Source organism: Mustela lutreola, chromosome 7 (assembly GCF_030435805.1).
Source record: "Mustela lutreola isolate mMusLut2 chromosome 7, mMusLut2.pri, whole genome shotgun sequence".
In the NCBI taxonomy this organism is placed as follows: Eukaryota; Metazoa; Chordata; class Mammalia; order Carnivora; family Mustelidae; genus Mustela; species Mustela lutreola.
Window position 1 is genome coordinate 17,011,164 of NC_081296.1, and position 66,469 is coordinate 17,077,632.

The following is a 66,469-nucleotide window of genomic DNA, read 5'->3' on the forward strand; positions in this document are numbered from 1 at the left end:
TCAGTAATGGACAGCTATCCAAGAATGCACAATCTCACTGTTATAAACTGAAGCTGAAAAGATCACTGTTTCCAACGTTCATCAAACTGATGAACATTTTGTTCCCTACAACTTCTACATTCTAAGATTTGCTTAGACAAGGCTTTGAAGTGCACCATCGCATAGGATGGGGAAGGGGTGCCTGCTCTTTTTACTCGCAAAAATAGGGGTTCTGTCCAGTCACTGTGTTAAGAATAAAAGGTCAGTACTTCATGACACTCTTGTAAGTGGCTTAATTTGTTGCCCTTCTTTTTTCAGGTTTAATTCCAACAGGTGAATTGATGTTCTCTATAGAAAGCAGGTTGAAAAGGGGGAGTGGATAACATGCATGAACTTCCATTGAAACCCAGTAGACAAGATTGTTAAATTTGAGGATTTTCTTTCAATTATTTGCCTGCTCTGAAGGAAAGCTGTGTTGGACCATTGCCAGGAAACAGTGGGAAAGACCCAGGCTCATTCTTCTTGGGGACAGGCTGGAAAGCATTTCTATCATTGCATGTATGTATGGGAAAACAAATCATCACTCTTGCCTCACACTATATCCAAAAATTAACTGGAAATAGATTGTAGACTTAAATGTAAAGGCTAAAACCATAAAAATTTCAAAAGAAAATGCAGGGGGAAATCTTCATATTCTTGGGGTAAGCATGGCTGGATCGGGCCAGGTACACTATTCCCTGGGCACCATTTTTCAATTCAGAGCACAGGAAAATTCAAGACTATTTTGGTCTTGAATCTAAGCCATGCTGACTCATCTATCCCTCAATACCTATCACATTTGATTGGACTTGGTTCTTATCTGTTGTCAGTCTAGATTAGAACCCAGAAGGATGATTCATTGACACCTTCCCTCATCTCTAAGAGCACAGAGTCTAATATTCTTCAGTTTTCCCAGACTTGGGAAAAAGTGCCTTGAGGGGACATTGCAAAAAGGTGGATGAGAGGTTGTCTACAAAACACCCAGGTCTCTAGGAGGAAGATACCTCAGATTCACAAGGGTCCACTAGCATAACTCTTTTTCCCAAGAATATGTTCTGACCTGTTGCCAAGAACCTGTCTTTGATCTGTCTCAGGATGTCTGTGTTTAAACACACAGAGTTAATGATTGGGTTGGTGGTTGACATGAGGGGATGGTCACTGAACAAAGGCACCCCACCTATCCTCTGCTCTCTGACTTCCTCCCTCTTCACCAGGTCCCCTATAGCATGTGACAAGCAGAATTAGCTCACATAAAGCTATCAAAGAACTCTCTCATTAACTTAGACCCCAGGTGTCAAAAGAAACAGCTTAAGTCCCTGAAACATGAAATGAAGATGTGTCCCCACCTTAACGATGTAACACCCCTTCCCTCACATGCTGCACACCATGGGAAGCTCTAATCACATCCATTAGGGACCTAGTTGCTGAGCATATATCAAAGGAATAGAACAGAAGTGAGGAAAGATAATTATGTTTAAGAAATGAATTAAAACAATTATACAACCACCCACTGAGTACAGAGCCTTCAGCTGTGCTTCAAATAGGATATGAAAAGAATCAGCTGAGAAATAATATTGCAATCAAAACTGGTCAGCACTTTCAGAGAACTTTTTTCTGCAGGATCAGAATGCAGACATTATTGGTTAGAGAAATCTAAAAGGTGCTCTCTTATCAGATATCTTGTGAACCTACAGTAAATGATTCCCAGTAACATTAAAACCCAATAATCACTGTTTCAAGACATTAAAACCCCACTTCTGATGGTCAGTGGTATTGTTTGTCATGTTTGTTGTAATTTGCAACAGCCAGCATCCTTTGGACACTCTTCCTACGTCTGAGGAATTTTCCCATGTTGACTTTTTACCCCAAGAGAAGCCAGAAATTACTTTGCAAATGATACAAGGTCTGCCCATCAGATGCAGCCACATGAGTCTCTGATGGGAGAAGAAGAAGCAAGCACCAAGTAGGTAGGATCTGTTTCTAAGGATGGATGCAAAAGACTGGAGTTCTCTGAGCAGCCATGCCCACAGTTCCATCCAGGGTCAACTGTTGGGGTATCACTGCACTATCTCCCCTGGGCAGTCCTGCGGTGGTACAGCCCCAGAACCTGGCATTGACCCTCCGGGCATACTTCAAGGTTCTTGATAATGTTCAATAAAGTTCTTTTCTGTTCAAACTAATTACATCATTGACTGATACACATTTTGCTTTTCAGAAGTAAAGAATAGGGGAAGAACTCATAAGTCCTTTGAAAACTGTAAGACTGTACCGATCTACGGTAGCAACTACAGTGCTTGGCTTTTAAAGGCAAGAAGCAGCAACCTAAGCTTGCAAATAAATAGACCACTCACAAGCTTGTTGAATGTTTAGAATTCTACAAAGTAAAACATGGGTCATGGGATTAATGTTGTAGATGTCCCCTCATAGCCAGATGGATGATGAGTTGGGTTTTCAGAAGTTTCCAAAGCTACTCTTAGTGTAGGAACTAACTGAGGCTATTTCTGTCCCCATGCTCTGACACTGGACACTTGTCCTTTGGGGGGCAGATAGCAGGAAACCCCAAGTTGGTGGGACGATGCAGGTTTTCAGTCTGGGCCTGGCTTAGGCCCCAGCCAAGAGCCAGCATGGCCCACCAGGGACATCACCCACACTCCTTCCTTTGTTAAGATGAATAATCTTCTATTGTAATTTATTCATTTATTGCATTGCAATTTTATTTATTTATTTATTTATTTATTGCATTTCATTTTGATATAATAATATAACATTGTGATAATATTTCATATATTATATGTAGTATATCATATCATTGGCTCTCTCCCGTCTCTTCCCATAAGGGCACTAATCTCATTGTTAGGGCCCTACCACCATGACCTAATAGTCTCCTAAAGGCCTTATCTGTAAATGTCATTACACTTGGATTAGGGTTCCAACATATGACTTTTTTTTAAGATTTTATTTATTTATTTGACAGACAGAGATCACAAGTAGTCAGAGAGGCAGGCAGAGAGAGGGAGGGAAGCAGACTCCCTACTGAGCAAAAAGCCCAATGCAGAGCTCGATCCCAGGACCCTGGGATCATGACCTGAGCCAAAGGCAGAGGCTTAGCCCACTGAGCCACCCAGGCGTCCCTCCAACATATGACTTTTGAGAGGGGACACAAACATTCGGACTATAGAAGAGCTATATTTTTTTAAATTATTTTTTAAGAAACAGGAAAAATTAACTAAAAACCATTAATGTAAAAAAATGATAAAAGTACATTGTATTACTGTAGATTTATTTTGTAACTGCTAATATTCACTTAATATAATCAATCACCTGGGATGATTAAAAAATGTGGACTCAACAGCCCTGGCTGACAATTTGAGTCGGCATCTAAACTGTATCTGTGTTTTATTTTGTGTGTACGTATATGTTGTGTCTTGAGAAAAATCTGTTTACAGAGATAAGTAACTGTAGATAAAGGCTGACTCGTGACAATTTGCCTTAAAATCTCAGAGCACCCCTTAATTTAACCCAAAGTCTTGAAGAAAAGATGAAAAAAGTCTTTGCTTCAAAGTTGAATCACTAAGAAGGTCAAATACGTGTTCAGATTCCTAAACAGAAACATGCACAGGGGCGCCTGGGTGGCTCAGTGGGTTAAGCTGCTGCCTTCGGCTCGGGTCATGATCTCAGGGTCCTGGGATCGAGTCCCGCATCGGGCTCTCTGCTCAGCGGGGAGCCTGCTTCCTCCTCTCTCTGCCTGCCTCTCGGCCTACTTGTGATCTCTCTCTGTAAAATAAATAAATAAAATCTTTAAAAAAAAAAAGAAAGAAACATGCACATTTTATTATGGCAGCAGAAATTTACACAGCGATGGGTTAGTCCCTCACTTGCTATTATATAACACTATCAGGTCCCGGAGGAAATCCCAGGGAGGAACATGAATCGAGCTACACCCATTGGGGCAAAATAGTGCACATTCAGCATCTTCGCCTGACGTTTTAAGGGTTACCAGAAGGAGACACTTTGGGCTAAAAACCAACCTGTGCTTTGCTCCCCAAGCAGTCTCCACAGCACACAGCTGCAACCATGCAAAGGAAGGTGCTTCTTTTCCTAATCCACACCCAGGCACCATACAAAGATAATAAGGCACCATACATTCAGCAGTGGGAGGGGTCCTTGTGTAATCAGGCATATTGTTTTGATTTTCGATGCACGGATATTTACAAGCCTGAATTTCTTAAAAGAGCAGTCAGAGTTTAAATTTTCCTGGTTAATTGTGTATTTGGAAGGTCGAAGATAGGCACAATAATGCAGAGAAAAAAACATATTCAATAATCAGTATGAGGATGAATGAACAATGGCTCTATAAGTGAATGTGATGGTGGAAATTCAGGATATATAGCACACCTCGAGTTTTGTTGTCATCATTTTAATAAAAAATATGAATAAAAATATTTTTAAGACACGTGAGTAAAGACTAGAAGTGCAGTCTTACAGGCTACCCACATCAAATGGGGTCACACATCCATTACATCGAAATTAAAATGGCTTCAAGTTCTCACCCTCTTCCCTCAAAGGAATCTGAAGGTTGAACATTGCTATGCTGTCACTTGGGATGCCATTGTTGGCGCTGTCATCTTGCAAGGACAGAAATATGCACTGGTTATATGGGATCAGAAGGAAGAGTCCCAGAAACCTGATTTAGGGGAAGAGGGTGAAAAAAATATCAGGGAAGAATAATTGAACTCTGCATTAGAAACTATTGATACACTTTACGTTATCTAATTGAATTTAAATAAAAGAAGTTTAAAAAGAAAAAAAAATCAGGGAAGACGAGTAACCGTCCTTTATTTTCCATATTTTGATACTTTGACCATCATGAGTGCTTGCTGAAGCTGGAAGGACTGCCCCTCCAGGATTGGTCAGCTCCTAGAGAGAGTTACCCCTCAGCTGGGAGTGAGGTTTTTAAATGCAAAGCAATGAATCTAGAGTCTGAATTCCTGACCACCTTCTCTGTGAAACTGTTACTCAGGGTCCGAATCACCCCAGGGCCAAGTACCAGACAACCAGGGACAGCCGTTATACCCCAGCTCCTGCTGAAAGTGTCCAAATCAGCCAGTCCCAACCTATCATCCCTACTTCCCCCATTCCTTCCTACAGAAACCACAATAAAGGCTCTTATGCTCAGTCCCATCCTGACGGAACCCGGTGCTCCCCTTTGTCCTCCCTCACCCCTCCCTGGTGGCTGCGCCAGCCCCATCCTTCTGGGATCTGTGAGTAACCAATTGTCTTTTCAACGGCAGTGATCTCCTGGTCTGTTGGCCTTACTATCCCTAAATGACAATAAAACCCCTAAGTCCAAACAAAGACTTCCTGGAGGAGGTGATGTATGAGGTGTACAATGCGTGAAGAATGTCTGGAAGTATTATCTTTGTATAACAAGCCTGAAAATAGGGTTTTAGGCACAGAGAGCAGCAGGTGTGGCCAGATGCAGGTAAGAGAAAGCCAAAGCCATCCACGAATTCACAGGGGTTCACTGTGGTTCAAGCACAGAACCTGCGGAAGGAGCAGGGCAAAGTGGAATCGAAGAGATCATGTAAATGGTGGAAACTGTGGGCTATGTGTTGTGCCTGACCGCTGTACTTTCTCATCTTCCTCTTTCTGGGTACACAACGCCGTTCACTCTGGATAATTTCCCCTGTGCTTCACAGTATGAAGGTTCCTCAAAGAGGAAAATAGAGTTACCCTAGGACCCAGCAATCCCACTACTGGGTATTTACCTAAAGATACAAATGTAGTGATCCAAAGGGGCATGTGAACCTGAATGTTTACAGCAGCAATGTCCACAATAGCCAAACTATGGAAAGAACCTAGATGTTCATCAACAGAGGAATGGATAAAGAAGATGTAATAAACACACACACACACACACACACACACACACACACACACACAGGAATACTATGCAGCGATCAAAAATGAAATCTTGCCATTTGCAATGACTTGGATGGAACTAGAGGGTATTATGCTACGTGAAGTAAGTCAATCAGAGAAAGGCAATTATCATATGATCTCTCTGATATGAGGAATTTGAAAGGCAGGGTAGGGCTCATGGGAGGTAGGGAGGGAAAAATGAAACAAGATGGGATGGGGAGAGAGACAAACCATAACAGACTTAATCTCACAAAACAAACTGAGGTTTGCGGGGATGGAGGGGGTATGGAGAGGGTGGCTGGGTTATGAACATTGGGGAGGGTATGTGATATGGTGAGTTCTGTGAAATGTGTAACACAGATGAATCACAGACCTGCACCCTTGGGGCAAATAATACATTATATGTTAATTTAAAAAAATTTCACCTGTGCTTTATGCAGTCTCGGGGAGGATGGGCACACATATAAACCCATATAGTGATTGGTCCACCTGACACCAATAGGACCAATCAGAGATTGGGATTGATATGTAAATGACAGGAAGACAAGGTTCTCTCTTTAGGCGAGTGACTGGCCTTGCTGGATGGGATGCAGGAGCTGGCAATGGCCATCTTCCTGGACACTTGAAGAGTCTGACCAGAGAAGAAAACAGCCATATGGAGACGAGTAAACATGAGACATGGACAAAGAGAAAAGTGTTTTGCCGGTTTCCAGGCCCTAGTTCTTGATTCTGAAATTTTAGTTCTGCAGCTCTTCTTTTGATTTTTTAAAAAGATTTTTTCTTTATTTATCTGACAGAGATCACAAGTAGGCAGAGAGGCAGGCAGAGAGAGAGGAGGAAGCTGGCTCCCTACAGAGCAGAAAGCCCAATGTGGGGCTCGATCCCAGGACCCTGGGATCATGACCTGAGCCGAAGGCAGAGACTTAACCCACTGAGCCACCCAGGTGCCCCGTCTTCTTTTGGATTTTTATGAACTTCTGTGGTATCCACCCCTACAGGAACCTGGACATTCCTTTGTTTTTTGTTTGTTTGCTTGCTTTTCCCTTTTGGTTCCTCCAGTATTCTTTGGATTGTGGCCACTTGCAAGCAAAGTGTCTTGTAAAAATACCATACCAAGGAAATTCACATGTCCTTAGGAGCTATTGAGTAAGTTCCTGTAGGGGAAGAACACAATGAGATGCAAATTTTAGAGTGATCATCTTAGAATAAGTTAAGAGGATGAATTGGTGTGAGGAGGGGAGGGAAAGGGGCATATTCCTGAAGATGAGATGACAGGTTGGAAGGCCGTTATGGTCATTCTGGCAAAGTATGGTGAGTGCCTGAAACAGAAGAGAAAAGGAGGCCGAGGAAAGATTAAACTTACATAAGGTGAGAAGACTAATGAGACTTTATGAAATCTGAGTTTGTGAAATAGGATATTGCTAGGCTTTTAGCACACTTACTTTGGGATCTAATCTTCAAAAATATTTAAATATCTCTGGTGGTGACAACACCATCGTCTTTCCAGTGATTAAGAACTCTGAAATCTTAATCTGGCCTGGGCTGTAGAATGTCAGCTGCGGCTTGAACACAACGAAAAGCCGTTGAAGGGTTTTACACTGGTGGGTGGAGGGTGGTCATGGGATTCCTTTTGCATTTTTAAAATGTGATTTTTGGCTGCTGTGTAAAGAATGGACAGAGAAAAGTCAAAAATAGAAACAAATCATTCTCCAATATTTACGGAACATCTAATATGTGTCAGGTACTGTTCTAAACCCTAAAGACAGAATAGTTAACAAGAAACAAAATGAATTTGATGTCCTCCTGGAGTTTTCATTTTAGTTGTTGAGTGAGAAATGAAGCAAATAAATATACATACATATCAGGGGTTGATGTGGGGTAGGAAGGAAACTAAGCTGAGTGAGTGGGCATGGGGTGTGGGGGTTTAGGGGAGCAGGTTGGTATTTTCTATGGGACTGTGTCAGGGAAGTCTCCCTCATTTGAGGAAAGACCTGGAGGAAATTAAGGAACGAGCAGTTGTGCTGTTTGGAGAAGAGCATCCCACACAAAGCAAACAGTAAGCCCAAGGTGGCAGCACATCTGGTGTGTTAAAAGAATGACATGGCGACCAATAATGCTGGGCAAAAAATGAGCAAGACGGCAAGTGGTAGGAGGTAGGTAAGGAAGGTAGTGGGGTCAGATCACATAAAGTCTTGAAGGCCATTGTAAAGATTTGCCTTTAACTTTGTGCCAGATGAGAAGAGCTTGGATGGTTTTGAAGAGGCTTGACTTGATTTAGATTAGAAAAGGATCAGGGCGCCTGGGTGGCTCAGTGGGTTAAGCCTCTGCCTTCAGCTCAGGTCATGGTCTCGGGTCCTGGCATCGAGCCCTGCATTGGGATCTCTGCTCATCAGGGAGCCTGATTCTCCCTTTCCCACTGCCTGCCTCTCTGCCTACATGGATCTCTCTCTCGCTCTGTCAAATAAATAAATAAAATCTTAAAGAGAAAAGAAAAGAATCCCTCAGGCTGCTGTGTGCAGAACAGACATGTGGGGTTGTGGGGTGGGGATGCTACTTACATTAATGTAGACTGAGATTTCTATACTGCTGGCATTTGGGGCCACATTAATTTTTGCTATGGGGAGCTGTCCTGTGCACTGACCACTAGATCGCAGGAACGCCCTTTCCCACTCCCAAGTTGTGACAACGAAAAGTGTGTCCAGACCCTGTCAAAATCCCCGGGGGGGGAGCAGGTGCACAAAACTCTCCTGGTTGAGGACCACTGATCTGGGTGAGAGGGGGTATTGGCCCAGACCAGAGCAGTAGATGCAGGGGTAGGGAGAAGGGGGGAGATTCTGGGTGTATATTGAAGACAGAACACGCAGGATTTGTAAATATATTAAGTGTGGAGTGTGCGGAAAAGACAAGAGTTGGGATGATTTTACAATTTTGAGGGCCCAAGGCCCTGGAACAGTGACGTTACCACTTGCTAAGATGGGAAAGACGGCGGGAGAAGCAAGTTTGATGGGCAACAAGTGTTTGGTTCTGGAGATGATGGCTGAATCCACATGGGGATGCCCAACCAGCAGCTAAACACACGAGTCTGGCATTCATGGGTGAGGTCCAGGCTGGAGGCACAAATATGAGCACCGTTAGGACATAGGGTTCAAGCTCTGAGAAGAAGTGGGCTTACCTACGCAGTGAGTATGGACAGAGGTGTGTTTGGCAACATGATAAGGCAGCTTCATGGTATCTGTCCCCTGGTATTTGTCCTGTGAGTATGGATGGGAGTGTGTATGGGACTTAGGACTTGCTTTTAACCAGTAGAATTTGGCAAGGTAAGAAGATGTCACTATTATGATCTCATTATATTAATTCAGACTGCTTTACTGATTGGAGTGAGAGGCTGTCCTGTACTTGAAGAAGCAAAGAGCCAAGTTCAGAATCACCTGTGGAGAGGTTATATGGCAGGAAACCGCAAGCAGCCTCTGGGTGCTGAGGATGGTTTCCAGTTAACAGCCTGGAGAATCTCCCTGGCCCACCCCAGCATGGGCTGCCCCCAAAATCATACAGCTACAAGGAAATGAGTTCTGCCAACAACCCGAGTGAGTTTGGAAGCAGAGCCTTCCCTAGTGGAACCTGCAGGTGAGAACACAGCTTGGTGGGCGCCTTCTCTCCTCCTTTGAGTGAGACCCTGAGCCGAGGACCCTGGTTAAGCTGTGTCTGGCCTCATGACAGCTAGAGATGGTAGGATAGTAAACTGAGCTGTTTAAAGTTACTAAACTTGTTATTATTTGTTATGAAGTAACTATTAAAAAGAAAACAAGAGGCCCAAAATGGAGTTGCTTATGCTAAGCCCCATGTCCCCTAAACCAGACTTAATTATGATTTCAGCTGTCCCAGAAATGGAATCTGAGCCCAGGCAAGCAGACACCACCTGATCCCCACTCCCTCGGACCCCTGCCATCCCCAGAAGCCAAGTCACCTGGCCATAACCAACCTGCCTTGTTTGCCTGACGTGACTTCCTTGCTCCTCCTCTCTTCTGCCTATAAAAGTCTTTCATTTTGTATTGCTCCTCTGAGCTCCTTTCAGTCTGCAAGCAGGATGCTGCCCATTTCGTGAATCATTGAATAAAACCAATAGGTTCTTTAAAATGTACTCAGCTGAATTTTTTTTTTTTAACACAACAGAAAACTCAAACAGAAGGTCCGAGTCCCAGAGCACAGGACTGATGTCTAAAGGTCAGGAAACTCAAAAAAACCCAGCCAGGAAAGGAGCCATCATCACTGACCAGTGTGGAAGAGGAAGGGAGAGCCAATATCACGATGAAAAAGATAGAATATTTCCAGAGAAGTGGAGGGACTTCTATGTCTATAGGACTGACAGGTTGAGCCATTTGGATCTGAGGGTTAATCATTGGATTTGGCAACTTGGCGGTGATTAGCGATCTTGTAAAATATCTCTGTAGGTGTAGTCGTGGGACCAATTACTGTTAACAGTGTCCGAAGTGCAAAAAAAATTTCAGGGTTTGGATTCAAATGGGAGCAGTGGATATAAAGAGCAGTGAGCAAGTCTGACTTCTGTTTTGGAGGTCAAATCAGTTGGTTTTGCTGATGGATTAGATACAAGAAAAGGGAAAGGGGGAATTTATCCCAGGGGCTGAGGCTTTAGCCAGTAGGAGGTGGGGATGCTGTTTACTAAGATGGGGAGACTGGGACAGGAGCAGGTTGAGGAGGGAGCAGGATAGAAGTCATGGTGAAAATAAGACTCCTGTTACATATTCATGGAGAAATATGCTGCAGGCAGCTGGCCATGTAATTCTCAGCTCAAAGGGCGGGTTAGGATTAAAGACGTTAACTTCAGAGCCTTCAGCTTCTACAAAGAGCTTAAATCAATGATGCTGAATGGAATCGGCTAAAGCAGTGGTTTTTAAACTGGGGCTGGGAGGCAAGGAGTTTTGCTCCCAGGGCCGATTGAACAGTATCTGGCGACATTTTTGGTGGTCACCACTTGGCGGGGGGGGGGGGGGGGAGTGCTGCTGGCATCTAGTGGCTAGAGACCAGAGATGCTGCTAACTGTCCTGCAGGGTACAGGACAGCCCCACAGCAGAGAATCAGCCACCAGGTATCAATAGTGCTAGGTTGCGAAAGCCTGATCGAGGGAGAGAGAGTAAGAGAGCAAACGCATAGCTACAGAAGACCCAGAATCAAGCTCTTCAAAGGGGCGGAGATGAAATAGAGAAGCAAATTGAGAATACAGGTCCAGGATGGTAGGAAGAGAAACAATGTGATTAAGAGGGCACTAAGGAAGCGGGAACCTAGAGACACCGAGTACATCCACGTTTGCTAGTGATAGGCGTGTATGGTGCATGGTCCACCTATTAGAATTCACACACCTTGCACATTTTTAAGTGGGCATCTGAAACTTTTTAATCATAAACTTTTCATCACAATATATGTATATTTTATTATATTATTATTATATTATATTATATTATATTATATTATATTATATTATTATATTATTATTATATTATATTAAACATTTAAAAAATGAGATAGAGGGAACCTGGGTGGCTCAGTCACTAAGCAGCTGCCTTTGGCTCAGGTCATGATCCCAGGGGCCTGGGTGAAGGCCCACATTCCTGATCAGCAGGAAGCCTGCTTCTCCATCCCCCACTCTCCCTACTTGTGTTCTGTGTGTGTGTCTCTACCAAATAAATAAATCTTTAAGAAGAAAATGAGGAAGGAAAGGATTGACTTCATTGGAATAACATTTGCCTGCTACAAGTTGATTTTTTTTTAAGCAGAACAGTCTCATTTTCTGTTATTTTATTTCCCAAACCACACCGGAATGGAATGAAACCATTAAAACCCTTACTTGTGCTTTTTCCTATTATGTCCCTAAATATGGGTAGTTTAATTTAAATATGAAGGAATGAGTGTCACTAACCAAAACTGATTGTTATTCTGATGTCAGAGCACTTCCAACATCTGCCCAAATCCCCTTTCCAATGTTAACCTTTACCCTAATAAGGAGAGGAAGCCCTAAAGGCGGAGCCCCAGGACTGCCCACAGAAGGGCATTATTTGAAACAAAACTGGTATTTCAACTTTGGTATCAGCCCAAATCCTACACTCTAATAAGATCTGAGAGGAGTGTCTTGATCTTCCAGGAAGGAGAGGAGTATCCTGATATCAGACCCAAGAATGGGCATATCACCTATCCTACAGAGCACACATGGAGTTTGGATCTGGAAATGGACTCCCTTAAAATGATCTGCACATAAGGATTCTTTATAGAGCTTTTTCAACTACCCTTGGGGACATGGTACCCTACACCCACAGATGTAAACAAATATTTTACAAGCTATGCTGGGAATGAGGTGGGGAGAGAAATATGGAGGTTGTTATAGGAAGATAGAAGGTTAAAGGAAGTCTTTGTTTTGGGTTTTTTCCTTTTGTTTTTAAGAAAAAGGTCATTTGTCTTCTGACTGGAAGGATCCATTGGAACGAGAACTTGATATTGACCCTGGGAGTGGAGTCCTGGAGAGGGCTGGAGGGAGCAAATCCCAGGCACAAGGAAGAACAAAACCCAGCTGGGGATGTCTGCTCTTCTCAATAAACCTGCTCTGTCTTCAACTCTTTCTGTGTTTCTTGTACATTTCTCCAATTACCATGTAAATTCCATGATGCCAGGGACTTTTCTGTGTCGTTCGCCACAGATTTACAAACACTCAGGGCAGTGTGTAGCCCACAGTAGGTACTGACTAAATATTTGTTGAGTAAATGTCTAAAAACAAATTAAAAATGGATACAAATGTAGGTATAGATTTGATTGGGTGGTGGTAAGATAAGGGAATTCCTGCACAAGGGGCTTTTATTTTCTTGAAGTGTGACACTAGTGATGAAGTTTTGGAACACAGGTGAGGTTTGGTGGGGTGATGTCCAGAGCCAATGACCAAGAAAGGATTCTTGAGACGTCTTAGGTGCAAATGGTGGTTTTATTAAAACACAGGGACAGGACCCAGGGGCAGAAAGAGCTGCTCAGACAGAGGCATGGTTGACTGGGAGCTGAGGAAGGTGAGGACAAATGGGGTGTCCAGAAGGACTGTCATATGCTAAAGAAGAATTTCAGGATAAGGGAGACCTGGTTATTGTCAAGTCAAGGCTGTTTTTGCCTCTAATGAGGAAAAGCATGAAGATAGTCGGGAGTTTCCTGGAGATATGTTACATTCCTCCTATCACACATCCTTGTCAGTGGGCTTTGGGCTTAGAAGAAATTCAGTTTTATTACACTTCCCTCCCCCTTAGCCTCCCTCAATTTTATGGAGGGGAGGGTGATGTTAGGGCTTCCGGAAACTGAGGTATGGGTCTCTGGAAGTCAGGCTATTGATGAGAAAGCTTCTTCCTTCCTTGTAAGTCGCTAGGACATTTGTAGATGGAGGGAGACTCCTGTCCTGCAGGACTGGGATCTCTTATCAGTTAAGCATCGTTTTTCCTTTAGGGCAGCCGGGAGTGCACGAGGAATGTTACACATATGGCATGGGGAGAGGGTGTAGGGCGCCAGATTCTGCTTTGTCCTCAGCTTGCCTTCTGCTCCCTCATCCCTAGGACAGGAGCTGGGAGTGAGGTGACATAGTTCAGAAGAGGTGGGGGTAGGTATTGTTGAGGCAAGTCTTGAAGGTGTGAAACGGTCATCCATTAGAGGGAAAGCAAACTCACCGGAGAGACAAGGGAGTTTGAAGCCAGGGTTGAGTATCCACTGGAGAATTGTGGTCAAGTGTTTTAAAGTACAGCAGGTTGGCTCAGCTGTATGATTCCTTCCTGGTTTCTGGTGCATGCCGCTGGCATTGGTAGAATCATTTCTAAAGAAACAAAACAAAAGAGGATAAGCCATTCTTTCAGAAACGATGATGAATCAAGTTTTGAACATGCTGGGTTTTGAGGCACAGGTGGGACATCAGTGAAATAGCATGAGTAGGTAGTCAGTTACACGGGCCTGGTGGGTAGGAAAGAAACAGATGGTCGTGTATCAGTGGCAGAGATGTTGGCTAGGGTATGGGAGCTGAAACCAAGGGCACAGTTGATATCACTACAAGAGAGGGTAGCTTGGAAGAGAAAGGTTAACTGAACCCCTGGGGAAACCCTGATGGGAAAGTCACATGCATTTCTCAGGCATGCCAATGTTGACACAGATTACTGTAACTCCTGAGGGCCAGAAGCCATGTCTTTGAGATTCATTCATTCTCTGCCTCTGGCATAGCGTGGACCACATTGAAGGTAATTCTAAAATTCATTACTATTTGATTTCATTGCACTTTTCATTTACCAGAATCTTGTCATGGTTTGCTAGTGTATCATTTTATCAAAAAGATTAAATAAGGACCGTTTTACAAATATGAGATGAATGCCTGAAGGGATTTTGTTTAATTCATTCATTAGCTCGGCACCCACTAAGATGTTACCACCACTTCAAGCAAGAATCTCAAGGCAGACACATATACAATCAGTAATACTTAAACGAATTTGATTTGATAGATGCAAATAGATATGCAAATAGAATGCAAATGGATGCAAAACTGCCTTCTACCAAAGGAAAGGGGGGCCAACTGTACTTCCAGTGGACAAGATTCATTTACATATAGCTAGACAAGTTCATCTGCATCCACATCAATTATGTAGAATCTATCGAGTTGCAAAATAGCTCAAAGACAAGAAAGGCACAGAATATCCCATAGAATTGGTCAGCCCAGAAGGGTACATGAGACAACACTTGTTTTCCCTTGGAAGACACTATAATCTTTTAGGTTCATTTCAATGTCTTTCATGATTTTGCCTATGCTTTAAAAAAAAAAAAGTTACCCTTATCATTCTTATTAGTTTGAAAAAAAAAACTAATAAAATACTAATCTGTTATAAAATACACATGGAAGAATGTTCTGGCACTATCGTACCCAATTTGGGGTACTAACTGATTAGGAAGATGAGGCAGAATTTGGGAGCCCCTAGGATGAGTCTGTTTCTGGTTGGAATGGGAAACATTTAAGAATCAAATTAAATGATCTCAAATCCACTCTGGAATGAAACAGGTTATAAGGAAAATACAGAAGATGTTGAAATGGACCTGTTGGCTCATTGTGAGCTTTCCTGGTTGAATAGAGACATCTACCATGATGCTTGTCCTCCATGTCCCACCCGTCCCATACCTGCTATCCTGGCACCAAAGGGCCACCAAATTTTAGGCTCATTCTGCAGTTCCAAATGGAAACCCTCTGTTCCCACAGAAGTAGACAGAATGACTTTGGTTGCTGGAAGCGTCAGCTGCTTTAGTCCAACAGTTCAAGAGAGGATCAGAAGAGCTTAAGGACGATATTGGAAAAAAATGCTCGGACGAATTTCCAGAACACAATATTTCTCTTTGCAATTTTTGAGTGTTCTGTAGCCAACCTGCCCCCCAAAATTGAAAACTATAAATAGAGAGGAGTGGGAAGGATAAATGAGAACCTGTCACAGTGCCAGCAAAAATAGGGAACTGAGAATTTTCCAGAGATTCAGAGTCAAAGGGGGTTAATATTTACTTAGAAAAGAAGTAGTGGGCACAAGCTCTAGGATGAAATGAAGGCAAGAGAGGCAAGTTAGGGAATGGAGAGAGAGACTTGAAGATAAAAAAAAAAGTCAACTTAAAGTCTCATTCTTCATTAAGGAAAGTACAGATCAGAGAAGAGGGGAGAGACTAGGATATAGTTGATCACCGATTGTGTCTGGCTCTGATTAGAAGCTTTGTATCCACTTTTTAATTTCATCTTCCAGCCTGTTTCCTGGATTCCATCTTCTATTTCCTAATGAAATAGGTACCATCACCAAAGACGAGAGTCAAACATGTAACAGTAGTCAAATCTTTAACAGCGCGGACAACTAACTAACCAAAAGCTGGCCCGGGGACCCCTGCAGAGTCAAGTGTTACATGCCCAGTGCCTGGATCGCGAGGCCATGGTAGGGATCTTGGGAAGGGTTCAGGGTAGGGAGACACACAGCAGGTTCTGGCCAGAGGCTAGTCACCAAACTTTGTGTGGCTGAAGGGGTGTGTACCAGCTGAATGTCAGCTCCCAGATGAAACTGAGGGAAATGTCCTTTGGGAAGGTTTCCGCTGACTCTCTGCCTTTCCTTTGTCCTCCCCAGGGTGTTCCATTAGCATTTGGGGTCTGGTGTCTTGCCTGTTGCTCCTGGCTTTGGTGGGCCATGCCACTGCCACAGCCAGGGCTCCAAGTGGCAGTGCACTGTATGGGGTCTTGACTATTCCCTCCTGATTCTCGGAAGGAGAACAGGCAGTAGGGATTTTCATTCTTTGTTGGCACCTGCTCTCTTCAGCAACCCCAAGATCAGTACCCCAGGCTGCACAAGCTCAGGTTCATGTCTTTACCAAAGGCTGGCAATAATTTCAGAAAGGAATGACAATGAAGGTAAAAAACAGTTCAACTACTCGCTCATCTGGACTTCTAGGGCAGGTGGGTTTCCCAGACAACTTTGTTCCGTTGGTCTGGCACCCTTGCCCCCCCTCTCAGTGCCTTGGTGATGAGTGTGGGCCTTGCTGTTTGCGCTGCCTGAATTTGCCCTTGTTGCTTATTAGCACTGTGGCCCTGGGCTAAAAGTCATGCCTCTCAGAGCCAATCGGAATAGCTTATTAGACCTATTGCTTCTGGCATAGTTGGCCTGTGCAGAAATCTCTCTTCTTTATCCCTCCTCCTTCTCAGTCTTCCCCTCCTCCACCTCTTCCTCCTCCTTCTTTGATGTGTAAACCAAGGTATTTGGGGAGCAGGGAATGATGTGATGTTTGGGATTTACTTTAAGATATATTCCAGACCTCCCCCCTCCCCAAAAAACAAAAATACAGGCACTTTGGGGGCAGTAGAAGGAGGAGGGCCTATACAACAGTTGGGGAAGCAGAGTGATAAGTACTCGGAAGGGCCGGGATCCTTCTGCTCTACACACTTTGGTGTATGCTTGAGAATTTTCATAATAAGAGTAAACAACAAAGACCAAATAATGAGGCTTTCATTCCCTATATCCAAATGACCACAACAGGGCATAGAATGCACTTTCATAGTTGCTCCCCTGGCAATTTATTCTGATTCTCCAAATAAGATTCCAGCTCTCATCCTTCCTGTCATGGTCTCTGGATATTGACTGGGAACGTTTTCCTCAAGAAGGCCTTGCCAGGCCCACTTCTTTCAGATTCTGTACTCACGTTTTAAAGATTTTTTTAAATTTATTTATCAGAGAGAGAGGGGGGGGGGAGAGAGCGAGCACAGGCAGACAGAATGGCAGGCAGAGGCAGAGGGAGAAACAGGCTCCCTGCTGAGCAAGGAGTCAGATGTGGGACTGGATCTGAGGACGTTGGTATCATGACCTGAACCAAAGGCAGCTGCTTAACCAAGTGAGCCACCCAGGCGTCCCTGTACTCACGTTTAAAAAAAAAAAAAAAGTGACCAGTTTCCCGTTTGGAGTGACTGGAATGCAACTCACTGTAAGCCATTGTCTTGCTGTGTCCCATCCCTTTCTAAGGACTGCTCCTGCTATCTCTGGGAGATCACAGCATTGGGAGGGGCAGCCCAGGCCTGGGCTATTACAGCAAAGCTGCAGCCTGAAGGGCACGCCTGAGGTCTGTGGTTTGAGCTGTCAGAGTCTCACCGAGCAAAAAAAAGAGAAATGAATCATCATTTGACCATGACATTCCCACTAAAGGGGAGGACAGTGGGAGAAAGAGCAAGGGAAGAGGAAAGAAAAATCTCAAAATAAATGTGGGGTGGATGGCAGGAGGAGGAGGGGGTCTCGGAAATTGGGGGCAGGTGTGGCGATCGAACCAATGCTAGCCACAAACACACGATTCCGCCCATTCTAGAGCTGACTGGACATAAACATGCTCGCGCATCTACTTGTCGGCTGGATTTTGTCGGCCGGCCAGTTGCGAGGTGATTCTTTAAGAACTCTGAGAACCCAAACTTGTGGCCGCCCTGCAGCTGAGCCTAAGTGGAGCTGGGAACTGCCCACACGACCCGAGGCTGCCAGCTGACCACCTTCCTCCCTAAAGATCGCTGGAGCCAAGCTCGGCGGGGGAGAAGCCACGCTGGCGGGTGGGTGCCAGGGCTAAGGGCGGAAGCCGGGTTCCCACAGAGGCCTCCGCGCCCAAGCGGCTGCAGCGGCGGCGCACGGGGACCAGAGGCCTGACACCGGGACGCGCCCCCCACTCTGGACAACCGGCCACAGAAGTAAAGGGCCAGCATCCCGCCACGGCTATGCTTCCCGCGGGACAATCTCGGGAGAAGGTCCTGGAAGAGGCTCGCAGGCCGATTTTCCGAGGGAAAGGGCGAGGTGGGGAGGGAGCGCCCCTGTCCCTCCCCGCCCTCCCCTTTCCCGCTCACCCGGCATTACCAGCGGAGGGGCTGCCCCGCAGAAATGTACGCGAGGTTGTAGTGTCGCCCTCCGCGGCAGGGAGGCAGCATCACCTGCTGGCTGCGGCAGCGGTCCTCGGGCCTCTCTTGGCCGAGGCAGGCGGAGGCGGGCCTGCGGTGTCCTCTTTCATTGGGCGCGGCTCAGGCGCTGCCATGTTGGAGGAAGCGGTGCTTTCTGTGCGTGGAAACGCCGTGGCTTCACCCGTAGCGTCGGGGAGCGCAGCCTCCTACCTTTCCTCCTCGCTCGAGTGTCGGTGCTGAGAGGCGGCTGCCAGCGGGATGGAGAGAAGTAGGATGAACCTGCCCAAGGGGCCGGACATGCTCTGCTTCGACAAGGACGAGTTCATGAAGGTGCGCGCCTGGGCTCTGCTCCCCGGAGCCAGGCCGTGGGTGGCCTGCCCTCCTCGGCCCCCCGGGGCCTCTCCTCGGGCTTCTCCTGCGGGCTTCCTGGGTCCCCGCCCCGGACGGTTCCTCGGCGGGGACCTCACTGCACTTTGCAGTGAGTCTCTTCGCCTCGGGTGGGCTAGGTGCAGCCTGGAGAAAGCAGTCCTGTGAAATCGTGCACATTGAATGAAAAGGCCTGAAAGTTCAGGGCAAGTGGTTTTGAGCTAAATGTAAAAGCCCCGGATCCGTAGGACCCGCCTCTCCCCCGGCCTGACAGAAGCCTCCCAGTGCCTTGTGCCTAGAAGCTGAGCTACTGTGCGTTGAACACATCTCTGAACGCACGTACTTACCAGGAATCGGGTCAAAAAGGCACTTAACCTAACGGTTATGCCTGACTTTCGACTTAAGCTCCCGGAATGAGAAATCTGAAAGACTGTACTGTCCTTACTGGTTCTGGTCCAGTACTACAAAGCATACCAAGCTCCTTTTCTAAAGTTGCCCTACTTCTCTTGGTGAGGTCAGCCTGGAGCTGGCAGCAGATAACTGTAGGACATAAACTTACAGAATAGAAATTTAAACTGAAAAGACTTTACTGACAGACATAGCCTTGAAAATGTCCCAAGGTTTGAATCAGAGCCAGGAGGAGCTTTATCAGTTTTCTGTATCCCCCTGGGTCTGTACTTAAAGTATCAAAACGTATATGTTTAATTTCTAAGGATTGGGATTTAGTAGCTGGTTTCAGTGTTAAAAAGTTTTGGCTCTGTAGGTACCTAAAATTCTGAAAAGAGTTTGAATTTCTTGCTTTTTAATGGCTTCAAGTCATAATATGTTTTTTTCTTTTTTGGGTTAACCAGCTAGTTCCTTTTTGATACTTGCATTCAGATCACATCTCCCAAACTCTGGCTTTAAAAGTGCTTATGTCTGGATCCTCTGCGGTGTGGCCATATCATTTTTAATATGTAGGGATGCCTAGACGAAGGTATATTGTACTCTTGTTCTTGTATGGTGATGTTAAGCCACTGTAATAAAAGGTGTAAATTGAATGGAGTGTCTGAAGGAGAGCACAGAGTGAATTCTCTGATCCAGAAACCTTTTGTTAACGAAGGACACGTGATAAGGAGAGAGGTCATTGGAAGAAGAAAAGGCACACACACAGACTTAAAGAATCTCAAAGCACGGAAGTCTCTTTAGCTTGACTGTCTTTGGACTTCGTCAGGCTTTCTTTGGGCCTAACACTAGCATTTTCTCACACTTCCTCGCCCCGCCATCTTTCTCACTCTGTGCTGACAGAATGCCTTTGGTCAAAGCAGCTTCAGAAAATAGAAATCTCAGAATAGCAGTTTTAAAGTAGGACTTATAGGTAGGAAGAGAGCAAACTGGGAAAGTGGCTAGAATGCCAGCAATTCCATATTCTTTCAAGACTCTGAAATTTCTGAATATAATGTACAATTTGTAGTGTTAATGAACATGACCCCTTCATACATAGAAGGAAAATACATGGAACAGCTGTTCTGTGTAAAGTGGTATTGATCTTCTATGTGGGAGCTGGAGATAAAGGTTATTTGCAATTTGTGTTTCCGTCAGAGAGATGTTTTGTTAAGTTACAGTTCCGAGGCAGAAATGAGTGGAGAGCTTGCTGTCGGGGTTGTATTTCTACATAGGTGTCTTGTTTGGCACATTTTGGAATGAGACTGGGATGGTAGAAAGGGAGATGGGGTGGGGCTGCGGGTTGCACCTTGGACACTGCATACATTGAGGGGTCCACGTTGATGCAGTTTTCATGGTAGAGCTGCAGTCAGGTTTACAGCAGGAAGTTGCATGGTCATATCTGTTGAGTTCGAGCTGACTGGTGGCAGGAGACTACTTAAAAAGTCATGTTTATGAGATCTAATGAGAAATAGAAGGGGGAAGGTATGCAAAAGAGGTAGGTGATCAAAGTGCAGGAATGGCAGATGGGGAAGGGTCACCTGGGGCACAGGCACTGGCAACATCATACTTTGTCAGCTTAGAAATACGAAAATCCTTTGGGTTGACAGCCAACTAATAGATGAGCAGGACATAAGGTATTGGTAGTAGGGGGAGAAAGTGGCATAACAGATAAATTAGACCATTTACATGGGTGTGCTATTGACATCACATGTAGCCTTCCTCTTCCATCTCAACATATGACTTCATCTCCAGTAGTACAGAAAAATTAGCAGCCATCCCACGGGACCTCCTCCATCCTGCTGATCATGATCCCATTTTTGTATTTGTCCCCTTCTCCTCCTTGCCTGGTATGGGGAGGGGCTCTCCTTCCTCCTCGGGTTCAGTCTCCACTCTGGCTCGGAGTTCATGCCCTCCCGCCCTTCCAGGAGCCTGCGAGGATCCTCTCCCCTGCACTCCTTCCCATCACGCGCTCCTGTTTGATCCTCTCCCACTTGACTGCCCCACCTCTAGGTATTGCCCTGTCACTGTCGCGCATCACAGCCAGTGCTCAGGGGTTGACTTGACTTTTCCACCTTCCACCCTTCAGGCCCTGTCGTTCCACTAAAGAGTTCTTACCAAACTGTTTCTAAGTCAACGCACCTGACCTTTCTCTCTCTCCTTACTCAACATCGCAGTAGACCAAATGCTCTGCATTGCTTCCTGTCTTTCTTCTACCTCTCTGATGTGTCTCCTGTGCAAAGTCATGCTCCTGCTAGCCACTGAATGCTGATTATGGGCTCAGCCCCGTGTTCCTTTCTTTCCCTAGATGACCTTTTGTGCAGCTTCATGACCACCTATCAGCCGGTAAGGCAGATTCCTGTCTCTGGCCCACACGCCTCCTGAGCACCAGTTCTGTGTATCGGGCTTGCTGACCTTTCTTCTCGGATGTGTCTATGGCTCCTCAGACTCATCAGGTTCAAGACGGAATTCATGAGCACCTTCTCCACTGAAAACCACCTTTCTTATTCTGTTGCCTCTCTCAGTAAACACTTCATCCGTTTAGCCTGGAGTCGGGAAACCAGAAGTCAACTCCTACTCTGTCACCTTTCCAAAATCTAGTCTGTCACACCAAGTCCTGTGGATTTCGCTTCCTAAACCTCTTGAGTCCATTTACTTCCTTCCATCTCTTCTCGTACCTTTGCAGTGTGCCCTTGCCATCACACCGTAGAAGCTTCTCACCCAGTCTCCATGTGCCTTCCTTGTCTTTCTGGCCCCTGGTCTACACTGCAGGCAAGACACTCTTGTCAGAATGCGGATGTGATCTTGTATGTACCAGGTGACTGGTCAGTCCACCAGCTCTTGAAAAACCATTTTCCCACGCACTCGAATGTATTTCAAAGAGAATCAGTCCCTCATGGGGTAGTTTTCCTTGGTAGATCGTTTGTTTCTGCGCTGAGCCATCTGCCTCCTTCGAACTTCTCTGTGTCAGTTCCTCTCTGTAACCTGTGGCTTCGTTGGCACCCCAGGTAGGCACATGATGACCTTTTCCATGAGAAGTGAAGGCAGGAGCCCTCTGGATGGTGAATGTATGTACTCTCATGTTCCATAGGTAAAAGAACCGTGTGTGTGGGTCGGGGGGTAAGTCCTTGAGGCTCCTTCCTGTTCTAATTGTGTGAACTGGGAATTTTGAGACAGAAAGCAGGTCCTGTGTGTCCTTGTTTGCAGGGAGCATGCATTCTGATGGACAAAACGGAAAAGGGGAAGAATGAGCAGCTACTCAGATCTGTTTGTACTGTGCTGGCTGATTAGCTGTGACCTGCAGATGTGGGTCCCATCCTCGGCTCTGCTCTCTGCCTGCTTATGTCTAACTTGGGGCAAATCACTGGCCTCTGGCCTTCTGTTTGCTTGTTAGTATAATGAGGTGGTGCTTATCTATGTCATCTTTGCCAGCTCCTCTGAAAAGACTCCAGTCCATCCTGGCTTGCAGATAAGGAAACTGAGGCCTGATGTGTGATGACTTTCTTTAAAGCCACACAGCTTGTTGGGGCCAATCACAGGCCAGATCTCCTGACCCCCACGCATCAGTCCTTGGAAATCCTACTGTAATATGTTCCTTTCCAGAGGCCACAGGTGGGAACTGAGGGAAGTGGGACAATCAGAACATTAAGAATAGCGCAGGAGATGGCACAATGTCCGCATGCCTTGGCACCTGCATTTCACCAATAGGGCCACCTCTTACCTTAGAAGAAGTTCCCACAGGGCTGGTGATCTGGATGCCTGTCCTGGAGCTTAGCTAGTGTAAACGGGGTGAGAGGGAAGTGATGGCTGTTTGAGGTGGATTTTGTTGATGGCGGCTGGAGATAGCAGCTGACAGAGGAGGAAGAGGGAAGAGTGACAGATGGCAGATAGCCGCAGGCCCTCAGGTCAGCCACTGCTGCTCAGGGTCGCCCATCCCCAGGAGCCGTCTTTGTATCACAGGAGCTGAGTGCTTACCCTGTGGGTTCTTAGTTCGATGTCACATCTTGGTGACAAGATTCCATTCTCTTCCGCATCAGTTTGAGACAGACATCGTAATGAAATTCTAATTAGCCAAATATGGAATGTAAGCCTGGAACTCATTTTATAGCGAAATTTTCTCATGTGAACTACTTTCCCTGATGATAGAGGAGTTGTGACGATGTAACATCAGATAAAGTTTATCTGATTGGCACTTGTAAGAAGGGTTCCCGGCAAAAAAGAACTGTTTTGTTGTTGTTGTCCTCCCTTTTGATCTTTCCTTTCCATTCTTTTTTTTTTTTTTTTTGTCTTCTGAGCGGTCATCTGATTTGTAAAAAGATGCAACAAAAAGTAAAATGGTACAAGATAATCAGTTTCAAAACATAAAAAAGTGAATATCTTTAGCCATAGCTCAGAACAGAGGAACTGGGTAAGGAGAATTGCTTGTATGGACTGGCAACAGGAAAAGTTGGTAAAGGAGAGCTGAGGAACTCTATTAAGACATAGGAGTGAGGGGCTCTGTCATCATCTGGCATTCGCTCAGTGTCGTCTATATGGTTAGAGATGTCCATGATGGGAACTCCAGCAATCTTCTGGGTCTGGGTCAGCTGATGCCACAGTGTAACACTCTGAATGACTTCCGTACTGAGCAGTCATCTGCATAGTTTGTCTTGTGTGTACGTGGTAATCGTTTGAATCTTGGCTCTTTCGCAATCCTTAGAGCCTCTTGATACTTTCACCCCGGTTTCTCAGTTTCAGCCATTACACAGTCAGTTGTACAACTGGTACACTTGGCACACAGCCCGTCCATCATTGACCGGTCAAGTTTGGCCTAAATAGAAAAGTTGATAAAGTCGGTACCAACCAGGATGTGGTAAGTCGGCCCAGCTGTGTGTTTATATTGGAAAAAGCAGGAGGAATGTTGGGGGACTTCTCTTTCCTTGAGTGCATGGGATCCTTCTTTTCTTTCTTTTTAGGTTTTAATCTGTCCTTCTCTCAGAGAAGGATCTCAGAGCTAAGCATTCGCTTCCCGGTCACATACTTGCTTGCATTCTCTTGCTTCCCCATGTTCACACCATGCCCATTTCTCCTTGCTTTTGATTTTCTAATTCACTCTTTGTAGTACTATAAAACTTATTTAAATAAAATGTTGGCCTACTAAGTTCTTTGTTCAAAATTTGGGAGCAAGAAATATTATGTAAATATATCTTTTTGTTATTTAACTAGTCTTACAACATTTAGCATCAAATTTCTTGAAACATTTAAACAAATTAATCACAAACTGGGGCTTGGGCTCTTTTTTTTAAAGTAATCTCTATACCCAACATGGGACTTGAACTCACAACCCTGAGATCAAGACCTGCACGCTCCAGTGACTGAACGAGCCAGGTGCCCTTTGCGCTTTTTGTTTTTAAGTTCCTCAGGTGAGGGGGTGCCTTAGTGGCTCAGAGGGTTAAGCTTCTGCCTTCAGCTCAGGTCATGGTCTCAGGGTCCTGGGATCGAGCCCTGCATGGGACACTCTGCTCAGCATGGAGCATGATTCCCTCCCTCTCTGGTACTTGTGATCTCTCTCTCTGTGTCAAATAAATAAATAAAATCTTTAAAAAAAAAAGTTCCTTAAGTGATTCTAATGTGTGACCAGTGTTGAGAACTCTAGGACTGGATAATTCCTTTAAATAGCTCAAGAAATTAATTTTTAAAAGCAAACTAAAAGCCTACATAGATTATGATTGGTGATAAATTGAGGGGAAAAAAGAGATAAAGAGAAGTCAGCTGGAACAGAGTGTAATTAGGTACTCAAATATTTGTTAGATGGATAAATACATTTACGGAATGTACGGGTTTTTTTTTTTTTTGTCTCTTCATAAATATGTCAAATGGGTACATAAATTCAACAAAGGAGTTTGATATAAAATTGATTAAAATGTTAGAACAGAAGTTTTTTAGAATTTCAGTGTTACTATTTCATGATGCTTTTAAGATGATCTCTCTGTAGATGGTAGGAAGATCTTGTTAGCCTATGTTTTTAATTTCTCAAGCTTGAATAATTTAGTCACCGAACAAAGATTTAGAATGAGTTTTGGGAGACCCACCTAGCTGGGTCAGAGATTTGAGAGCAGGGGCTGGAGGGAAGAGCTCCAAGGACATTTTTGTATACATGCTGATACCTTGGGCGGGATACTGTTGGTATCCCACACTTCCTGTGGCTAGCTCCTTTGTGTCATTTGGATCTCAACTCATTGTTCTATATTTCCTGGTTCATCCAAGTTAAAATACATCCCATTTGTCACTCAGACCTTTACTGTGTCCTGTTTTCTTTTTAGCTGTGATCACTATTCATTAATCACTATTTGATCACTGTTCATTAATATAATGTTTGTTTACATATTTATTTTCTCATTTCTGCATTAGAATATCTGCTCCTTAAAAGCAGAGACCTTGTCTTTTCTTTTCATGACTGTGTCCCCAGGTCTTCGAGCAGAGCTGGAGTTGCATGATAAATATTTGAGGAATATTTATGGGATATACAGGGACATTTATTCATCTCTGTTGTCCATTGTTTTCAAGAATGGTTGGAAACACACACATACGTGAGCTCACACAAACTTTCTATGTCTTTCAACCCCTATGTAGTGTGCAGATTAGTGCTTAACTATTTTGGTTTTTGGTCTCGATGAAATGGGACATGTTTCAGGGCAGAGCTCATAAATTTCATATGCCCTCTTAGTACTTCTCATCATTACAGAGTGATGGTTCTGGGGGATTCTGCTTCTCGTGGAGATAGTATATAGGGATTTTATAAGTCCATGTATCCGGGAAGGAGTGTTTTACTTCTTGGCAGCTTAGAGAACTTCAATCTTTCCAAATTCCATGTAATTTTCATAGCATTAAAGCTACTAATTTCAGATTATTGGTAAGTTTTAAATGATTAATTCCCAGGTTACTTTGAATTAGTCTTTGCTTGCCATCCCTGATTGCAGCTAGTTAGTAAAGTAGTTAAACTGTTAAATTCTACTTGGGTTTAATTTTGAGCGATGTCACTGCTTCTCTAATGCTTAATGGTTCTTAATTACCTGCAGCTTGTCTGGTTTGCTCATTTATTTTCCTGTGTTCCAACACCTCTTGTGATCTCCCAACTTCTGGCCTTTTGGGGGATTTGTACTTTAACTGGTACAAAGAGAAGATATTTTTCTTCTAACTTCACTATCTCCTATTATTAATGTATTACATTATTGTGGTACATGTGTTACAACTGATGAACCAGCATTGATACAGTATTAATTAAAATGCATGGTTTACATTAGGGTTCACTCCTCTTTCTATAGTTCTGTGGTTTTTGACAAATGTATAATGTTATTTACCTACTGTTGGTATCTTACAGCCTAGTTTCATTGCCTTGAAAACCCCTGTACCTCATCTATTTGTTTCTTCTCCTCTCTCTGCACCCTCCTCGCTCACCCCTCAGCCCGGGATCTTTTGACTGTCTATAGTTTTAGCTTTTCAGAGGCACCTGGCTGGCTTAGTTGCTAGGGCATCTGACTCTTGATCTCGGGGTTGTGAGTTCTAGCCACCACATTGGGTATAGAGATGACCTAAAAAATAAATAAAAATAAAAATGTTGGTTAATTTTTACCTTTTCCAGAATGCCGTAGAGTTGGAATCATATAATATTTAGCCTTTGAGACTGGTCTTTCACTTAGCAATATGCATTTAAGGTTCTTCGAAGTCTTGTGGCTTAATAATTCATCTTTTAATTGTCGAATAATCCATTGTGTGGGTGTGGCACAGTGTACCTGTTCACCTACTGAAGGAGATTTGGATTGCTTCCAAGTTTTGACACTTCAGAGAATAAAGCTGCTGTAAACATCCGTGTGCAGGTTTTTGTGTGGACACTAGTTTTAAGCTCTTTTGGGTAAATACAAAGGAGCACAATTACTGATCTTATAGCGGGAATGTGTTTAGTTCTGTAAGAAACTACCAAGCTGTCTCACACAGTGCTTCCCATTTTGCATTCTGACCAAACAGTGAATGATGTTCGGTTGTCCCACATCCTTGTTAGCATTTGGTATTACTAGTGCTTTGGATTTTTTATATTCTACGTGATATGTAAGAGTACCTTGTTTAAATTTGCAATTTCTTAATGACATACAAAGTTGAGCATCTTTTCAGATCCTTTTTTTTTTCTTTTTTAAAGATTCTATTTATTTATTAACAGCACAAGCACACGGAGAGGTAGCAGCAGGCAGCGGGAGAGGGAAAAAAGCAGGTTCCTCACTGAGCCGGGGGCCCAGTGTGGGGTTCAGTCCCAGGACTGGGTTTCCCAACCACCGCTCTTTTCACATTTTTAAATTAGGTTTGATTTCTTGTTGCTACTAAGACATCTTTATATTATATTTCTTATTTTAAGTCCTTTACCATGGATGTGTTTTGCAGATATTTTCTCTACTCTGTGACTGGTCTTTTCATTCTCTCTCTCTCTCTCTCTTTTTTTTTTTAAGATTTTATTTATTTATTTGTCAGAGAGCGAGCGAGAGCAAGCACAGGCAGAGAGTGGAGGGCAGAGTCAGAGGGAGAAGCAGGCTCCCTGCAGAGCAAGGATCCCGATGTGGGACTCAATACCAGGACGCTGGGATCATGACCTGAGCCGAAGGCAGCTGCTTAACCAACTGAGCCACCCAGGCATCCCGTCTTTTCATTCTCTTAACAGTGTCTTTTACAGAAAACTTTAATTTTAACAAAGTCCCTCTCATCAATTTTTTTCTTTCATAGATCATGCTTTTGGTTTTATATCTGAAAAGTCATTGCCAAATCCAAGGATCCCTACATTTTTTCTTATGTCATCTTTAAGAAGTTTTGCATTTTACGTTTAGGTTTTGTGAAAGGTGTGAAAAGTTTGTTTTTATTCTTTTCATTTGTTTGTTTTTTCTTATCAATGTCCCATTGTTCGGTTCCATTTGTTGAAGACTGTCCTTGCCATTGAGTTGCCTTTGCCTGTGTGTGTGGATGTTTTTCTGGGCTCTCCACTCTGTTCCAAGCGCCTGTCTCTTTTGCCAGGCACCTTCTGTCTTAATCACTATAGCTTTAATAGTAAGTCTTGAGATTGGGTGGTGGCAATCCTTAATTTCCTTTTTTCCCCCCGCTCTTTAATATTTTGTTGACTACTCTGGGACTCTTGGTTTTCCAGTTTTCCATCCAAATTTTAGAGTCAACATGTTGGTATCCACAGAATAACTTCCTGGCATTTTGATTGGGATTGCATTGAGTCTGTCGATCAGTTTGGGAAGGACTGACCTCTTAACAGTATTGAGTGTTCTTACCCAAGATTATGGACTTTCTTTCCACTTCACATCTTACCTTGCTTGTTATCTTTCATCAGAATTTTATACTTTTTCTCACATAGATCTTGTGCATATTTCGTTAGATTTGCACCTAAGTATTAATTTTTTTTGGTATGCTAATGTAAATGGTCTTGTGTTTTTAACTTCAAATTCCACTTGTACATTGCTGGTATATATGAAAGCAATTGACTTTTTAAATTTTTTAATTAAAATTCAATCTCATTAACATATAGTGTACTTTTAGTTTCATGGTTAGAATTTCGTGATTCATTGGTTGCATACAACACCCAGAGCTCATCCCAACAAGTGCCCTCCTTAAAACCTCTCACCCAGTTACCCCAACTTTCCCCTCTCCAGTAACCCTCAGTTTGTTTCCTGTAGTTGTCTCTTGTGATTTGCCTCCCTGTCTGTTTCTATTTTTCCTTCCCTTCTCCTATATTCATCTGTTGTTTCTTAAGTTCCACATGTGACTGAAACTATATGGTATTTGTCTTCCTCTGGTTCCATCCATGTCCTTGCAAATGGCAAGATTTTGTTCTTTTTGATGGCTGAGTAATGTGTGTGTGTGTGTGTGTGTGTGTATACCACATCTTTATCCATCCATTTGTTGATGGACATCTGGGCTCTTTCAATAGTTTGACTATAAACATTGGGGTGCTTTTGCCCCTTCAAATCACTTTGTGTACTTTGTATAAACATCTAATAGGGCAATTGCTAAGTCGTTGGGTTGTTACATTTTTAACTTTTTGAGGAGCCTCCATACTGTTTTCCAGAGTTGCATTCCCACCAACAGTGTAGGAGGATTCCCCTTTCTCCACATCCTCGCCAACATCTGTTGTTTCCTGACTTGTTAATTTTAGCCATTTTGACTGATGTAAGGTGGTGTCTCATTGTGGTTTTGATTTGTATTTCCCTGATGCTGAGTGATGTGGAGCCCATTTGGATGTCTTCTTTGGTCTGTTCATGTCTTCTGTCCATTTCTTGACTGGATTTTTTTGTTTTTTGGATGTTGAGTTTGATAAATTCTTTATAAATTTTGAATACTGGCCCTTTGTCTGATACATCATTGGAAAGGAATTGACTTCTGTATTTTAGCTGTGTATCGTGCAGTCTTGCTGTAATCACTTGACTAGTTTCAGGAGGGTGTGGGTGTGGGTGTGGGGTGTGAAGTCTTTGTATTTTCTGTAGACAGTCATGTCATCTGTGAACAAAGTTTTATTCTTTCCCAGGTTGTATACCTTTTGTTTCCTTTTCTTACCTTATTTCATTAGTTTGGCCTTCCAGTATAGTATTGAATAGTAGTAGTAGGAGGGACATCCTTGGCTTGATTCCCTGTCTTCTATTTTCTCAGTATTAATATCATGTTAGCTGTGGATTTTTGGAGACATTCTTTATCAAGTTGAGGAAGTCCTCCTATTCCTAGTTTCCTGAGGGTTAATAATGAAGAGGTGTGGATTTTGTTAAATGTTTTTTTCCTCCCTTCATTGATATGATCATGTGATTTTTTTTCTGTTGATATGATGGATCACATTGATTTTCTAATGTTGAACATTTTCTAATGTTGCATACCTGGAATAAATCCTACATGATCCTGGTGTATAATTTTTTAATATAGTGTTTGCTTTTATTTGCTAATTTTTGTTGAAGATTTTGTGTCTGTGTTCATGAGAGATACTAGTTTGTAGTTTCTTTTCTTGTAGTATTGGTTTTGGTGTCAGGGTAATAATGTACTCCTAGAATGAGTTAGGAAGTATTTCTTCTAGTTCTAATTTATGGAAGAGATTTTAGAGAATTGTGTAGTATTCCATAAATGTTTGGTTAAATTTACAGTGATTGGGATTGTTAGCAGTAGCCCTCCATTCTTTCATATGATATTAGTAATTTATGTCTTCTACCTTTTTTTCTTTGTTTGCCTGGCTAAGGGTGTATCTCTTTTATTGATGTTTTCAAAGAAACAGACTTGGAGTTTATTGATTTAAAAAAAAATTCCTGGTTTTAATTACATTGATTTCTGCTCAAATTTTTATTTTTTTCTACTTCCTTTAGGGTTTTTTTTTTATGATTTTATTTGACACAGAGAGAGTCCGTGAGAGAGGGAATACAGGCAGGAGGAATGGGAGAGGGAGAAGCAGCCTCCCTGAGCAGGAAGCTCTGATGCAGGGCTCTGTCCCAGGACCCTAGGACCATGTCCTGAGCCAAAGGCAGATGATTAACCAACTGAACCACCCAGGAGCCCCTCCTTACTTTAGATTTGATTTTGTTGTTGTTGCCTAAAATGGAAGTTTAGATTATTGACTTGAATCTTTTTTTCCTATTATTTGCATTCAGTACTGTATTTTCCCTTTAAGCAGCATTCCACACATTGCTACATTGTATTTTGTTGAGACTGGTCTCCTGTCATTTAAAAGTGTGTCATTTAATCTCTATGTATTTTGGACTTCTTCAGCTATCTTCTGTTACTGATTTTTAATTCCATTGCGGTCTGAGAACATACTTGGTATAATTTTTATTTTTAAAAATTTGTTGTGTTTTGTGGCCCAGAATTATTCTGTCTTGATGAGTGTTCCATATGAGCTTAAGAAGAATGTGTGTTGCACTAATACTGGGCAAAATTGTCTGTGTACATCTGTTGTACGGTAATTGATGGTGGTGTTGAGTGTGCCATGTCTGGACTGAATGTCCACATCTCTCAGATCCTTGTTGCCCTGCTGCTGGATCGGCCCATTACTGATGGAGAAGTGTTGAAGTCACCAGCTGTGATAATGGAATTGTTTATTTCTCCCTGAAGTTCTGTTAGGTTGTATCTCACCTGTGTTGATCAGGCACACATACGTTAAGGATAATTGTGTCTTCTTGGTCAGTCGATTTCTTTATCATTATGTAATGCTGCTCTTTATGCCTGATAATTTTCCTTCTCTGAAATCTGCTTTGTCTGAAATTCATGTAGCTACTCCATTGTTCCTGTGATTAGTGTTACTTTGGATTTTTTTAATGTATCCTAGCATTTAACTTGTTGATATTTAAGTCGTTTCATTTTTCATCAAAATATAATTCACAAAGCATAATAGTTGCCATTTTAAAGTGTACTCTTCTCTGGTTTTTAGTATATTTACTATGTATATGGTACACATACGTCACTTCTGTCTAATTCCAGAATGCTTCCATCACCCGAAAAATAAACCTCTTAGTTCCAATTCTCCGCTCCCCTTATTTCCTGGCAATCATGAATCTACTTTCTGTTTTTATGGATTTGCCTTTTCTGGAACATCTCATATCAGTGGAATTGTATAACACGTGACCTTTTGTGTCTGGCTTCCTTTAACCTGAGAGTAGAATGTTTTCAGACTTCACTCGTGTTTAGCATGTAACAGTTTAATCCTTTTTATGGTTGTGTAAGAGGCTCTTCCACATTTTATGTATCCATTCATCAGTTGATGGACGTTGGGTATATACTCTTTTGGCTGTTACGAGCAGCGCTGCTGTGCACATTCATGTACAGGTTGTGGCAGGAACATCTGTTGTCAGTTCTGTCAGTGTCATACCCCTAGACGTAGAACTGCTGGTTAATTGTACGTGTGTAACTGTTTGCTGCCTTAGCCACACTATTTTACATTCTCACCGACAATACAGGAGGGTTCCAGCTTCTCCGCCTTCTTGCCAGCACTTTTCTTCTTCTTTTTTTTTTCTTTTTCTTTTTCTTATTTTACCATAGTTGTCCTAGTGGGTGTGACGTGGCATCTGCATGTGCTTTTGATTCGCATTTCCCCAATGACTAAGGATGTCGAACATCCCGACATGTGCTCTTGACCGTCTGTGTATCACCTTTGGAGAAATGTCTATTCAAAAGTCTTTGGCTTGTTTTTAAATTAGGTTATTTGTCTTTTTGTTGTTGAGTTCTAAGAGTATATTTGCATATTCTGTTTATTCGGTCCTTGTCAGACAAATGATTTGCAGATCTCTCTCCCATTCTGTGGGTTGTCTTTTCACTTTCTCCATAGTGTCCTTTGACACACGAAAGTTTTTATTTTGATCAAGTTCAGCTTATCTAATATTTCTTATTGCTTTGTGTATCATGTCTAAGAAAGCTTTGCCCGATCCAAAGTCCTACAGATTTTCACCTGTTTTCTCTGAATGTTACAGTTTTTACTCTTACATTTAAATCTTTGATCCATTTTGAGTTATATTTTTGTGTATGTGTGACGTTGCTGTTCCAAGTTCATTCTTTTGCATGTAGATATTCACTTGTCCCAGTAGTAGGCACTCGAAAAGACTGTTTTTCCCTCCATTAAATGGTCTTGGCATCCTTGTGAAAAATCAGTTGACCGTAAATGTATGGGTTGTAAATACTTTCTTTTTGAATACTTGGGAAATCTACACTATAAAGTAAAACCATTCCTAAAGTAGTAAAACCATTCTTGGTTAAGTGAAATGGGTCTCTATTATGGCACTGTGAGTTTGGGTTTGCTTTTCACAGCAAACGCTGCCTAACCCAGTATTCACAGATGTTCCGAGTTATTTAGTCATGTGTTATGCAACTTTTGTTTATCTGAGAACAAATTCATAAATGTTGAGTACTAATATTACCTAATAGCATTTGTTCACTGAGGCTAAGTTATATAATTTATTTATTTATTTAAGATTTTATTTGAGAGTGAGAGAGTGCAGGAGCAAGAGGAAGGGACAGAGGGAGAAGCAGGCTCCTTGCTCAGCAGAGCGCCTGATGTGGATCTCAAACCCAAGAGACTGGGATCATGACCTGAGCCAAAGGCAGATGCTTAACCAACTGAGCCACATAGGCACCCCAGTTATACAATTTAGAATGCCATCATGAAGTTCAAGAACTTCAACAATGTGTAACTGAGGCAGGGAAAGTGATCGACCTAAAGGTATACAGTTGGTGAGTAGGATGGCCAGGATTATGAACCGAGACCCCCTCCCGTGATGTACTACATAACTATGATGTAAGGTCTGAGATGGTCTCAGGAGAGAAAGGTCCAGGCTAATTTGGTCACCAGTGTAAGAAGCAGGTGGCTTTCTGTAGATGACTGTGAAATTACGGTTTGGTATGAAGTCCTTGTGTCCGACACTAGCAGGGTCAGTCTTTGGTTGATTAACTAAGAAAGTCAGTTTAAACAAGTACTCTTAGGGAATGGTACATACAGTTTTTAGCATTTTATTTGGAAAAAATATATGTACATTTATTCTCCATTGAAACAGTGCCAGGTCTTTTCTCTGGAAACTGGCCTGCAGATTAGATTTCTGAGTTATCACAGCACTTGGGTCGCTCAATAGGTTAGGCATCTACCTTCGGTTCAGGTCATGACCTCGGGGTCCTGGGATGGAGTCCTGCATTGGGCTCCCTGTTCAGCAGGGAATCTCCTTCTCCCATTGCCCCTTTCCCTGCTCATACTGTCTGTCTGTGTCTCAAATAAATAAAAAGAATCTTTTTTAAAAAAGCTTTCTATGTTGTCTTTTTTTGCATTCAGTTTCAGTTTCTTTAACTGAATTGAGTGAGAATCCTGTGATCACTCCCTCCCTGCCTGGTACGTGGTCATCTCACCCATACCTAACTTAGCAAAAATTTTCTTATTGATTTCTTTGTATCAAATCTTTCCAAAGTAGCTGTGTTAGTTTTCAAAAGCACAGTGATTTTTTTTTTGCAGTCATATTTTGTTGGTTTACATAGTGTTTAATGAAGCTATATAATTACGAAGTAAGTGTAGGTGTCCTTAACTAGTTTGGGAATCATCACATTTGATTCTTGCTGACTAAACAGGTCATGGAGTAGCAGAGTCACAGGGGAAGTAGATGGTAATTTATTGCCTCTAAGCATATAAGCCTACCGGGGTATCACAGTATTGTAAAGGGGAAACACAGGATAGCTAATCCTGTGAGACCAATACTTGGAAATAGGTTATGAAAGATTTGGAACATATGTTCAATGGGACACTCAGCATGCACATAAAATATTAATAGAAATGTATGTGTTTTACATAAAGACATTCAAGTTATATTTTTAGATGGGAATTTTTTTTTAATAGAATGGGTTTTTATTTTTTATTTTTTTATTATTTTTTTAAGATTTTATTTATTTATTTGACAGAGAGAGAGGTCACAAGGAGGCAGAGAGACAGGCAGAGAGAGGGGGGAAAGTAGGCTCCTGGCTGAGCAGAGAGCCTGATGTGAGGCTTAATCTCAGGACCCTGAGATATGACCTGAGCCGAAGGCAGAGGCTTAACCCACTGAGCCACCCAGGTGCCCCTAGATGGGAAATAGATTAGAAGAGCATGAATATTTGTGTGTGTGTGTGTGTGTGTACACATATGTGTGTGTACACACATACATAGAGAAGGTCTGGGGTTTCCATTCAAGATGGTGGCATAGGAGGATCTTGAACTCATCTCTTCTATGAAATAACACACTGAATCTATAGCTCCATATGGACAAATTTCCTGTGGAAAAAACCCTACAACTAGCTGAGTGACTCCTACACATTAGGTGAGTAAGGAAAAAAACCTATGTTGAAGTAAGAATCAGTCTTGCCATAAACCCCACCCCTGGTACAGCAACCTGGGATTGGGAGGGTACTCACAACCCCAGGCTTCTCCCTGAGGAGCAAAGGGTTTGAGCCCCACTTCTGGCACTCCAACTTTCAAGACGTACATCTAAGAGACAAGACCCCAAAACATCCAGCTTTGAAAGCCATCAGAGCTTGCACCCATGAGACCCACAAGGCAAACTGAGAAACAGTTCTTAAACAGTCGCGCGAGTAGACTTACCCACCCTGGAACTCAGCACAGAACTTGCAGACTGAAATGCATTCAGATTTCTGTGAAAGAGGCTCATTTGCTTATCTTAAAGCCCTGAGGGGCAGGCATCTAATTTAACATGGATCTAGGAGCCTAGTAAGGTATTCTCCAAAGATGGAGCTGATGGGTACCATCTTTGCGCTGTCCCTCTGCCTCGCTTCTGCTTTCTGGTATCTCCTGGAAAGGAGCTTGAATGCTTGTATGATGCCCCAAGGTTTGCAGTTGCTACCCAGTGTATACCTCTAGATCACCTGGCTCTAGCGGCCAGCAAGACTCAAACTCACAGTAGTGAGTATCGCAGTATTTACAACATCCAAGACTTGGAAATAACTAAAGTGTCACCAACGGGGTGAATGGATAAAGAAAATGTGTGTGTATACGATGGAATATTACTCAACCATAAAAAGAAGGAAGTCTTGCCATTTGCAACAACATGGATGGACCTTGAGGATATTTTGCTGAGTGAAATAAGTCAGACAGAGAAAGAGAAATACTGTATGATCTCCCTCACATGTGGAATCTAAAAAACAAAACAAAATGAAGTCATAGAGAACAGATTGGTAGTTGCCAGAGGCGAGGTTGTGGAGGAAATAGATGAAGGGGTCCAGTGGTATAAACTTCCAGTTAATAAGATAAGCCCTGGGGATGTAATGTACATCATAGTGACTGTAGTAAATAATACTGTGTATTATTGTATATTTATTTTATTATTTTTTATTAGAAATATGTATTATTAGCCCCAGGGTTACAGGTCTGAATTGTCAGGCTTACACACTTCCCAGCACACACCATAGTACATACCTTCCCCAATGTCCACAACCCCACCACCCTCTCCCAACACCCCTCCCCCCAGCAACCCTTAGTTTGTTTTGTGAAATTAAGAGTCTCTTATGGTTTGTCTCCCTCCCAATCCAATCTTTTTTTTAAAGATTTTATTTATTTATTGGACAGACAGAGATCACAAGTAGGCAGAGAGGCAGGCAGAGAGAGAGGAGGAAGCAGGCTCCCCACTGAGCAGAGAGCCCGATGTGGGGCTGAATCCCAGGACCCTGGGATCATGACCTGAGCCAAAGGCAGAGGCTTTAACCCACTGAGCCACCCAGGTGCCCCCCTCCGAATCCAATCTTGTTTCATTTTTTTCCTTCCTTACCCCCACACCCCCCAATTTGCCTCTCAAATTCCTCATATCATATGATAATTGTCTTTCTCTGATTATTTCACTCAGCATACTCTCTAGTTCCATCCACATCATTGCACATGGCAAGATTTCATTTCTTTTGATGGCTGCATAGTGTGTGTGTGTATATATATATATATATTAAGATTTTATTTATTTATTTGACAGAGATCACAAGTAGGAAGAGAGGCAGGCAGAGAGAGAGGAGGAAGCAGGCTCCCTGCTGAGGAGAGAGCCTGATGTGGGGCTCGATCCCAGGACCCTGGAATCATGACCTGAGCTGAAGGCAGAGGCCTTAACTCACTGAGCTACCCAGGTGCCCTATATTATTATATATTTAAAGTTGCTAAAGCTTAAGAGTTCTTAGCACAAGAAAAAAATGTGTATGTTTGGTGATGGATGTTAACTAGTTTTAGGGTGATCATTTCACAACAGATAAAAATATGGAATTTTTATGTTGTACGCCTGAAACTAACATGTGTCCATTATATGTCAGTTTCTTTAAAAAGTGATATTTTATTTTTTAAAAAATTATTTATTTATTTGACAGAGATCTCAAGTAGGCAGAGAGGCAGGCAGAGAAAGAGACAGGGAAGCAGGCTCCCTGCTGAGTAGAAAGCCCAATGCGGGGCTTGAACCCATAACCCTGGGATCATGACCTGAGCTAAAGACAGAGGCCTTAACCCTCTGAACCAGCCAGGCACCCCAAAAGTAATTTATATTTTAAAGAGACAGACTAGGGCACCTGGGTGGCTCAGTCAGTTAAGTGTCTGCCTTCGGTTGAGGTCTTGATTTCAGGGTCTTGGAATGAACCCTGGGATCAGGCTCCCAGCTCAGCAGAGAGCTGGCTTCTCCCTCCGCCCCTCCTCCCACTTGTTCTCTCCATCTCTCTCTCTCAAATAAATAAAATCTTAAAAAAAAAAAGTATAGAGAAAGACCAAAACAAAGTCTGGAAGGATATGAATCGCTGTGTTAAATAGTGAAGAAAAATAAACATTAACAGTGCTTAACTGCAGAGCATTAGAGAGTGGGTGATTTTTTTTTTTCTCTCTTACATAAGTATTTCTTGCTTGGTTGAAAGTTTGACAGTGAACATTTGTTACTTTTAAAATTAAGAAGAAAAAGCTGTTTCTATTTTGAGAAGAGCCTCTTTGAAATGTATAATTAAAAGAAATAAAATGCCTGTAGAGTTAGGCAACAGGAGAGAATGGTCTTGGTGTAGGGCCCCCTTTCCCATAATCTTAGGAAGTGAGCAGACCCCCTGATGTCCCTGTGTGTGTTCCCCTGCAGTAATACGGCCTCTTATTCTTTCTCTGATCTTATTTTTCTATGTAAAATGTGGTATCAGTGCAATCATTTTTTCTTTCTGGTTTGATTTTCAGGAAGATTTCGACGTCGATCACTTTGTGTCTGACTGTAGGAAGCGTGTCCAGCTGGAGGAACTAAGAGGAGATCTGGAACTCTACTATAAACTTCTTAAAATAGCCATGGTCAAGCTCATCAACAAGGATTATGCAGATTTTGTCAACCTTTCCACAAACTTGGTAAGCCTGAAATTCACAAGTTCTACACACACACACACACACACACACACACTCACCTTCTCTCTCCTTCATATTTATTAAAAGGGCAGAGTTTTTAGAAAGCTTTCAGTTGATTACCCCACCAACCCCACCAGAAACTTGAAGAAATTACCAATTTCATTAATAAAAGAACTAAACTTTTTGGAATACATCTTTTGTTTGTTTTAGTTTTTATTCATTTAAGGGTGCTCTAGTTTGATTATGTTTCAAATTCATTAGTCAACAGTGAAAAGTAAAGTATAATAATACCCAAGGGGTTGTTTTATTAGTTGCGAAGTGATTACCCTGAAGTGTTCCTTGATTTAGACTAATTTGTAGGAGCAAATGTCCACCACTCTTACAATGTTTAATTTACTCCCAGGTATATCTGTTAGCCAGAGCTAGGTTGAGGGAACATTGGCCAATATTGATATTTAAAAAGTTTGGTTTTATAAAAATATAAGAATGATTTGCAGTGAGCTTATCAATTGTTTGTAAAAGCCGTTTAGAAATGTTGAATTTTGTTACTTGGCAGAAAAGTCTCCTTGTTGATGCTTCATTTTGTTTTAAATCTGTTTGTCTAGAGAAGCACAGAATGTTGCAGCTCCGTGGGAATTTGAAGAAGCATTAAAATTAATGATGCACTTTTGCTTTTGGGAAATATACCACTAAGATAAATATCCCAATAGGATTTAAAACCTAGAAAATTTTACTTCTGTTTAATTTCTATTTTTCTCAAGGCTTATAATAATGTTTAAGAGAGACATAGCCCGTCAGACTTTCACATCAGCTGGCTGAGTATCATCAATTACAGACAGAGAACTGTTCACCTTCTGTGAAAATTTTTCACATTCATTTAAAATGTCATCTAAAGGCAAATTGTTCTAAAGGAAACTTTCGTTTCTCATGACTTCCCTTATTTTTATAGTTTCATGTATTTCAACAGATTTTTTTCATATTCTATGAACTACATTAATGGCCAAATAACACTTCTGTTGTTTAGCTAGTTATGTAGCAAAATACGGTTGTGCCAAAAAAATAACTTAAATCTGGTACTGCTTTGATCGTTAAATAGATACATCACTATTACTCCTTATCGTGATGTGTTTGTGCCAACCTGGTTTTGCCTTTAGGTTGGCATGGACAAAGCCCTCAATCAACTTTCTGTGCCTTTGGGACAGTTACAAGAAGTTCTGGTAAGTCCCCAATTAATGAAAACAGTCTGCTGTGACGCCCGTTGACCTCGTCGGCTTTTCTCTAAGAATTCTTTTCATCTGTTAGTTGGGTGGTACTGGTGGTTATATTTTAGCGGTTCATGATTATAATATTCACCTTCAGAAGAGTTGTAAATGATTTTGTTTTTGCATATGCTAAAAACCTCAAAAAACATGTTCGATTTGAAGAAGACATATTCTCAGAGTAGACAACCTTAAGATGTCAGGGGAGAGGAAGCATATTTCCAAATTCAACTTATTAATGCCACTTTGGTCATATGTAAGTGGTTTCTAACTTACGAATGACTTGTATTTTAACATTTTGTAATCTTGTAAATACCCCCCCCACACACACACACGTAATCTACGTGTGATTAGGTTCCTGGGCTGATCTACAAAAACTGTGTAATCCTTAATGGAACTGAAGGATAATATAAATAAAATGTAATACTTAATAAATGTTACATTTGCATTTTCTCTCAGAAAAATCTCTGTTGTGGGAATGGGACTCCCCACCTCTAAGCCATTGGGAATAGGAACTCCACCTGGGTGAACAGTGGAGGGGGAATTGTGGCATCACTTCTAACAGAAAACTGTGCTGCCCTTTCTCCCCCCGCCCCGTCTGTGTCTGGTGCCCTGACTTCTGGCCTCTGTCCGTTCTGATGCCCTGTCGTAAACTTGTCATAAACGGCACCATTCTTCCTTGTGTGTCTCCTCTAGCTTGAATGGCCTCGTGCATCCCTCCCCTTAGACAGTGCCTGCATCCTATAGAGAATATAAGGAGAACATAATTTTAGGGAAGACACAGTACATGGTTAGAACCAAGAAAAATGCAGAGTAACGGAAATATCAGTGCTGAGAAGCCTAGGGGAGGGGCAGGCAGGAAAGAGTTCGTGAAATAGGTAAAAATCTTGAGTTGTGCCTTGAGGTAGCCAATACTTTCCATGGTTTATGTCTCATTTGAATTTTACAAAATCTTGTTAAAGGTACTTTTCCTTGGAATGGAAGGGATTTTCATGGTCCACTGTTGGATTCCACACCAGCCACTGTGGGGCTCTCCCACTGCCTCCTTGGTGTGCCTCTTCCTCGGGGGGCCTTATAGTGGTGTTGTTTCCCAAGCCTAGCCTTCCGTTGGCCTCCCACTCTTCTCTCGAACCCCCTCCCTGGAGGCAGATTTGCTCTACTCACACAGGCTCCCGTCCCGCCTCACCCCCTGCCATCACGGAATCCCCTCCCTTTTCCATGGCCTGTCTTTATGGCCACTTTGGTCCTGCTCAGCCACAGGCCTGACCTGCCTTTCTGGTCCCAACTCTGAAGCTGTTCTGTGAGATTCTCAGACCACTGAGGGATCCGACTATATCTGTCTTCATTGTATCCCTGTGGGCTGCCACAATACTGACGTCCAGGAGGGGTTTCATAATGTTGATGGAGTGAATTAATTCACCTTCCTGTGGAATTTTTGTGATATGCCTACTTCATTCTAGTTGTTTCTGTTAACCTTTGTTTTGGCCCTACTTCCTAATTATCTCTTTATTCATTAGCTTCTGGGCATGTTTCTCCACCTCTGCGCTCTGCCTTTTTCTGGTCTTCTGTTCTTCATTCTTGATTCCTGGTATTTCCATACCCACATTTCATCATCATGCATCAGTGCTTTGACATTCTCTCGTTCTCCAAAATAGGCAGAATCTAAAGACCTCATCTCAGTGAAGTTGGCCCTCCATTCCTATTTCTGCTTCTCTCCAGAAGGAAGCCTGAAGTGCACATGGCTGTGTGCCTGTCTGACCCTGTCCCTGAGTGTGTCTGCACTTACATCTGCTCCCCATCCCCTCCCTACCTCGGCAGCTGTGTACACATGGCTTTCAGAGTCCGATTCGAGCCCCGTCGCATTTCCAGACTCTCCTGTACTTTGCTTCATATTATCTGTTCTCCATTCTAAGCCCCCTCATCCCCATAACTTTCACTGTATATGTGTCATTCTTCTTCTGGCCATGCGACCCTGCCTTCGTGTCATTATGCCCCCAGATCATGAGTCCCCTCAACAGTAACTGTGTCTGGTATATCATTTTTTTTTTTTTTTGGTCAATATCTGCATAGTACTGGTGCACAGGTATTAAGTTCTGTGGAATTGAATGAGATGTAGGAACTTGATAATGTGACAAAACAATGTCTGTAATGTGTTTTTTTATTATTCTTTTAAAGAGTCTCAGGTCATCTGTCAGTGAAGGAATTCGGGCAGTAGATGAACGAATGTGTAAACAAGAGGACATAAGGAAGAAAAAGGTACCCTCCAGTAGATTTCTTATGCTGCCTGCCAGTTGAAGCCCTCTCCTCTTGTCTCTGCGAGCTTGTCAGCACTATTCAGGTTTTTTTCAAAGCTCTCACGCATGTGCATTTTATGCATTATGTCACGTTATCTACCTGAAATAATAAGACAGAATTTTAGAGGTACCCACACGATCTCAAGACCACCCACTTTTTCCAGAACAAGAAACAGTGATAACTGTTGTCGGTGCAGCGCTTGACAGTTAACGACTCTATAAATTGTCAGCGCCCCTGTAAAGAAAATAGGCCTATATTAGAGACTAGGGGAGAAGTGGGCTTTCCAAAGCAAACTCAGGATTCTGCCGTAGGTTTGTTGTTATTTTCTGATCCTGTGTTCTTTATGTTCTGGTGTTCACTTTAATTTTTTCGATTCCCAGTAGTTAGCATGCGGTGTTGGCTTAGTTTCAGGTGTGTGAGACAGGCAACGGCTCTGTACATCTGAGGGCTCACCCCGGGAGTGTGCCCCTTAGTGCTATCTCCAGTTTCAAGTGTCCCTGATGTCTTTCATGATCATAACGATGTAGGGGCACAGCGGGCATTGGGAGTCTGGGCTTCTGACTCTCTCCTGCTGCTCTGTACAATGTTTTCTATGTGTATTATTAGCATATTTGTTAAAATCTCAGTGGGGAGAGAGCCTGTTTGAGGGACCTTCTGTTTAATTCGCCTCTGGATCTCCTCACAGCTTTTATCCAAAGAATTCTTGTCATGCGCTTCCAGACAAAACAGTAAGCTTTATGAGAGCAGGGTGTATTTCTTGCTTTATTTTCTCGTGTCCCCCTCCTCCCCACTCCCCGTCGGAATGAATGTCGAGCTCCCAGGGGTGTTCAGTAACTATTTATTGAATGGATGACTTTGTATTTTTTTGTTCTTTAAGGATGAGAGTTTTCATAATGTTCCTCAACCTCTTTGATAATATTTGTAGTGTAAAAGGTCTTTAATGATTTGGTGCTTGGCCATATAGGTATATGCACATGTAAACTGAGAGGGTAAGTACGATTGGAAGCCAAGGTTAAAACATGAATAAAGGGCCATAAGAAAACAAATGGAGGGGCGCCTGGTGGCTCAGTTGGTTAAACGTCTGACTCTTGATTTTGGCTCAGGTCATGATCTCAGGGTCATGAGATTGAGCCCCGCATTGAGCTCTGTGCTCAGCAGGATGTCTGCTCGAGAGTCTCTCTCTCCCTCTGCCCCTCCCCTGCACGCGCACATGCAATCTCTCTCTCTCTCAAATAAACAAATCTTTTTTAAAAAATAGGAAAGTAATGCCCATAGAAAGATTCAGGATGGGGAAAAGAAGAAATAGGAGTATAGAATATGAGAAAGCAAAGTCTAGGTTTTTTTTTTTCTTTATAAACTTGCAATATGGAAGTATGCTTATTCTAGAACTAAGATTTGAATTCTTGAGAATTCTGTGTTTCATAGAAATATTCAAAATATAGCATGCCCTATATATTTGAAGTTAACTTTTGGTCTTATATTTTCCTGCATTTAGCATGGGAAATAAAGATGATTAAGAGTAAAGATGGTGACGTTTTTTGTTTGCTTAATTTTTATTTTTATAGATATGTGTGTTGAGGCTTATACAAGTTATTTGATCAGTTGAAAAGATTGAAAAAATCTTAAATTCACAAAGTTCTAAAGAAACCTCTGCACTAGAAGCAAGCAGGTAAGCATTTTTTTTTAACTAAGTAGCACATAAATTAATACTTCATATCCAGTCTAATTAGGCGGGGACGGCTTAGTTAGAATTCATTTCTGAACAAGAAGAAAATCCAGGTTTGTGGCTAGAATGTAGCTCCAGGAGAGTGGAGAGCATGAAATGGTGAAATCTATAACACGTTCCTATAAACCCTTTGGTTATAGACCACAGTTCCAACACGTCATTATGCTTGCAGTGGAAAAGTATATTTGGAATCACCTTCCCTGAGGAGTAGCAAAGTCCTGTTGATCTTTAAGGCATACCTACCATTCATCTTGGTTTTTCTCCATCTCATTTTTTTTCCTAGACATGCCCAGAGTATTACCATTGATGTATTTTGCACCAGCATTATATTATTATGAAACAGTATAGGACACATCCAGTTGAAATTTACAAACAGGAAAGAAAAAGCTTATGAAATAGAAAAAAGATGATGGCTCTCTTTGTTATACTGTGATTGTCTTGTTCCCTTCCTGGTGTGAATTTTCAATCAGCCAGGGTAGATGGGTGACTCAGAAAATGACTAGTTAGGTCCTGTCAGCACCGTGAGATGCACAGTGGTGCAGTGGGAGTAGCCCGGGCTGGTCCTGCACATACCAGCTGGGCTGCCTGCGTCAAGGTCACCTGGTGCCCTGCGTGCTCTGTTGTGTGAGGCTAACAGTCCCTCCCCCTGCAGGCGGAGTTAGGTTTCTAAATTTTAGGAATTAAGGTTTTAGATTTGGAAGGAACTTAAGAGACCATATGCTCCACATGTCTTATGATGGAGATTAAGAATGGACACATCCCAAAGGAAGCAATTCTCTGGTCCTAGGTCTCTGCCCCCTTTCACATCAAGGCATTCAACTAAGTGGTCAGCCTCCACTCTGCTTGTGTCTCTAGCCCGTAGCACTTGTGCTTCTGCCCCCGTTCGTCCACACTTAGCAGACAGTCTGTACGCGGCCCTTCTGCAGCCCGTGTGTCTCCAGTGGCTCTGCTTCACTGTGGCCCTTGGCAGCGCCTGCAGCCCCTCCAGCCATGTCCACGTTCGGCCCCTGGGGAGCTGGCCCTCCAGTGTTCTTCCCGTCTTTGCTGTTGCTGCTGTGCTCCTCGGATAGAAACACCTCAGTGAGCTCTGTGTCTACAATCCTGTCCCTTTGCAACACTGTCCTTGATAAACAGACATTGTGCGCTTTCTTGCTTAGAATTACCTTGGAGGACTTTTTTCTCCAGAAGAGCAGCTCTGAGCTCTAGAGTCAGGAAAGCCAGAGCAGCGTCAGCGCACAGTAAATCCATCATGCTCTGCCAGGCCCAGAAATGCCGAGATAAGGATAAATAGGAAACGCGCATGGGATCAGTCAGTAGAGGTTGGGATTAGGCTTCGGTGTTGGTCATGCCGAGCGCTTGCCTTCCCTCCACACCAGTTCTGATGCTCTGGGACGGGGCACATCGTGGCAGGTCTCCAGACATTTTAGGATTCCTTACAGTGTGTTTCCTCACTACCTGACTGCCCATCCTCAGATGAGGGATGCCTCATAGAGCACAGCAGGGGCTTTGGGGCCTTTGTTGTGTTTTGTTTTGTTTTTGTTTCTTTCACTGTTCAGCTTCCTTTTGAATGGGGTTGACGCTTTATAATGTGGGGGGCAAAAGGGAAGTGTATCCAGTCCACTTGATGGCAGATGCACTGTGAGTGATTTCTCACCAGCTCCCGGAGCACCAAGCTTGCTCTTTCTGTCGTTGGGTAAATGTAAACTTGGAGTCCGCTGCTCTGAGCGATTTCCCAGTTTGCTGCTAGGCAGTCAGTTTTAACTGATTGAGGAGACAACAGTAGTTGGTACTGGGGAGGTACTTGGGAGGGACAATGAGGCAGGGAGAGAAGAAGAGGGGGATTCGGGTATGAACGGTTGGACAGGACAAGAGAGAGGAGGGGGTTAGAGAATGGGAGAAGAAGGGCACGAATGGGAGAGCCCGAGGAACGTGGTGGAAACATGCACTTGTACCCACACTGACCTAAAATAGCTCCATCCCCTTTCCTGGGCCCTGTGGCCCAGGCCAGGCTGCGTCGGTGGCATCTACGACCTCCCCGCTCCTCACCCCTCACACCTGGGGCCTGCTGCACAGACAGTTTGTCCTGAAAATTGATGGCGTGCAGGTGCATGTCCCTGAGCGCTGTAAGGCATGGGGGATGGTGGAGGTGGCAGGTTTTAACTTTGGGAATTACACTTCTCTAATTGTCTCTACTAGCCATCTCTGGACTAGAGAGATTTTGGAGGGAATTGCCACAGAATTTAACCAGTTACAGTTTCATGCTGTTCAGAGCAAAGGCATGCCTCTTCTGGACAAAGTAAGACCAGTAAGTGTTGGTTTCGATTTTCAATTTGCTGTTTGCAAATTTCCTGGATGATTTTGGTTTGACGTAGCATTGCCCCATGATAATTGCTACTCTACAGGATTTTGAAGCTAGCTTTTTGAATTTTTTTTTTCAGTGTCTCCTGCTTGGGACCCTGCTTCCATTATGTCACACTAGATAGATTTTGTGTAAAGACACAAGCGTAGTCTCCAAACTAAGCAAGTAAAATTAATTCTGAATTTCATGTAACTTGACACATCATATGATGTAGTCAGAGTTCATTTATCCAAAGCCCTTGACTGGGTTTAAATGCACGTTTGTCAGATTTACTCTGTAGCTTAAGAGGCAAATAACATTTTGTCGTTCAGTAATTGTCTAAACTTCACTTTGATGAATCCAGCTTACTTTCAAAGAAATCGTAAGGAGGGGACGCCTCAATGGCTCAGTCAGTTAAGCCACTGCCTCTGGCTTAGGTCATGATCCCAGGGTCCTGGGGTCGAGTCCCACCTTGGGCTCCTTGCTTGGCAGGAAGCCTGCTTCTCTTTCTGCCTGTGCCTCCTTGTGTGCTTGTGCTCTCTCTTGACAAATAAATAAATAAAAACCTTTAAAAAAAAGAAAGAAAGAAAGAAAGCAATCATGGGGAGAAGAGATTCATTGTTATTCTCTAGGAAATGTTGGGATTTTAATCTTACATATATTCTGGTAGAATTAGAGGCTCGCTTTATATATATAACACATATGTATTTAAATTATACACATATATTTGAGCTTTTAGAAACTGTTGTGCCTGGACCTTCTTTCCTGATCTCTCTGTTCTTGCAGCGTATAGCCCACATTACAGCCATGCTGCAGCAGTCCCTGGTCGGTCTGCTGCTAGAAGGGCTTCAGACTTCCAATGTCTACATCATATTGCACTGCCTCTGGACTTACGCTCCAATTGACAAGACACGGGATGCAGAGGCGTTAGTCGGTCAAGTAATGGTGAATCCGTACATGGATAAGGTTTGTGCCCCCATGCACCTCATTCCGCAAACACAGAGTATCTAATCTGGCTTCGTTTCTTGACTGGGTGCGATAGAGCTCAGGGCTCTTCCTTGAAGATGCTCCTAGTTCCTGCTCTTCTGGTTGTAAGAAAAAGTTGGTCCCGTTTGGTGCCCATCAGCATGGCAGGAATCAGGCATGTGCTCTGGTCTCTTCCAGTGATGTCATAGCTCAGGGATCATCTTAATTTAGTAGGGGTGAGGGACTTGCCTAGGAAGAAGGTATGGATCAGAACATTTTCAGGTCAATTTCCATTTCCCTAAGTTATACGTTAATGAAGTTGCCAAAAAGCGTGACCCCACCAAGGCGCCCATGCCCACTGGAGGAGCTGGAAGACAGCTCTGTGCCCAGGGAAAGTCCGTGAGGGGAGGCGTCTTCGCAGAATTGATGTGGCCTAAGTCTTGAAGACCATGGGGGAGTTTGCCAGGCTAGGAAGGTGGGAGGGAGGGAATATTCAAAGATAAAGGGCTTTTAAGGGCGAGTTAGCGGGGTAGTACCTTAAGTCCGGAACTTGGTTACCCAGTGTTCTTGACCTATGAGGATACAGTTAAATACAGGGAGTCAGTGTATCCTGCCTCTGAGCGGCCGGCGTATGGGCTGCACCGTGTGAGGCCGCCAGCAATCAGCAGCTTCCCATTTAGAGAGCATCGGTTTCATCTAGTTCAGGCTGACAGAAGTCATGAAGCCAGTCTCAGCGTTTGAGGGCTTTCTTCCAGTCACCTGCCAGTGCGAGTGTTCTTTCTGTCCGGTAAGTATAAAGCTACCCACCATGACTTCAGGATGAAAGGCTTCCAGTTTTAAAACGGGACAGTATCCCAGTGATAGAAGTGAAATTGAAGGATTAATTTCAGTAATCTTCTCAGCTTCATTAGGACTACTAAAAGTAAATGATCTGTCAGTTCTTTGTATGTATCCTATTAGAGTTCATAGCTCTCTCTGTGGGGGTGAAAAAGATCACATTATTCTTTGTCACTAAATGAAAATATTTTAGTTATTTAATTTATGCCCTTTTCATTGAACTGAATCTAATATGCTAAATTAGGGAAGTACTTTACGTTTCCGTGTCATTAAATGAGCTGAGGCCACGTTTGTATTTTAAGTTTGTATGCTTGTCATTCACCTCCTGCAACTCAGCCTCACCAAAAAAAAAAAAAAATACTAAAGCAAAATAAGATGTGTTTTCTTCCATCACTTTCCATCTCAGCCCTTTCCCTGTTCTGGAGACGGTAGAGGATAAGGCCAGGGTGAAGATGGTACAGAGCTGTTGTCTGCAGATACAGTATTTCGCTTTTAAGCTCAGAAGGGAAGCAGATGAGTGTGTGTGATGTTTTAGCTTCAGGCCAGTCTCTGTCCCTCAGCCTCTGTGTCCCCCAGGGTTGGAGCAGTATTCCCAAATCCCGGGACCTAGATTTTTGTGCCCTTGTTACTTACCTCCTGTTTAGAAAGCATACTGAGTGGGGAGGAGGAAGGACGAAGTGCATTTTTAAGGTTTACTCGATTCTTTTCTCTGTAGTGTATAGTTCATACTTCTCTTTTAGGTGCTTTAAAAACAAACAAAAACACAAACAAACAAACAAACAAATAAATAAATAAAAATAAAACGCTCTCCCTTCTGCTACGTGATTGTAGCGCAGATCGTTGAGTCTCATCCGGATGGCCTGAAGATCATGTATGCTAATAAGCTCCTGGAGTACGTTCCTCACCACTGCCGCCTTCTTCGAGAGGTCACAGGAGGAACCATCTCAAGGTGATGTAAACTGCTGTGTATGCACCTGAGCTCAGTTTAGTGACCACCTGTCACCTCCTCATGTGCCGCTGATCCCTGGCTGTCCTGTCTGACCCGGGTACGTGTGCTCTTCCCTATTTGTTACCAGTGCTGTGAGGCAGGTGTCGCTTGCCTGGGTTTACAGGGAACGGAATGAAGAGTGGGGAAGAATCTCAACGGTGACATTTGTGCGACTCCAGAGCCTCTGCTTTTCTTTTGTCTATACTTTCTCCTTAACCAGGTTCAAAATCAAAATTGGTTTCCTTCCATTATTGTGATGTCATCATCGGTCTAGATATACCAATTCATTTTAATTCAACATGTTTTATACTGATGGCAATTAAAGTCATGTTCGGTTTTCCCTCCCTCTTTTATTTCATTTCCATGGCTTTCCAGTTCTGTTTCATGAATAACCCATTACCTTCCACCATCTCCGTCATCCCAGTCCAGACCTTTGTCGCCTTTTGTTCGAGGGTAGCAGGCTCTCCCCACCTGGTCTCCCAGCTCTACCTGTCCCTCTTCATTGCAGCCCTCGGCTGTCCCACCTTCCCAGAGCTCTGCAGCCTTCCTGAGTCGCTCGTGGCTTCTCATCGCCCACAGAGGAGCATCCAGTCTTCCTGGCGCAACCTGTGACCCTTGGTGCTTGAGTCCTAGTGGTTCTCCGCTGTAGAACTTTCTACTGTGGAACTTTCCCCCATACCACTATGGTTCCTGGCCAGACAGGAGCGCTTGACCTTCCCTAACACACATGGTACAGAAGATCCCTGACTTCACCTTGGTTCAGTTTATGGTTTTTTGACTTTTTATAATAGTGCAGAAGTGATATGCATTTAGTTTGGATCTTTTCCCAGGCTGGCGATCTACAGTAGGGTCCTCTTTTGTAATGCTGGGCAGGGGCAGCGAGCACAGCCCCCAGGCAAACCACGTGATCACGAGGGTCAGCAACCAACACACTTGAACCGTCCTGTTCTGGCTTTCAGTGCAGTGTTCAGTAAGTTACATGAGATACCAGACAGTTTATTGTGAAATAGGCTTTTTGTTAGAGGATTTTGCCCAACTGTGCAATACTGTAAGTGTTCTCAACACATTTAAGGTTGGTGGGGCTAAGCTCTGATGTTCAGTCGCTTAGGTGTTTTCCATGCATTTTCAACTAAAGAGATTTCCAGCTGAACAATGGGTTTATTAGAAGCCGAGGCCATCATAAGCCGAGGAACATCTGTCTGTACTGTGCGCCTCTGTGTTTTCTTTCATTGCTTCCTGTCTCATATCCCCTTGTCTTTCTGTTGATCTGTCACTCCACATGAAGCTCCAGTCAAATACAGCTTCTTTTTTTTTTTAGGTTATTTATTTATTTACTTATTAGAGAAAGCATAAGCAGAGGGGGAGGCAAAGAGTGAAGCAGGCTCCCCACTGAGCAGGGAGCCCGATGTGGGACTTGATCCTAGGATCCTGAGATCATGACCTGAGCCACCCACGCACCCCCAGGCTATGGTTATTTCAAGAAAAAGTCCTATTTGTGAATTCTTCATCTAGTGAAGATGAATTAAAATCAGAACATCAACTCTGCCACCTTTAAAAACCCAGGAGCAGAAAAAAATTCCACGAGCAGGTATAACCCTATCCACAATAAATCACTTTCAATCCAGTCCTGAAAACTAATACAGAGTAGGAAGAAAGCATTACAGAAAATTTTTGTTTTCATTAATTAAGCTGTAAAATAACGGGCCTTACACGAATGCCCTTTAGGAAGACAGTTCTTATAGTTTTATGTTGATGGAAACTAACATTACATTTGAAATGCATGTTAAAACCATGACTGTAGACTAACTACCACTTTCAGTCGTCAGAAGATGAAAAATGGTCAAGAGTCACCCAAACTGAATCCTGGTTCCTCCTGGAAAATGTGTTCCTAAATATTTTCCCCCTGAACTACTGTGCTCTTTCTGTATTTTACACAGCAGACACTGCGATGCACAAACACATCCAGAAGGCCTTTGAGGGCTGACAGCCTGCTGGAACAATGAGGAATTCACCCGGGTTTCTGCCTTTCTGCCAGGCCCAGAAAGTTCTGGGTAACCCAGGTGACGTGTCATGAGAATACAAGTGTGCCTCACACCGTACGTATCATCTCCTCAGGGTAGACACCAAAATCCATGTTCGTATATGAAAATCCGAGATGTGTACAGAAATCAAGGGTGATTCTGTCATCTTGAAAGAAAAACACACTGTTGCGCTGCCACATGCCCCGTATCTCCTCGAGTGACTGCAGGAAGTAGCAATTGCAGTCAGAAATCTCAGAAAGAAAAATTAGAGTAAGGGCAACACCTGAAGTTTACTCCTGAAAATACTTGGAGAACGACTATGACCAATAAACCAGGGCTTAGTTCATGAGACTATGTCAATGAGCTTATACCATCCCATGTCCTGGTCAAACCCCTTATGTCTGGGAGATGGAGGGACGTCTTCATCTTCCAGAGCTACTATTAGGAAAAAAGGTGGAGACAATACTGACAGGAGTCCCTACTTCAGCAGGAGAGCCAAAAACACCTAGCCCCTCCATAATCCCAAATGAAAATAAACATCTCGGGGCGCCTGGGTGGGTTAAGCTACAGCCTTTGGCTCGGGTCATCTCAGGCTCTTGGGATCGAGCCCCACGTCGGGCTCTTTGCTCAGCGGGGAGCCCACTTCCCTCCTTCTCTCTCTGCCTGCCTCTCTGCCTACTTGTGATCTCTGTCTGTCAAATAAATAAAATAAATAAAATCTTTAAAAAAGAAAAAAAAGAAAAGAAAAGAAAACAAACATCTCATTTTACTAGTGTGCAGCAGTGATTATTCAGGAGAAATTATTATTATATTATTATTAGATGATATATTATTATTATTATTATTCTTGTACTATATTGTTAACCTTTTGAATTCAGACACCTAAAATTTTTAATAAAATATGAAGACCTTTTTTTTTAAAGATTTTATTTATTTTAAAGACAGATCACAAGTAGGCAGAGAGGCAGGCAGAGAGAGGGGGAAGCAGGCTCCCCACTGAACAGAGAACCCAATGCGGGGCTTGATCCCAGGACCCTGGGACCATGACCTGGGCTGAAGGCAAGAGGCTTTAGCCCACTGAGCCACCCAGGCGCCCCATGAAGGCTTTTTTTAAAGAACAAAAACTTCAGACTATATCTTTATCCTAGAAGTTCCCACTACAACTGGCTTCTGTCTTGGCCAACATTTAGCCATTCAGATAAAGTCCGTATTTAGTGCTTCGTGTGTATGCATGTGTAAAATAAGAGGACAGTCAAATCTTTAAGATTGTGTATAATAACCGTGAAATAAGGATTCTTGATACACAAGGTCTCGTTCTGGGGAAAACAGCTGGAGAACAGTATGCAGTTTTCAAATGTCGGAGGGAAAATACGCATTCGGTTATGAGAAAGGGAAGGAGAACAAGACCAAATATTAATAAAATGGGAAAAAGCTTTTTCTGCCATCTTTCCGTGCTGCAGTAACAGTGTGAACAAATGTCCCACAGATGCCCTCAAGAACATTAACACTGCTGAAAGGGGAGGCGAAGGCCAGGTTCTTAGGAGGCCCTGCACCAAAGTCATCGTCCCATTTCCTCACTGTGATGACGAAGCATGAGTACATTGGCAAATTTGAAATTATTGATGACCACAGAGCTGGGAAAACTGCTGTGAACCTCACGGGCAATTTAAACAAGTGTGGCATGACCAGCCCTAGACTTGTATAACTGAAAGATATAGAAAAGTGGCAGAATATTTCCATCCCCTCAGTTTGGTTTCACTGCATGGAAAAATTCTTCTGGCATCATGCACTATGAAGAAGGGAGATTCCAGGCAGGAGGGAAAATCCTGGGATTCCTTTTTCCTAGAAATATAATATACATGGCACGTGAAATGCCTCAATGGAAAAAAAAAAAAAGAAAATAAATTACAGTCAACTAATGTTTGACAAGGGTGCCAAACAATTCAATGGGGGTAAGAACAGTATTTTACTCCCAAGCAGCCACATGCAAATAATGAAACAGGAGTCCTGCCTCACACCATACAGAGAAAATAACCCAAAATGCATCAAAGACATAAATGTAAGCATTAAAATGATAAAATCGGGATGCCTGGGTAGCTCAGTTGGTTGGACAGCTGCCTTCTGCTCAGGTCATGATCCCAGAGTTCCCGGATCGAGTCCTGCATCAGGTTCCCAGCTCCACAGGGAGTCTGCTTCTCCCTCTGACCTTCTCCTTGTTCATGCTCTCTCTCATTGTCTCTTTCTCAAATAAATAAATAAAATATTTTAAAAAATAAAAATAAAATAAAATGATAAAGTTTTCAGAAGAAAACACAAAGGTAAGTGTTAGTGGTCTTGAATCTAACAACGGCTCCTCAGCCATAACACCAAAGTACATGCAACTTAAAAAAAATAAGAAACAAATAAATGGGACTCAACCAAAATGTCCCAGTTTTGTGCTTCCAAGGACCCCATTGACAAAGTCAAAAGACAAGCCACTAAATGGGAGAAAATATTTGCAGGTCATATATAAGGAACATGCATTCAGACTGTGTGAAGAATTCTTACAACTCAAATAAAAAGACAACCCAGTTAAGAAATGAACAAGAGGGGCGCCTGAATGGCTCAGCGGGTTAAGCTGCTGCCTTTGGCCCAGGTCATGAACTCGGAGTCCTGGGATCGAGCCCCGCATCGGGCTCTCTGATCAGCAGGGAGCCTACTTCTTCCTCTCTCTCTGCCTGCCTCTCTGCCTGCTTGTGATCTCTCTCAATAAATCTCTCTCAAATAAATAAATAAAATCTTTAAAAAAATGAGCAAAGAACTTGAATACACATTTCTCCAATATTCAAATGTATACATTAATATATAAATGTATATATAAATATATTTTACATTATCATATATTTATATAAACATATTTATGTAAATATATTTACATTCTTAAATATGTATTTAAATATAAATAAAATATGAAATATATAATGTATATTTAAAGATACATATAAGGTATATATAAAATATATAGGACAATAAGCACGTGAAAATATGCTCAACATCACTAATCATTTGGGAAATGCAAATGAAAACCATGGTGAGATACCACCTCCCACCCACGTGGATGGCTACTATCAAAAACCCCAAAAGCAGGTGTTGGAAGGATGTGAAGAGCTGGAACCTGTAAATTGCTGGTGGGCTTGGAAAATGGCACAGCCACATTAGAAACGGTTTAGTAGCTCCTCAAAATGTTGAATACAGAGTTGCCATAAGACACACCAATATCACTCCTGTGTATAGAGCCAAGAAAAAAACTATGCCCACACAAAAACTTGTGCATGAAGGTTTAGGGTTTATTCATAATAGCAAAAAGGTGAGAACAACCCAGATGTTCATCAACTGATGAACAGATAAATAAAATGTGTTCCATCCAACCAGTGGAATATTATTCAGCCTTGAAAAGGAATAGAATTTTGATATGTGCCACAACACAGAGGAGCCTTGAAAACATTCTGCTGATTGAGAGAAGTCATTCACAGAAGATCACATATTGCAAAATTTGATTTATATGGAATTTCCAGAATAGCTAAATCTACAGAAACCGAAAGTAGATAGCGGTTGCCTAAGACTGGTGGTGATGGCTAAAGTTTTCTTTTGAGGATGATGAAAATGTGTAGGTAGTTCAGTATAGTATAGTTAATTATAGTGAAAGCCATTAAATTGTCCACATTAGATGGTGAGTGGTATGGCCTGTGAATTCTATCTCAATTAAGCTGTCATCGAAAAATGCAAAGAACTTCTATATATATATCAAGTAGAAAAAGAATGAACTTGATTAAAAACATCAAAAATGGGGAAAATGGGCACCTGGGTGGCTCAGTGGGTTAAGCCTCTGCCTTCAGCTCAGGTCATGATCTCAGGGTCCTGGGACCGAGTCCCACATCGGGCTCTCTGCTCAGCAGGGAGCCTGCTTCCTCCTCTCTCTCTCTGCCTGCCTCTCGGCCTACTTGTGATCTCTCTCTGTCAAATAAATAAATAAAATCTTAAAAAAAAATGGGGAAAATAAAAACAAACAAAATAAGATGGGAGGAATACGACCATGACTGTTTATCATTAATTTAAATGTGTACAGACTGACTTTTTCTATTAAAGTGCCTATCAGGGGGTTACAGATCCACGCTGTTCAAGAAAACTACTTAAAATGCAAAAGGGATTGAGAATGTATCAGGTGAGGAGATACCATGCAAAATAGAAAGCTGGAATGGCAAAATTCATTGCAGAGAAGTTGGTTCTAAAGTTATAGGTACTAAGATGAAGAGGGACATTTTTAAAGGCAGAGTTTGGAAAGAAGATGTAAAAGGTATAAGCAGGTATACATCTAACAACATAATACCTAAAGACTCTAAAAATGCAATAACAAGGCAAAATTTTAGCTTTTCAAATGGGAGTATCTACTAGAAGGAGGGAAAAACAAGGACACACAGAAAATAGACATCCTGGGGCGCCTGGGTGGCTCAGTGGGTTAAAGCCTCTGCCTTCGGCTCAAGTCAGGATCCCAGGGTCCTAGGATCGAGCCCCACATCAGGCTCTCTGCTCCGCGGGGAGCCTGCTTCCTCCTCTCACTCTCTGCCTACTTGTGATCTCTGTCTGTCAAATAAATAAATAAAATCTTTTTAAAAAAATGCTGTTTTGCAGGGAACCTGGGTGGCTCAGTCCTTTAGTGTCTTCCTTCCACTTAGGTCATGATCTTAGGGTCTTGGGATTGAGGCCCACATTGGGCTCCCTGCTCAGCAGGAAGCCTGCTTCTCCCTCTCCCACTCCCCCAGCTTGTATCCTTGCTCTGTCTCTCTGTCAAATAAATAATTTTTAAAAAAGAAATACTTTATTTAAAAAAATAAGTAAAATGCTATTTTGCCCTCTATCCTGGTACGATGGAACACATTCCTAACAAGAGATCTTCCTTGATTCCGTGATAAAAATTTAACATTGTCTTAATGAATCCTCACAACATCCGCCCCCCCCCCCAACCCTTCTTAGATGTTACAGTTAAGGTTCAGTGAAGTCCAAACACTGGGCCTGAGGTAATATACCCAGTATGTGGCCTCTTGCCATAGTCTAGCAACCCAAATTGGGGGCGAGGGTGTTTTGAGTGTCATTGGCCAGGATGAAAAAGCTGAAAGATGAAAAGAAGGGTAGTCTTGCTTTTTGGCCCAACAAAATAGGATTTAGAAAGATAGAGACCTGTAGCCCAAAGGAGGAGGCTCCCCACTGATCCCAGCTGGGCAGGAGTCAGAGCAGAAGGGAAACTCCCATCACCAAGGAGAATGGGCTTCTCCTTCATACGAAAGCATAGGATCCCTCTCACCTGATATGTTTCTGTCCCATAGTCATCCCCCTGTGCCTGCCCCATAATAGCATTCTCAGGAAATGGCTGAGAGATACATTCAACTTGCAGAATTATAGCAAATAAAGTAATCTTTGACCCATCCTGGGAACTTCTGATTACTGGGAGGGGCCAAGCCATCCTAGGGCAAGTGCACTCGTTTCAAGAATCAGTGAAATGACTCCAAGAGTATCATAAGGGCTAGTGATCATGACTGGTCCAGAAATATTTCTGGGAGTCCCTTTTAACATCCCTCCCATCATTTCTTCTCATCTCCAAGGGAATGGTACTTAGGTATTCTGAAAGAAATATGCATGACTAGTAAACTGTGTGTGACCCCTGCCGCCTAATTCATCCCTCACCAGCATTTAACACTGATGGTTTGAAGGATGGCTACTCCCCTGGCAGGGCAAGAACTGAAGCAGATTGTATGGGGCGAGGCGGCTCTTCCCCCTGGATATAATTAATTAAGCCCAGTAGCCACCCTTCCTGCCTGGCCACTGTCATTTAGGTATGGCTGATTATCCCTAAATAGGAATGAGATGGGGGCGGGCGTGGGGGAGGGAAGCAGGTGACGGTCAAAAAAACTACAGTAGCTGCCACTGAGGGTCCAACGTGGCATTAGACTGAGCTCAAGTCCTGATTCCATCATATACGAGCTGTATGAGCTTGGAAAACTGAGTTCAACTCTCGAAGCATCTGCTTTGCCCCCCTTTGGAGTGAGAATAGTCAGTAGTATTGACTTTACAGGGCTTGTTAGGAGGATTAAATTAGATACTGTTCATTTAGCACAGTTCCTGGCCTATAGAAGGCGCACATAAAAGTTGATTATAGTTTTTATGGACCTCCAACTTTAAGCCTTCTACAAAGAACCAAATGATATCTCTGAAAAATACCAACTGCCTACAAGGTTGTAGGGAAAGTGGTATCTATGTTGACCTGATTAGAAAAAAGTGGAAAATCTCTTTTGTTTAAGCCTTGTTGAAAATTTTCTAAACTCTGTCCGCTCTTCTGCTTTAGAACAAACGTTGGAGACTCGTGGTTTTCTGGTAATTGAGTTGCTCGTTGTAACACAGGGCAATTCGACATTAGTGTTTATTTAAAAAATTACCGCCGCATCGCTTCTCGGCCTTTTCGCTAAGATCAAGTGTAAAAAATTACCGCAAATGAAGATAAATGGTGAGATGTGCACTAAATTTGATGAAAATCCTGACGTGAGTGTTTCTTCTTGGGATTCTCTCTCTCTTTCTTTTTTCTCCTATGATCTGAGAGCGGATTACATTCTACTTTGGTGATGGCTCAGGTCAAATGTGTGGTTTTGCAGGTGCCTAGCCTTTCACAGACAATCTTGGAAGCACCATCATTGTCTCTGTAAGAAAACAGAGGGAAAGATGTGATTTTAACACTCAGCCTACAACAGTTCAACAATCTACCAATGTGAATTTAGAAACACTGAGCAGGTCCCCCTTCTAGTAAGGAATGTCTCTCCCGTTTTCTTATAATACCTGAGTTTCTACAACTGAGCAATCTACTCTTTTGTGTAAAACAGCTTCCCAGGATTCTTTCTCCTTAAACGCAAGTGAACTTTGGGGATGGCACTCAGATCACTTTCTTTTAATGGACAACTGTGGAGCAGGGGTTGGGTGTGTTTCAAGAGGGAAAATATCCACAAGGGGACAGAAAAAGGACATAAATGTACAAAATCCCATTTTCCAAGAATGTAAAAAGCTAACTTCCAGGGGAGCCTGGGTAGCTCAATTGTTAAGCATCTGCCCTTCGGCTCAGGTCATGATCCCAGGGGCCTGAGAATCCAGCCCTGTGTCAGGCTCCCTTCTCAGCAGAAAATCCTACTTCTCTCTCTCCCACTCCTCCTGCTTGTATTCCCTATCTCATTGTGTCTCTGTCAAATAAATAAATAAAATCTTAAAAAAAAAAAAAGCGAACTTCCAATATGTATTTTTTTCCTTTGCTCTAAATATCTCAATGTTCACTTGTTGAAAGCAATTGATTGAAGCCCTGGGAAGAAATGGTAGATTGAATCACTCATCAGAGTTGTTTGTGCTGCTTTGCAGGGGTCTGGCTGCACTAAATTATTTCAAGAAGTATTAATTATCTAAGTCACTCAGAAGAAGCCATTTAAGTATTTCATTTTCTTTCTTTTTTTTTTTTTTGAAGAGAATCTTTTTTTTTTATTTTTTTATTTTTTTATTTTTATTTTTATTTTTTTTTTAAGATTTTATTTATTTATTTGACAGAAATCACAAGTAGATGGAGAGGCAGGCAGAGAGAGAGAGAAGGAAGCAGGCTCCCTGCTGAGCAGAGAGCCCGATGTGGGACTCGATCCCAGGACCCTGAGATCATGACCTGAGCCGAAGGCAGCGGCTTAACCCACTGAGCCACCCAGGCACCCCATCTTTTTTTTTTTAAAGATTTTATTTATTTGTCAGAGAGAGAGAGGGAGCGAGAGTGAGCACAGGCAGACAGAGTGGCAGGCAGAGATAGAGGGAGAAGCAGGCTCCCTGCTGAGCAAGGATCCCGATGTGGGACTTGATCCCAGGACGCTGGGATACCCATGACCTGAGCTGAAGGCAGCTGCTTAACCAACTGAGCCACCCAGGCATCCCCCTATTTCATTTTCTGTGGTTCTTGATCCTTCCCCCAAATTCTCACAGGCCTCCGCAGCTGGCACAGAGCCCGCTCCCATAACTATAATCCCTGTCCCATACTCTCAACTCCATCATACATCATACATACCTGATACAACCCACCTTGGTAAAAACCCAACCCTCTGTCCACCCTCGTCTGCCCCTCACAGCTGAACGTGGTTGGTGAGAAAAGCAACGATTCTGGAAGCTTTCACATTAAATTCTTTTTTTTTTTCAAAAAGATTTTATTTATTTATTTGACAGAGAGAGATCACAGTAGGAGAGAGGAAGGGAAGAGATCACAGAGAAAGGTGGGGAAGCAGGCCCCCTGCTGAGCAGAGAGCCCGATGTGGGACTCGATCCCAGGACCCTGAGATCATGACCTGAGCTGAAGGCAGCGGCTTAACCCACTGAGCCACCCAGGCGCCCCTTTCACATTAAATTCTCAGCCACAAATCCAAGTATGTTTCTCTGACCGACAGAATCTCCACTCTTCTAGTGAAATATTTTGACTATTTCACATCTTCTTTCCTCCAACCTTAAGCCAGGGCTTCTCAACACTGGCCACACTTCTGAATCACCTGGAAGACTTTAAAACACAGGAGTGCCCACCTCCAGAAGATCTGATCTAATTGGTATAGAACCAATTAGATTAATATCCAATTAGGGTCTGGGTATAAGTGTGTTTTTAAAATTCTCCCAGTGAGGGCGCCTGGGTGGCTCAGTGGGTTAAGCCGCTGCCTTCGGCTCAGGTCATGATCTCAAGGTCCTGGGATTGAGTCCCACGTTGGGCTCTCTGCTCAGTGGGGAGCCTGCTTCCTCCTCTCTCTGCCTGCCTCTCTGCCTACTTGTGATCTCTCTGTCAAATAAATAAATAAATATAATTCTCCCAGTGTTTCTAATGTACAGCCATTTTGTTCAGAGTGAGAACTGAACACCTTCCATCAGATACAGCTGATGACCGACCATTCTGATGACTTCACTGAGAAAAGTAAATTGGGGGCACCTGGGTGTCTTCAGCTCAGGTCATGGTCTCAGGGTCTCCGGCTCTCTGCTCAGCAGAGAACCTGCTTCTCCCTCTCCATCTGCTTGCCTCTCTGCCTACTTGTGATCTCTCTCTCTCTTTCTCTCTGTGTCAAATAAATAAATGAATAAAATATTTTAAAAAAAAGAAAGAAAAAGAAATTGGGTGGGTGTCTAGTTGGCTAAGTGGTTAAGCATGTGAATCTTGGCTCAGGTCATGAGCTCAGGGTTATGGAATCGAGCCCCATGTCAGGCTCCATGCTCAGCAGGGAATCTGATTGAGATTCTCTCCCTCTCTTTCTGTCTCTTCCCCCTGCATGTGTGTGCTCCTGCTCTCTCTCTCTCTCTCAAATAAATCTTTTTTTTTTTTTATTTAAGATTTTTATTTATTTTTTTATTTATTTATTTGACAGAGAGAGATCACAGGTAGGCAGAGAGACTGGCAGAGAGAGAGAGAGAGAGAGAAACAGGCTCCCCGCTGAGCAGAGAGCCCGATGTGGGACTCGATCCCAGGACCCTGAGATCATGACCTGAGCCAAAGGCAGCGGCTTAACCCACTGAGCCACCCAGGCGCCCCTCTCAAATAAATCTTGAAAAGAAAATCAAATCGGTAAGGAAAGAAGACCCACAGAATCCCACTAAGTTTATCTGGGTTGAACCCTTACTCCAATCACTTCTGAGTGAGGACAAGCCCCTCCACTTGGGGTTTCTTCTCATTTCCCTGATCTCTGAGTATGAATGTGCTCCAGGACCCAACCTCAGACTTCTCCTCTGTCTACACTGAGTCCTTGGTGACTGTTCCTCTTCTACCATCTATCTCCTGATGACTCCACATATCCACCTCCAGTCCAGACCTGGATTTTGAACTTTTTCCCACTGCCTGCTTTCCAGATCTACCTAGAAGAGTTAAACCCAACATGTTCAAAACCAAGCTCTTATTCTTCTCGAGCTCTGCTGGTCTTGCAATAGCTCAAACAGGAAACTGTAGAGTCATTCTTGATTCATCTCTTTCTTTCACTGCCCACGTTTAATTCTTTGGTAGAAGCTGTGGATTCTATCTTCAAAATATATTCTAAATCTGACCAGTTCTCCACACTTCAGTTACTCCCACTGTGGTCCAAAACACCGTCTTCTATGAGTTATTGTAATAGTCTCCTATCTGGTCTTCTGGATTCCATCTTTGCTCTGTTCTAGTTTATTTTACACTCAGCAGTTAAAGCAATCCATTTAAGACAAAAGTCAGACCCTGTTATTTCTCTGCTCTAAGATCTCCAATGGCTCCCCACTTCACTCAATACAAAATTCAGTCTTACAAAATTTAACACTCAACTTCCTTCTCAATTCATCTCCTACTTCTTCACTCAGCTGTCTCTGCCTCCGCTCACCAGCCTCCTTAGTGTTTAACAGAGTACAGCAAGTGCGTGCCTCCCTTGGGGGGTTGCACTTGTTTCCTCTTCTTAAATGTACCTGTCTTGTTCTCTGAATCCACTCAAGGATCTGCCAATGTCTTCTTATCGGAGTAATCTCCCCTAACTGCAAACACAGCCAGCACCAGCACCATCACAATCAACATAATTTCTGTCCCTCCCTACTTTTGACTTCTTATCAACAGCTAACATATTATATATTTATTTATTTACTGTCTGTTCTCTCTCTTCTATTTGAATGCATGTGCTATAAAAATGGTATTTGTGGGGTTTTTTTCCCTGATTTATTCTGTGTTCAGAAGAGGATTTGATACATAATACTCAGTACATAATTGTTGAATGAATGAATGAATGAATCAATGGAAATATCACGTTATCTCAATCATAAGAGAGATTGCTCTCAAGCATTTTCTATAGTATTGCCCTATTTTATTTTGTGAATCTCTGGGTTGATTAGTAGATAAAATCATCATGTAAAATCAGTTTGAGCAAGGTTGGATCCTTAAGCTTCTATGTCACCTAGGACTCCAAATGTCACAGTGTATCATGCACATTTGCCTCCAGCCTTCTCCCCCATATTTTGGTCATGGTTCTGCAGCTGTGGCATCGTTCAGCTTTCTTTTCCCCTCCCCTGTCTCAGTTCCAGGAGGTCCTCCTTGTCTTTGAGCCCCCTCCTTGTGGGTGATGAAGGCAATGTAGGGAGAGGCAGCAGCTGCCCTGGCTCACCCCTACTTTCTCCATTCATACTGATCCAGTAACGCATAGCCTGTGCAGTACAGGGCTGGCCAGGTCAGTCTCTGCCACCTTAGGACCTCATTTTTGATCCCTGCAGCAGCTTGGCCATTTGCAAAATCAGAAATTGTAAAAGTACAAACAGGAGACAATATGCCATATTTTATGGATTTTAAGATGCCCCTCCCCTCCCATTTTCTTTCACATCTCCAATGTCAGGAATTGTCTTATAGTTGGAGCTGAGCAGGTGGAAGTCCCTATAAAGTTACCACAGCTTGACCCTGAGCTATGTGCTCCTAGGGCACAACTGATCATCTACATCCCTTGGCATGCCAAGCCACAGGCCTTTTGAGGACCATTTAAAGAAAGAAAATAAACTGGTTATTATATGAAAATCTCAGATAAGGAAAAAGAAAAAAGAAAAAGAAAAGAGAAACCCCACCAGCATCAAACCAAGCAGAATGGAGGGGTGGCAATTTGGATGACCTCAGAATACTTTTATAAGAAGTGCAGCATGCAAAACAATCTTGAGAAAGGAGAACAAAGCTGGAGGTATCAGTTTCTTGGATTTCACGATATACTACAAAGTTATAGTAATCAAAACAGTAGGGTACTGGGAGAAAATATACATGTAAATCAATGGAAACAGGATAGAGAGCCCAGAAATAAATGCACAATTATATGGTCAATTAATCTTTGACAAAGGAGGCAAGAATGTGTAACAGAAGAAAGTCTCCTCAAAAACAGTGTTGGGAAAACTAGAGAGCCATATGCAAAAGAATGAAACTAGACCACATTCTTTTACCATACACGTAAAGAAACTCAAAACGGATCAAAGATCTAAATGTGAAATCTGAGGTGTGCCTGCCTGGCTCAGCCTGTACAGCATGCGACTCTTATTCTTGATGCTGTGAGTTTAGGTCCCACATTCAGTGTAAAGCTTACTTAAAAAAAAAATTAAATGAATAAATGAGAGACCTGAAACCATAAAACTCCTAAAAGCCAATAAGCAGTAATCACTTGGAGATTGGTTTTAGCAACATTATTTGTGGATATGTCTGCTTAGGCAAGGGAAACAAGAACAAAAATAAATTATTAAGACTACAACAAAATAAAAAGCTTTTGCACAGTAAGGGAAACCCACAACAAAACCAAAAGGGAACCTAGAGAATGGGAGAAGATAGTGGTGAATGATAAATATAATTAAGGATTAATAACCAAAATATGTAAAGAACACACACACACACAAAAAAAACCCAAAAAACCCAAACCCCAACATATAATCCAATTGAAAAATGGGCAGAGGACTTAATAGACATTTTTCCAAAAAATACATACAGTCATCCAATAGACATGTGAAAAGATGCTCAATATCACTCATCATCAGGAAAACCACAGGGAGATCTATCACCTTATACTTGTCAGAATGGCTAGTATTAAAAAGACAAGAAAGAACAAGTGTTGGCCAAGATGTGGAGAAAAAGGAACCTCTGTACATTTTTAGTGGGAATGTAAATTGGTGCAACAACTGTGGAAAACAGAATGGAGGTTCCTCAAAAAATTAAAAATAGATTTACCATATGCTTCAGTAATTCTAGTACTTGATATTTACCCAAAAGAAATAAAAACACTTGATTCAAAAAGATATATGCCCTCCTAGATTTTCTGCACCACTATTTATAATAGCCAGGATATGGAAGCAGTCCAGGTGTTCATCAGTAGATGAACGGGTAAAGATATGGTGTATATAGATATATAATGGAATAATATCCAGCTATAAAAAAGAATGAGATCTTGCCATTTGTGACAACATGGCTGGATCTAGAGGGTATTAGGTTAAGAGAAATAAGTCAGATCGAGAAAGGCAAATACCATATGATTTCACTTCCTTTTTTTTTCTTTTTAAGATTTTATTTATTTATTTGAAAGAGAGAGAGAGATCACAAGTAGGCAGAGAGGCAGGCAGAGAGGCAGGTGAAGCAGGGTCCCCACCGATCAGAGAGCCCGACTTGGGGCTTGATTCCAGGAACCTGGTATCATGACCTGAGTCAAAGGCAGAGGCTTTAGCCCACTAAGCCTCCCAGGGGCCCCTGTAATTTCACTTCTTTATGGAATCTAAAAAAAGAAACAAGTGAACAGACAAAAAAAAAAAAAACCAACAACAGAAATAGACTCTTAAATACAAAGAACAAACTGGTGGTTATGGGAGGGAAGGATGGCGGATGGGTGAAATAGGTGAAGGGGATAAAGAGGTACAAATTTCCTGTTATAAAATAAATAAAATAATTTCCTGTTCTCATGTGGAGATGAAAAGTACAGCATTGGGTATACAGCCAATGATATTATAATAAGTTTATATGGTGACGTGATGATATACTTACTGTGGTGATCACTGAGTAATGTATAGAATTGTCAAATTACTATGTTGTACACCTGAAACTAATTTAACATTGAATGTCAGCTATATGTCTAATACTAATTTTTTCAATGCAGCATGACAGAAGCTCTAGGTGGCTCAGAGGAACATATTGTGAGAAAAATCTGGGCACTGAAATCTCTCAGTTAGAAAGTAAATAAAAGTAGTGATATTCTTAATGTGAGGTTTGGAAAAACGTTAACCAAAAATTTTAACTTTTATTTTTATGTATGCATTAAGGCCATACGTGATAAAAATCTGTCTAAATACTTACCAAAGAGCTTTTAGAATACATTTAAATTAAAATATTAATGAAAAGAAAACATTGTATCATAGTTTGAATGGTAGCATTTTTTGTTTCTTATTAAACTATACCAGGAAAGGAGGCCAAGACTCAATGAAATATGGCTATTATCCCCAGTTTCACAAGAGCATGAACCTCTCTGGCTTAACAAAGCCTAAGGAATCTACTACAGAAATGGATTGTTCTTACTACCCTGGAGCCTTTTGTGCAGGCTATGAACCAAAAGCTCAATATTAATCTTAAAATTAATTATATTACAAAGTTGTATTATTTGGAAGATGTGTTTAAATGACTCAAAGTTAAAAGATCTCAGTATAATGCTGGTTCTATAATTATCCTCCCAGACAACATTACTTGTAAAACTTAATGATGTAGAACCATAATCATAGCATCTAGTAGGAGGTTGCCAAGCAGATGGGAAAGTTTTTTGGTTTTTGTTTTCCAGTTGTTTTCTTCCCATTCCTCCTCTCCTTTCACAAGGAGAATCAGCCACCTGTTTTTAAAGGCTGAAGTATTTTTACTGTTCTTGGTCGGAAACATTTGTTTAAACAAAGTAGCACTTGGTTGCTAAACCCTTGATTCTAAATGGACATAGCCATTTCATTTTTGTTGGGCCAGGGTTTGGATAACAATTTGATTTCCCAGTCTGTTTCTTTTGTGACCATATAATCCTCTCCCAGTGTTGCATGCTCTGTGAACTACAAGCACTTGAGAGCTCATAAGCACAAAGACTCTAAGGTTTCTTTGGGATTAGCACCATACAAATGCAGATTTGGGACAATGGAAGACTGTGCCCATCCTTGTAACTGTTACTGCTCTACTTCCTGCTTCCTCTGGGTAGCAGAGCAAGCCACTGTTTTTAAAATACACACTCACTTTAGCTGCTGACTTTTTCATTGGCTGCCTGGAGAAGAGAAGGAGTTCTTGCCTATGTATTTCAGTGTTTTGATCCCTTTCAATTATTTTTTAAAATATATACCATTAAATTTTACAGGAGTATTACAGAATTCCTAATTGCAGAATTTGAACGTGAACTACGCAGTCTTACCTTTCGTCTTCAATCTATGTGTCATTGACCTTTTTAAGTCTGATTACCTGTATGAACTCTCTTCAGAATCTTTCCCTGGTTAACACAGTATAGAGAAGTGCTGTAAACCAGTTCTTTTCTGTGACACAATTCTTCCAACGGAGTTGAAATGCTTGCAAACAATTTCACGTATATCAGCCAATTCATATACAAAGCAATGTCATGTGAATCCTTTCCTTTTTATATATCATCTTTCAGTGATGATCAGGAATTCGTGCTGGTACAGAGACTCTGGTTTGGGAGGAGGAAACAGGGGCTTGCGAGGGGAGGGCGAGAGCAGAAGCTGCTCACCTGCTGTTAGAACTGACCGTAGCTGGTGGTCCCAACATCTTCACCCTTTATTCATCTGCATCCTTTATGCATGAAATAGCAATATGCCTTTCCCTTTCGTGTAATCCTTATTTAGTTAATACCCAGTAGGATTTGCAAGCCCTTCACATCTCTGTGGATTTATTTTATTTCAGAGCGCAAGTGACTTTATGGCCCAATTACCATCATTGTGACTTATTGCATTATTGTGGGAAGGAGAGAGGAGCAAGAAACGCCCAATCATGTGTATCGTTATCAACGGAATGAGTGCCACGCACTCCTGGCCAAGGCAGAGGGATGGATGAAACCTTTCTGATCTATTGTATATCAGAACAACTGAAGCCTGGGTGATTGTGCCGTATTTTAACAGACAAGTGTGTCAAATGTATGGGTGAAGATGTTGCAATGGTGGTGTTAGAGTAATTAATATTTGGAAGGTAATGAATATTTTGAGTTTAGAGATGCCAAAGGTCAAAGACGGGAGGAATGACTAAGATCGGATGTTGACCCCCTCAAATTACAGGGGTATTGAAGCGAGACTGAGTCACCACCTGACCCCAGGAATGAACTGGCGAGGCGGGCTCCTCATTAGAGCAAGGCTCCCGGAAGCCAGATAGCCCTTGTGCTTGCAAGAGCTCAAGGCACAGCCGGCTGTGGAGCACGGAAGCAGCAGCAGCCACAGCAGCCACGGAAATCGTGACCCTCAGGCCCGGCGC

General features: G+C 42.5%; 1 protein-coding gene across 4 annotated transcripts; it reads left to right on the plus strand.

The window, feature by feature from the left end:
• Positions 1-18,557: 18,557 nt before the first annotated feature.
• LOC131835653 (conserved oligomeric Golgi complex subunit 2-like) lies at positions 18,558-44,615 on the plus strand. 4 transcript variants are annotated; one of them, XM_059180081.1, is made up of 5 exons: positions 18,558-18,721; positions 37,866-38,027; positions 39,179-39,241; positions 41,459-41,539; positions 43,144-44,615. In XM_059180081.1, exons 1-5 carry the CDS (start codon positions 18,650-18,652, stop codon positions 43,174-43,176), a joined length of 411 nt encoding a protein of 136 aa, XP_059036064.1. In that variant the 5' UTR covers positions 18,558-18,649; the 3' UTR covers positions 43,177-44,615. The 4 variants fall into 4 exon arrangements, with proteins under 4 accessions (XP_059036064.1, XP_059036066.1, XP_059036063.1 ...); XM_059180083.1 differs by lacking the exon at positions 39,179-39,241; XM_059180080.1 differs by lacking the exon at positions 43,144-44,615 and having other exon boundaries at positions 41,459-41,758.
• The last annotated feature ends 21,854 nt before the right edge of the window (positions 44,616-66,469 follow it).

Bases quoted from the DNA above. Each gene is read 5' to 3' on its own strand.
- LOC131835653 (XM_059180080.1), top strand. From the start codon at position 18,650: ATGGAGAGAAGTAGGATGAACCTGCCCAAGGGGCCGGACATGCTCTGC. The intron at 38,028-39,178 runs GTAAGCCTGAAA...TTTTGCCTTTAG, and splicing joins TCAACCTTTCCACAAACTTG to GTTGGCATGGACAAAGCCCT. The intron at 39,242-41,458 runs GTAAGTCCCCAA...ATTCTTTTAAAG, and splicing joins GACAGTTACAAGAAGTTCTG to AGTCTCAGGTCATCTGTCAG.